The sequence below is a fragment of the Pygocentrus nattereri genome, chromosome 1, assembly GCF_015220715.1.
Source record: "Pygocentrus nattereri isolate fPygNat1 chromosome 1, fPygNat1.pri, whole genome shotgun sequence".
NCBI classification, from domain to species: Eukaryota; Metazoa; Chordata; class Actinopteri; order Characiformes; family Serrasalmidae; genus Pygocentrus; species Pygocentrus nattereri.
This window is the reverse complement of record NC_051211.1, coordinates 2,772,572-2,843,723: the sequence shown is the minus strand read 5'-3', so window position 1 is coordinate 2,843,723 and position 71,152 is coordinate 2,772,572. Positions and strand designations below refer to the sequence as shown.

Below are 71,152 nucleotides of genomic sequence, written 5' to 3'. Positions count from 1 at the left end.
TGATCTTTACGGTGGTGAAAATCCTGCAGTGTAAATCTGAACAGACTTGTGGCGAGGAGTTGTCCTCACGCACACCACATAAACATGTTGAGAGAAAGCTCGATCTTTCATCTCTCACCTCACACGAGTCGAGCCGGCTGGTGGATATAAGGCGCTTCCTCTGAGGCAGGATGTGGTGAAATGTACCGGCGTTCAGCAGTTACTGACGCTTCTCCTTCTCCTTGTTGGCCTCTGCTGTTGTTTTGGTTCTGATTGGCAGGCGAGTCCTGACTGAGCCCTGATTGGCACCAGTGGGCCCGTGAACACTTTGTTGGATAGGACGGACGTTTGGAGGCCTGAAAGACGTTCATATTGAATTCTGAATTTAAGTGAGTGCAGTTTTCAAACCGCAAGGGCGGCAGTTTTTTTTACGATCATATCCTACATCATCAGCCACGTCTTAAGTGGGGAATTTTAACCTAATATCACACAGCTTGTGAACTGCCTGTAGGTGAGGTAGACCAATCAGAGAACTGAATCTCCGTGTGTTGTGACTTCACAACCACAACCTACCGGCAATCTGGTGCAGTACATTAATGGTTTAAGCCTCAAGCCAGAAAAGTGGATTTTCTGCTCTTCTTTGCCAAAAAAAAAACCTCAATTTATAGAAAATAATCGCAATTTGAAATGCATTGGCTGTGTTAGTCAGAAAATCACAGTTAGATATTTTCCCCAAATCATTCAGCCCTAGACCTTTTAGCTATGGATTATGTCTCGGGGCCTGGCTGGCTGTCGGCAGGGGCCTGGCTGGCTGTCGGCAGGGGCCTGGCTGTCCGATGTCTGGTACATCAGGAGGAGAACATTTCATGCTGAAATGTTGTTTTGAGGACACATCATCACTAAAGGGCTTTCACACCTTGAGGTTTGAACCAAGGCTCATGTTTTTGTTACGTTGTAAATGCGATCCGCCTAGTTTTGGTTTCACATTGCAGTTTAGCGAGCTTTCCATGACACTCCTGTGTCCTGTCGTCATCACCTGTGTGGCCTGTGTCTCCCTGTACTGAACACTGACTGGGTTGTAGAGGTGCATCTGACGTCTGTGCGCGTGTGTGGTCAGCTCAGTGGGCGGCCCGCCTCAACTCCAAAAGTCCAAACCACCCAAAAATGTGTTTCCTCACTGAAAACGAGCCAAGCCACGCTTTGCTTTGATCCAGACGGAGACCATATGTTTTGGTCGGACCAGATTTTGATCCTTTGGTCTGGACTGTGGTCCAAGGCACCTTTTTAGACCTGCTGTTTTGGTTCAGACCAAACTGAAAAGTCCGAAGGTGCTAGACCAGGTAGTTTTAGTTTTGAGAGGAGCCAATTGAGGTGGTCCGGGCATCTTATCAGGATGCCCCCTGGAAGCCTCCCGGTGGGGGTTTACCAGGCCCAGCCTACTGGGACAAGACCCAGAGGTCGTCCTATGATCCGCTGGAAGGATTATATCTCCAGGTTGGCCTAGGAGCGGCTCTGGGTCACCTGGAACGACCCGCAGGAATTTGCGCCAGACAGGATCGGCTGGGATTCTCTGTTACTGCGACTCTAATTGGGCTAAGCGGTTAAAGATGAATGCATGCATGTTCGTATACACGCATGTATGTTTGGAGAGGTAGGTGAACACACTATGAGCTTGTGAGGGGGTCAGTGTTGTCAGGAGATCAATGCATTGTTTGTGCCTGTTAGCGTGAGTGGGGTTGGTTGTCTCATGATCGAGGCGGCCACATGTGCACTGGCCTTTGTTTGACAGATGTGTTTAATTGGACTCAAATAAATCAAGTTAAACGATGCATCGTATCAGTTTCTAATCATAAGATGCTTTTGATAATTGGTGAGAAATAAACTTTGTTCTAGTCTCACGTCAGAGGTTCATAAGATACAATGGTATACATGGCCTAATATCTCATGGTACTAATAAAATAACTGCATTATGTCCCCCTCGCTTTGTGCAGAACACCCTGGGCTCCCGTTACATCCAGGTTTGGCTTCTGTGAGATAAGCGAGCCGGAGCTGAGTGTGACAGCCTGCCCCGTAGGTTGAGCACATCGTGCCATGTTTCTAGTCATGCTATGGGAAGGTACTGTATTTTGTTGGCAGGGTGTTGCTTGGTGGCCTTTCTTACTGTACTCTGTGTGGGATGAGAGGGGCTGAGAGGCTGCTGGTGGCTGATTATAGTCTCTCAGTGAGCTTTTGTCTGACAGCTCGTTAAGCTGCACTATTTGGCTTCTCTCCCAGAACCCCTAGCTGTCTCTCCCCCTCTCTCTTTCTCTCTGGCTGCCCACAGACAACAAGCGCTGATGAGCCAGAATCGGATGCACAGTTTGCATAATGACTCTGTTGAACGGATTGTTAACCGTGCTGCGCTGAATATTTCGCAAATCCAGTTACACACGAGCTGCTTCTTAAAGGAACACGCCGCCGTTTCTCAACATAATCACTGCAGCGCGGTCTCCTGCGACATTTCCCTGAGCTTGGAAAAGAGCAGGAAACCTAATCAGTCCAGGCACCGATAGAATAGATGAGCCAGTGATTTTTCTGTTTAATTGTTATAAAATACGTCACATCGTTCTGCACCATCCTCCTTCATTTGAATACATATTTAGTAAAAAAAATACTTAAAAAAGGGCATTTATGCCTCCCATAGGTTCAAATTTAGCTCCAAACATGTGCAGGTTAAATGACTTGGTATGATTTTTAATTAAATGTTTAAAATCATAACATGTTGACGAAGGCAGCTTCAGGCGTTTTACAAGGAGTTGAACACTTTTAGTCATAAGTCTGACTGCCTCAAATGTCATGCGGCACAACCACCAACAAAAGACTTTTATTCTGACAAGCTTTTAAGAAAGAGTGGACAGGGCATTGCGTCATAAAGAAGACCCCAAGTGACCTTCATGGTGCAATGCCAAGCTCAGTAGCTCCGTCACAGATATTGAGAATAAATCATAGCTAAGCTGGTACAGGTTGCCAAGGTGGACTGACTCCAGGAAACCCACGAAAAGGAGCTTTTAGGGCTGAAAAGGTGGTCGCTTTTATTTTGTAACTGCTGTATTTAAGTTGCAGGAGCTGCAGTTTTAAGTAGACCCAGCCTGCGTTACCATCAGTGCTCACTCAACACTGAGAACCGCCTTCAAACAAACACCCACGTGGTGCAAACGTGACCGCAAAACCGCGGTCATTCTGGCGTAGTAGTCAGCGTTCGAGCCTCAAGCCAGGAAAAGTGGATGTTCTGGTCCTCACAGGCAAAAAAAACAGGCCTGGATTTTGAATCTATAGAAAATAAACATGTTGCAACTGTCATTTAAATTATTGGACAGAAAAACCACATTATGTATTTTCCTCGGATCATTCAGCCTTAGTGATTTATTATTATTATTATTATTATTATTATTATTTTTACTTCTCTCCTGGGTCGTCTTCTACTGTTTAATGGGTGGGGATAGCCTGCCTCAGCTTCCTGTGATTGGTCTAAACCATCCACGAAAGTGTTTTCTCACCGCGAACGATGGCTTGGTTTGATCCGCCTCTTTTGGTCGGACTGAATTTTGGGCCTTTGGGCCAAAGGAGGGAGGTGTAAAAGCAGCCCAAGCCAAATTTTAGTGTGAACTGTTTTCAACCAAACACCCGTGTGATGCAACATGACAACAAAAGCTTCCATTCTGGCGTATTAGTCAGTGCTCGGGCCTCAAGCCAGAAAAAGTGGAGGCCCTCGCAGGCAAATAAAAACAGGCCTGGATCTTTAATGTGTAGAAAATAGCTAGAATTTAAACCGCAGTTGCCGTATTGGATGGAAAAGTCACACGTTTTCCTCAAATCGTTCAGCCTTTGTTATTATTTAAGTATTTATTTATTTAAAAGATTATTACATTGAAATTTTAAGGTCAGAAGTTTTTGCAAGGGTCCAAGTACAAAGACTAGGTTCTGCACATTTTGAGAAGTGGTTAATAGTTTTTATTGTGATTGCCCCGCCTGACACTTTCTGGGTTGGTCCCGTCTTAAAAATGAATTTATACCATTATAAAAGCTGTAAAATAAATATCAGTACATTGAATAGATTGTTGCACATACACATTTTATTATTTATTTTTTTGTAGGGACTCATCAGGTAGACCTACTGTTCCCTCCCAGTCTCATACAGTCTAAAGGTGGAAACTACAGCGCCGGGTTGATTCCACCGTTTCTGCGAAGTCACGAAAACCAACGTATTTACACACATACACCTATAGAGGCTACAGCGGTTTAGCCCCGCCCTCTCATAATGACTGGGCTGCTTCAGTAGAGCTCAGTTACAGATGTCAGTCTTAAAGGCACGGTAACAAAAACAGCCTAGTTTAATTCTACACTCTTAAAAATCTGGTTCTTCAGGGTTCTTTAGTAAAGAAAATGGTTCTACATGGAACCACAAGCACTCAAAGAACCCTTTCTGTGATTAAAGTTCTTTGCATGGTGAAATGGTTCTCCTCAAATGTGCTGTAGGTGGTTCTTTTGTAGAACCTTTTTGAAATAGGTTTTATATGGCACCAAAAGGGTTCTTCTAATGTTACAGGCTTGACATTGTAACAATAGCAGAACCCTCTTTAGTGCCATGCACTGTTATTAATGAAGGTTCTGTTCAGGTACATTTTTCATTCACCGAGGTACAAACAGTGTAAATGTTCCCTCAGAGGTTCTACAGTGGTTCTAAGGTCTGATTGTGGAGCTTAAATCAGTTCCTCCAGGTGAAAAGTTGGTATTTGTTCCTTTTCATAACCGAATGTTTTAAAACAGAGCAGTAGAGTAAAAGCCTGGAGGCGAGGCGGGGCGGGTGGAGTCAGTCCAGCTTAGAACAGATCATCTCAGTGGATTATGGTTCTGTCATGTTCCCTGACTAAAGGCGCTGAGATGGAGCCTTGAGGGTTCCACCCCAGAGACCAGAGGGGGAACTGACCCAGTGACAGTTTAGCACCGTTTGAGAGTGTAAAGAACCCAAAAGAACCATCAGCCGCACCTTCTCCATCAATCTAAAGAACACCTTTCTCCATGCAAAGAACACTTTATTTATGCAAAGGGTTCTTTGAGTGTTCATGGTTCCTTACTAACGAACCTTTGAAGAACCCTCCTTTTTAGGAATGTGTTGAGAGTCTTTAACAGACGAATAAAACATGAACGAGAGTCTTTGGTCATTAGAGTGTAAGGGATGAACAGAGGCTGAAAAACGGTGAATTGACTCAAGATTTATTTATACAGCGCCTTTTATAACCGGCGCTGTCACAAAGCAGCTTTACAGAAAAATCCGGGTCTGAGCCCCCATGAGCGTTGCCAATGGCAACAGAGGCAGGGAAAACTCCCTAAGAGCAAGAGGAGAAACCTTAAGAGGAACCAAGACTCAAAAAAGGAACAGAGAATTTTAACATTAGTATAAAATATTAAAACGCCTTAAAGAGGAAAAGCAGGTGAAGTAAAGGCTCGGATTAAACCGTTTGGGTCTCTGCAGCAGCAGCATCATCAGGAGGGTCAGGTCATGCAGGTGGTCTCCAGCTTCCATGGTGGTCAAACAGGTCCAGGAGATGGCCAAGCAGTGGGCAGCTGGTCAGTTTAGCTAAGAAACACACGGGCAGTTCTGGTAATACAGGCTGATTACAGGATACAGTGTAGCATGCACATGTGTAAGTTGGGCTGGGCGATTAATCGAAACGGACATTCAGAACCCCTGACCGACGTAATCTTGCCCATCTTCTCGATTTTAATCATGATTTTAATCCTTTCCCGACTCTGTGTGTTCATGCACTGTCCCCTTAAAGCTTAGTACCGCGCATGCGGTCATGTCACTCCGCCACGTCCAGTCTGTGACATGGAAGCTAAGGCTTCGTTCACTAAGCAGGTAAAAGTGGTCCAAATCTGATTTCCGCACCAAATCTGTTCAGATTATCTTTTAAATGTGATCTGTAACCGACAGCCTGAACAGGTCAGCTCCTAAACTGACCCACGTGCCCAAAAGAACAGAGCGTCACGGCTCATCCAGAGGTAAACAATCACACCTGCCAACGAACGCCAGTCGCTCCCGGAGGATCAGCTTCATCTTCACCAGCATGACAGCTGGGCTCATCACCCAGAATGTGTTGGAGCTCACCATAAAACGGGCTCGCTCACTTCTTCGGTTCTCGGCCTCGGATTCTTTAAACTTTGCTTTCAGACTTTTATCTGTTCTTTGACGCTGCGGCCTCGTTCTCCTGCGGCCTCGTTCTCCTGCGGCCTCGTTCTCCTGCGGCCGCGTTCGGACAGCTCTTTAGAAATCTCTTCAAACACAGAGGATTTTGGACGAGTCTCGAATAAAAACAGAATAATCGTTCATTAATCGTAATCGAGGTAAAACGTTCTTAAAACGGCCACATCGCCCAGCGCTCTGTATGAGTGGACCCTGGAGAGAAGAGGAACGTATGATTGGCTCTTTTTAATAAGAACTTTTTCAGTAATCATCTTGAAAGGCGCATCATTGAAGCCAGTGGGCAGGTGATTTCAGAGAAGCTGTTGGCTTTTGTTATAAGTGTGTTCGGAGTTTCCTTTTGATAAGTAATGCAGGGAAATGTGTCACAGTTGTCGTGCGTGGTAATTGACTGTAGAGCTCTAGATGCAGCAGATAGAGGTTGAACATGTTGACGTATGTTCTTGGCCTTGATTCAAACCAGATCTAAAAAACAAATCGTGATCCACACATCCTGTTCTATCACTTTCTGTCTGAAACGCTGCCTACGTGGCGTTTAGAAACATTATTGCATGCAGGGCGTAGCTGAATATCAGGTGTTGGGTCACGCCCTGCAGCGGCGTTTCTCGTGTTGACAGCAGGAATCCTAATTCAGACGTTACCAGCAGCTGCTGTCAGAGCGCTGTTTATCTGCTGCGCTCGTGTCCGTCAAAGGCACTGATGTAGCGAGGCTTTAAAACATGCACTTATCTGTTCAGCGGATGGAAGGAGAGAGCCGGAGAGATGAAACGATGACTGTTCCTGCAGTCGGATGCTTTTCAGACGAGAGGCTTCGTGTTGCGCTTTGATTAGCAGGCAGGCAGCGAGCCAGGCTCACACAATAAGACTCACCGTGCAGGAATGTCAAACGGCTGGATTTCGAGCCGTCAGCTCTGTCCTGTCCGCAGCTGTTTGTTTAGAATGTCTTTTGAGTAATTAGTTTTAGGGCTGTCACGATTTCTTGATTTAAAAAAATATATGGTAATTGAGTAAAATGTACCTTTTTATTTTGGTGATTTAATAATCTCAGAATAAATAAGTCCGTCTCTGTGGAGACACGAACTCTCAAAGAAGCCTTAACACGATGAAACGTGCTCACAATGTGCACGAGCTGCTTTGACCTTGTACCACTCGAACCTCCAGCAAGCAGAAGTCGCCCGCTCTGAAAATAAAACCCGTTCCACTAAAATAAAAACACCTTAATAAGACGGCGTCCTCTTCATTCTCATTCATAAACGCCGCTGCTGTAATGTTTTCTCTGCTATGACGACTTCGACTGCGTCGAATGCAAAAGTGTGAACAGGCCGAGATGAGCGGGAGCTTCAGACCCACGTCGGCTCACCTGAGTGCCCTGAAGGCAGTCGCTGTGTCCTTAAAATTCATTTTCTGTTTTTTTAAGCAGTCGTGCTGTTTGCCTCCAGTGTGTGGAGGGTGAGGCGGCAGAGCGGCTTCAGAAAGAGTGACACACGGCAAACGCAGTGATGCAATTTTCTACAACCGCCGTGCAATCGTTTCCCGTTCATAGTAAGACCTGTTGAAGAAAAGTGTGTTTAATATCAGAATCAGAAACAAGATTCACTGGCCAGGTTTTCTCAAACACACACTCAGTTGCAGAAGCTCACAGAGCACAGAATCAGACGGGCGTTTACATGTAGTGAATAAAAAAGAAGAAGTTTAAAATAATATTTAAAAATATTATGAATAAGACATTATTTTATCCATTTAAAACAAATAAATAAAAAATAAAATTGTTTTATTTTATAAGATAAAATTCATCTCGTCATTTTTGCTCATTTGAAGGGCCAAATCATTAAACATGCAATTCCTTCCATTTTTAAAGGAACTAATAGGAATTAATATGAGAACGTTGTTTCAGGCCATAAAGTCGGAAGAACCATTTCACCGTACAAAGAACCTTTTATGCACCAAAAAAGGTTCTGCTGTTGATGCAGTCTTTTGCTGCTGTATAGAACCACATACAACCCACCCTCCAGCATTCTTCTACACTGTAGACTGGGGTTCAATCCCCACCAGGGCCTTGGGCAAGACTCCTAACACCGCCTTGGCCTCCCTGTGTAAAATGATCAAATTGTAAGTCGCTCTGGATAAGAGCGTCAGCCAAATGCCATGAATGTAAATGTCCTGTAATTCCTACACGGATTCACTTAAAGGCGCAAGCACAGAAACAGGATGAACGCCTCCTGGTTTGAAAAGCTTCCAGAAGCTACGTTCACGTTGCAGCCCTCCCGGTCTCTCTGGCTCGATGGTTCACACTGGTTTAGGTCAGTGACTCTAATCTGTCATTAATGTGATGAACCGGCTCCTGAACTGACCCTCATGAGCTCCTCCTACTCAGTGACGTCACGTGACAATCACTGCATCATCAGAACAAACTAACGAGCAGAACGAGCTTCTCTGAGAAGATCATTAACTCTGATCAGCTCTCAGCTTCGTTATTAGAGCCAGACGGAGGAGAAAAAGATGAGATGAGCTGCTTTTCCACCGTTTACGGGCTTTAACGTCTGGTCGGCGCTGTTGCCATGGTAACGCTGAACGATGGTCACGTGCGGTAGAAAAAAAACGCATGAATTCCGATCTGAGCGTCACGTTAAGGTCACACGGCCACGAATCGGATACGTATCCGATCTAGAACCACATATGAAAGCGGCTCATGTCGGATTTGAAAAGATCAGATTTGTGTTCACACAGCCCTGAAAACACCAGATCTGATTCACATCAGGGCAGAAAATCTGATTTGTGCCACTTCAGCCTGGAAACGTGAACAAGAGGACCAGATAGCTGAAGATGATCGCAGCAGCAAGGGATCCACCATCCCAGCGTATACCTTGTGTACAGGGGGTCATCACGGCGGCCCTCTGTGGCAGCAGGTTGGTTGATGCTTTAGCCAGGTAGTCTGGCATTTCAGACATAGCCGAGCTGAAAGTTCAGCCTCTCATGGTCAAGAAGAGGAGACACTCATCCAGGACGTGACCGCGTGCTGGAATTCAACCCTTGATGTGATAAAGCGTCACACCAAACGCACTAAAGGCAACGCTGGAACAGCAGATCGCGATTAATCACAACTTATTAGTGTGATTTAATTACTTTTTTTAATCGATTGACACCACAAACTTGTATGTATTGAGGTTAGAAAGCTCGTTGCAGTAAACGTAGAACTGTGTTGAATGAATCGTGTTTTCCGCCAGTTTACTAGACGTTTATAACAGCTGCTATAACACCCCCGTCTGCAGTTACATTTACAGGAGGGAAGTTGGAACAAGTGCAGTCGCTCTGCTTTCAGCTGAACTCATCACAAACCGTAGGTGCTCAAAACGAGGCTACACGTTTTCATTGGTAGCACAGATTTGTAGCTTGTGTCATAAGAATATTAATCGTGTGCAACTGATTTTAATCGTTTTTAAAATGATATAAGATCAAATGTTCCCCTATTAGGAGCGCTGGGCAGTATGACAGTAATTCTGTATGTTAATTTTGAATTTGATAATTCAATATTATGTCACAGAGCTTTTCTGGGCAAATCATGGATGTCGTCAGTACAAAAAGACTAAATATATGTTTCATTACAAAGTGAGCATAATTAGGCTTGTTGAACTGGAATTAGTGCAGTGCAGCTTGTAAACCATTAAATAAAACCAGTAATTTACATTTACATCACCTTAATTTACAGGATGATGATGATTATTAAATTTAAATATTAAAATTATTTTAAAATTATTATTATTATTATTATTATAACCCCAATTCCAGTGAAGTTGGGATGCTGTGTAAAACATAAATAAAAACAGAATACGATGAGTGAATATTTGCAAAAAACTAATTTTATCCGTTTGAACATTAAATATCTCGTCTTTGTAGTGTATTCAGTTGAATATCGGTTGAAAAGGATTTAAAAATCATCGTATTCTGTTTTTATTTATGTTTTACACAACGTCCCAACTTCACTGGAATTGGGGTTGTATTATTATTATTATTATTATTATTGTTGTTGTTGTTGTTGTTATTAAAAACTTAACACTACAATATTTTTAATATTTATTATTTAAAAAAAAACGTATTATTTAAAAAACAAGTATTGCATAGCTACTGCGCGCTGTGAAAATGCCTTGAAGTATCCTGGTATATTTGTCATATAATATTTGTTTTATATATATATATATATATATATATATATATATATATATATATATATATATATATATAATTGCCACCCCTACCTATTGGTACATTATAAGCATCAATACTTACTGACACTAACACTTGATGTTCTTTGCCCCCTCAGCTGGTGGAGACCTCCCTAAAGGGCGAGATTGCATTCGACCCTCGCTGCGCCTACTACCTGTGGTTCGTCATGGACTTCTGTGACGGAGGAGACATGAACGCCTACCTGCTGTCGCGCAAGCCCAGCCGCAAGACCAACACCAGCTTCATGCTGCAGCTGGGCAGCGCGCTGGCCTTCCTGCACCGCAACCAGATCATCCACAGAGACCTCAAACCCGACAACATCCTCATCTCCCAGTGCCGCACGCCGGCCGGCCTGTCCGAGCCCACGCTGAAGGTGGCCGACTTCGGCCTGAGCAAGGTCTGCTCCGCCTCCGGCCTCAACCCCGAGGAGCCGGCCAGCGTCAACAAGTGTTTCCTGTCCATGGCGTGCGGCACAGACTTTTACATGGCCCCCGAGGTGTGGGAGGGCCACTACACCGCCAAAGCGGACATCTTCGCTCTGGGCGTCATCATCTGGGCCATGGTGGAGAGGATCACCTTCGTGGACGTGGAGACGCAGAAGGAGCTGCTGGGGAGCTACGTGCAGCACGGCGAGGAGATCGTTCCGCTGGGCGAGGCCTTGCTGGAGAACCCCAAGATGGAGCTGCTCATTCCGGCGCGGAAGAAAAGCATGAACGCGGGAATGAAGCAGCTGATCAGGGAGATGCTGTCGGCTAATCCGCAGGAACGGCCGGACGCCTTTGAGCTGGAACTCAGACTGGTGCGCATCGCCTGCAGGGAACTGGACTGGGACACGTGAGGAGACCACTGCCAAGCTGTGGATGGACAATTTCTTCCTTTTTGTTTTGTCCTTTTTTTTGTGTGTGTGTTTTTTTTTTTGTTTTTGTTTTTCTTTATTTTTACACCACCGAGCAAAACAAACGCAGTTGGGTAACGTCATAAGATGCTCTGTTTCAAGTCATTTCTGTATATGGTTGTCGTAACGCGTACAAGGTGAGTCAAAAGTCAGGAGTCACGAAATATCTGAGAGATGCTTAAAGGTTCACCCCTTACTCCACAGGAGGATTTGATTGGCCAGGACATGTTCGGTGTCTGAAGCTCGCTTGGAGCTACAAGGCTGGTGTAACAGAAGGCTGTTCACAGTCACACCAAAAAAGAGCAGAAAGCGTCTGGGAACATTTCGTTTATCCATTAATTCAGTCTCCCTGCCCGTCTGCCTAGCTCTGTTAAAGGCTGCGTGTTCTAGATAACTGTGAAAAAAGAAAGTTCCCCGGCTCTTATGGAATAAAGGTGCTTGAAATAGTACGTAAACATTTGTTAAAGTTTCAAAACGTACCGTTTATTCTGTGGAAAAGGAGTTTTTTTTAAGTGTGGAAGCCCTCAAAGCAGCAATTATAGAGAATAATATAAGAGAATAAACAATCATTTATTCCCCGTTTATACAGTCCGTATATGGAAACTTCAGAAACAGCCTGGTTTGAATTAATTGTGTCCATAATGTAACAAAAACCAAATGTACATATATCCGCCTATTCAGCAGTTTAGCCCCATCCGTTCATCCTGAGGTACTAGTGTTTTCAGCTCTTTCTGAATGAGACACAGCCAATCATCAATCAACAGAGCTCATTCATCTCATATCAGTATTAAAGGCGCAGTAACAAAAACAGCCTTGCTCAGTTCTAAGGATAAAGAGAGAGTTTGGACAATGGTGATGTAAAAATGAGTTATGGCTGTTTTCGGTACATAAAACCACACAAATGTTACGAATGAACCTCAGAGGAAACTATAAGATACAAGACGGGCCCTTTATGTGGACGCAGCCTCGGTATCTTGGGAATTAATGGCTGTAAACTTCTTTCCTGTCGTTTTTGCACGTTCTGATGTTCCGAGTGGTTCACCTGAGGTAGGAACGATGCACGTCAGCTTGATTTGTATTGAAAGAATACAAGCAATCGCTGCTTTGAGAGCCTCCACGCTTAATATGATGGAATATTTACCGACATGTCAATTCACGCAGGATTAGAGTTCATTTAACCTGGACTTATTTCTGAGGTTTGGTTTCATAGCAGGTAAAAGACGCTGAAATCTTAAGTGCACAGTAAACATGAATGACGAGGCAGGGCTAGAGTCACTGACCCCACCTCCTCGTGTAAAACGAAACCTATCCACAAAGTACACTGGCCTCACAGCTCCAGTCCAAATCTAAAGGCACCAGATGGCTTGGCTGATAAGCTGCGTTTGGTGGGGAGAACATTGTGTAAGTGATGTATTAGACTAATAGGTAACCCACAGTCTGGACACACCTGTTGATCTAATCAGACCTTGTAGCTGTTTGAGTGGTTCCTGACTCTTGACTCCCCCGTGTGTCTCTAATGGTTGTCCACAAGCACATAACAACCGAGTGGCATGTAGGTCGTTACACAGAGGCTCGTTTACACCACCCTGTGTGCATACGGACTAAAGCTACGTGCACATCCATGGATTTCTTTTGTCTGTGGACTAAGCCTCCACGCAGACCTGACCCCCCAGGGGTTGAGCAGATCTCGCCGACGTCCTGGCGGTCGAGAAGGTGCAGAGCACGGCGATTTTAATTGGGCACATCAAACGCCGCTTGGCAAAACAAACTCGTGACAGGTTTTCCCCTGATACTTCCAGCTTTTCTCTCTCGGGAACACCAATTTTGTCCTCTTTGACAGCCTGAGGTAGCTCGTCAGTGTCTGCCTGCCTCACTCTCGGTGCTAATTTACCTTCTGATGCAATGCAAACCCAAAACCCGCACACAGGGAAAAGCATCCCGCTAGGATGCAGCTCATCCGTATGTCTCTTGCTCTGGCACGGCCGCGGTGACGTTCAAACAGTTGTCTACTGAAGAATCGATATCTCTTACCTTCTGCACTACTTTCAACAAAACCTCAGGCTGGTATATTTGTACATCCAGATTTTACAGTATCTTAATGTTTCGCTTTTTCTACCAAATGCCTCCCATACACAGCAGAGAAAAGAATACCGTGGGGGTGGTTTAGGAAGCGTGTTTGTCTGGCATGCTGTTGCAGAGCAGATGATCTCTGATATGAGCTCGTTTCTTTGTCTTTAAACCCAGGACCTGTGCTTCATCAGGAAGGGGGGGTGTGGAAGGACAGTCTAGCAGAGCATCGATACAGATTTGGGGTTGCTGTTGAGGCCTTTTGCCTCTGGACGCTGTTTGGAGAGTTAAAGACGTATGCCAAAGCTGACCACTGGTCAGATGACCTGTTTTGTGGGTTTTTAAATGGGGGAAAAAGCTTTAAATGTGGCATTTGCCTCAATTTCTTTCAGTGCACAGTTTTTATTTTTTGCCATTTTTAGTGCACAGTTTTTATTTATCTGATGCATTTAACAAATTATGAAATAGAAACGACCACAAAATATTAAATCTGCACCTCTGTCATTAAACTGTGCAGAAGTATGTTCTCTGTAGGTCTTTAGAGGTCATCAAAACAGGTCATTTGACCAGAGGTGCGTTTGCATACGACTATATATGCACTTTCATGCACAGACGGGTGTCAAATGGAATGAAAGCCTTACTTAATGAGTTAATGAGTGGAGAAACATGACAGGATGCTTCCAGACAGGTGTATGCAGGATCTAATTAAGCAGTTAACATCAGACAGCACTCTGGTAGGTATGAAAAGGCTGAGCTGGATCCGTTGACCTCAGTTCTGGAGCAAGAGGAGTGTGCCTAGTGTGATGTACGTCAGTAAACAGGGTCGGTTGTGGTTAAAAGTGCACAGTGAGCGTGTTGCTCGTGCATTAGTGCGATATACAAGAGCAGATGTTCCTCAGGGGACTGAGAACGTCAGTGCAGACCGTCAGCAATAACAACTACGCAGAGAGGGATGTTATAGCAGAGCTGTAGTGCATAAACCCCTCATTACAAAGACCAGTGACCATCTGAGATGTCAGGGGGGGGGGGGACCTAGTCAAAAGAGTCACCATATTCTCCACAAGTGGGAGAGTGCATGTGCAGCGCACACCTAGGCCCAGTCCCGTTTCACCTCCCGCCCCTACCACTGAGCCCTACCCCTCTGTTTTGTGTGGTGTCAGCTAGGGGGGAGGATGTCCTGATCCTTGTTGAGATGGGGGGCGAAGTGTTGGGGCTACATGACCCTCCAAACTGAGGTTTTTCAGAGACTCCAAACAGAGAGATATGAGAAAAACAGAAAAACCGGCGAGACGGAGAACAAGAGACCAAAGGAACCCACAAACGTGGGAATTTTCACTGTTGAAAATTTACCGTCGTATTGTCTTAGCTTTATGTTGTTTCAGTGTACCTTGGTCCGTTTCTCCATATCAAGCGTAAAAAATCGTTAGTAGTAGCTGATGTCTCGGTAGCTAGCTAGCTAAATCTCCTGTTCCACCTTAAATGGTGCAGCATTTACGTCCTGGCGCCTCTGGCGTCTGTACTGCCTCACCATTTAAGGTGGAACGGGAAAATTCGAACAACAATCTGGAGAATATCCGACTTCAGCTTCATATCACTGAAGAATTAGGGGGGGTGATAATAAATAACTGCCCCCCTCTTTGAAGGCGTATGATCCCTAAATGTAACTAAAGCCCAGCAGTGAGGAGCTGAACTTTCCCCTCCTCTGCTGTCCCTGCAGACGGGCAGGGTCGCCTACAGAGCGGCGCTGGTAGCTGTTAATGAAGTGATGCTCTTTCATTTGAGGGTCCCATTTCATCAGTTCTAAGGGGCAAGACGACACTCAAACAAGAGGTAGGGGTAAGAATAAATGGGATTGGGTACAGGCCTGAATGCTTGACCCCTACAGTCTGTTGTGAGGAGCATTTTGGCACAGATTGGGTCCACTTGTCCCCTTAGATGCAGGGGTCACTGCAAACCAATGCAAATGTACTCTGATCAGCCTTGATGTGATGAAATATTTCTGTCCTCTTCCAGGATGACAGTGGCCCCGTTCACAGGGCACAAGGGGTCACCGAATGCTTTGATGAGTGTGAAAATGATGTAAATCATACACAGTGGCCTTCAGTCAGATCTCAGTCCAGTTGAACACGTGTGGAAGATCTTGGACCATGTTCTCCACCACCACCACCGTTGGGAACACCAGTTGAGGGAATTAAAATGCTGTAATTTGCCACCCGTCTGTAGTTCATGTTAGAGCAGCAGGTGTGCTTCTCTCCTCAGCTCTCCGTGGCTCTGATCCAGCAGCTCTGAAGCCTATCTGTGATTTATTGACTGAGAAATAACCCAAACGTGGAGATCCGACTGCGGCCCTCAAAGGAAAGAATTAGCCGAATTAGATTTACTCTCTTCTCTCCGGAATGTGTGCAGGACCTCTTGAGAGGGAACGAGGTAACAAGCTGCTGATTGAGGTTCGTTCTTGCCTAAAACAGTCTGTGCTGCTTTGTTGAATGTTGAATTTGTGACTTGAATTTGCAAACCTGGAAGGTCTGAATTACCTCAACCCAGCTGGCTTTCGAGTTGACGGCAGTAGGGGTGGGCGATACGATGGTCATCACGATACTTGTTTCGGCAGTTCCATCACCAGTGTTGTAAACAATACCGACCAACTACGTGTTCTCTTGGAGAGATTTAAAGGACAATCAGAATTTCTCCATAATCCCATCAAGATGTAAACCGAGTCGTTCAGAGCGGTTTGGTGAGAACCGTTCACAGTGGTGGTGATAGGAACCAGACGTCCACCTCTAAACGCTCCCCTCGCAGGAAGTTCCTACGTGAGATGGTTCTGAATTCACTGCCTGCTGTTTTATGGTAGTTTTGAGTTGAGGTTTAATGCTGAACTGTGATGATTCCAGTTCATTAGTGGTGGGAGGACACGTTCAGGGCGTTGACGGGTAAACTAGTCCCCAAAGAAAACGTATTTTTTCAGATTTATCACTATTTTACCGTCGCCCCGGTTCCTTTTACCACCATTATAAAGAACTCTGAACTGATACGTTTCTCTGGAACAGAGCATTTCGTATTAAACTCTGAATGACTTTATTTACATCGCAGTTTCGCCGAAATTTTTAAAATATTGGTGGAATTCCCCTTTTAAAATGGGGCATGGAAAGTGGCTTAGCCATCTGTGCTTTAGGTAAGGAAACGGTTTTAAATCCTGATGATGTCAGGAGCGTACCTGGTGGGGCTGGGACCACTTCTCGATTGATTGATAAGTGTATCCTATGGAATTGATCGGTTTTCCTGTCCATTTTGTATGCGTCGTGCGCACTGGTCCATTATTATATATATTATTATTATTATTATAAAATGTCCAGTTCCTGGTTTTGCGTCATTTACACGCATAGCAGTGATCGGCACATTGATTAAGGACAGTTTGTTGTTCAGCCGTCGTCAGGTTTTTTCACACAAGTCACTTCTAACGCATCGAAACCTTCACATCAAGTCCAACATGCTTATTTATTTAACCTCGGAAAATTCAGGAAGAACATCGATTTATCAAGCAGTAACCGGAACAGAGTGATCTGGTTATTTTTCCTTCAGGAAGTTTGACTCCGACTCCGACCCGGACACTAGGCAACAGCCCATTCTGCTAAATTTGATGTATTTATTTATTTATGGGAAACTGAAAAGGGCTTTGTCGCCCCCTCTGGCGCAAAAAGAAACTGTCCTACGTCTACACAACATCGCTGTTGTCGGAAGAAGACCTCGTATCTCCAGCGTGATGAGTTTACAGGAGAGGGAAAAAACCTGCTTCACTTTTAATGTAAGTCAATGGAACCGGACGTCCTTCCAAGTCATTTTATGCCGTTTCTTTTAGTCCATTCATCATCAAATTTACACACAATGTAAAGCTCACAGGTATTTTCAAAACGATGTCAAAAACTGAATAAAGTAAAAAAAAAATGGAGATACGAGGTTTTCTTCCAACAGCGATATGTAACAGTAAAACGCCTGTGGTGTTAAGTTATGAAATAAAATCAGTATTTATTGACAAAAATATTGATTGTTGTCCCAGCCCTAATAGTCGATGCTGTTTAATTGGATAGGGCTGCGTATGGAAGCCTTAAAGGGCCGCAGATTCATGATCTTACCGTCATTTTGTTTTCTCGAGATCTCGTGATAGCGATGCCATTATGACCTCAAACTGGGCATCGCTTTATCGAGACCACATTCGTTGTGTTGAGATCTCGGGAAATCCTTGCAGCCTTTTTTTAAATCGGTGATGCTGCATCGTTGAAATCCCTACAGATATCGTGATATTACTATTGGCCTAAATTGCCCACCCCTCTACTGCAGCCCCCCCCCCCCACCCCCGCTGAGACTGCCTACATTTATTCAGCACGTGTAAACGTTTAAAGTCTAACCTGTCCAGCCTCACTGACGCCTCACATGCTCTGCAACAGTGCTGCCTACAAACTGAGCGATGTGGCGATGCCTTCAGGGAAGATCCGAGCAGCAGAGAGAGAGAGAGCGGTCAACACCAGCAGCCCCGTGCAGATCCGCGCTGCGTGGGATGTTTATTTATTCGTCTCCGAGAGCCTCTGAGAGCCTCCGAGAGCCGGGGGCCTGACGTTTTGACACCTCACAGAGGTGCACTTGATCTCACTGTGTCTGTTTGCCTGGATTTCCTACAAGTGCTGAATCTTAGCAGTAATCCCCCCTCGCCGCCCACCGCCGCCTCGCTCCTGACAGACCAACACTAAGCCTGTTAAGTTGTCGCAGCACTTGGTGAAGAGAGACTGAAAAATGTCATCCAGGTCAGCATTTTGTACCTTTGAGGAAAAACTGAGAGTCTCACAGCAGCAATCCACCCGGTCGCTGCTCCCTTTTCAGCCTGGTCTCGATTAGCTGCGGTCATTCGGTTACCAGCATGGATGCGACTGCCCATTGACTTCTGCTGTAAGTTGTGTTGAACGTGTCGTTTCTGTTAACTGACGCACAGCAGATGGAGATTAGGCTGAAAAACACCGGGCCTCGTTTAACCGAGTGGAGAGCACATACATTATATATACATATATATATATATATATGTCTGTATGTATTTAATGCTGTATGGAGCAGCTGTTCAGGGTTCCTCTACCCTTCCTAGCGGTGTACATATTTGTGGAACCAGCAAACGGAGAACCCGGCTCAATACAGCCCACATAAAGTTTTCTTTTTTTTAATTTTTCCATTTTATTTTTTTCCTTTTGAGGATTTCTCTCATGTGGGATCATCCATTAATCCACATTATCACAAGAACAAATGCTGAGTGGATTATTGCCACAGTGCCGGTGCTGATTCCGGATCACCAGAATATTCTTTAATCTGCCTTTTCTTTGAGATTACCATAATTTAAGCCTTATTTTAAACCCCGCTGCCCTCTTAGCGCTTACTGTGACGGAATGTGCTCTGAAACGATGGCCTAAGGAAAGGAATGATGTTTAAACAGTGCTGAAAGGGAATTTTGCGTTTGCCTGATCCAGCGCTGTAGCAGGTGCGATGCCTTTGTTTGACAGTGTTGTAGTTTATCAGTATTAAAAAGTGCACAAAATATGGAGAATAAACTGACCAGCTCTAAGCATACATGCTTAAAGGGCCCATACCATGAAAAATCTGTTTTTTTTTTTCCCTTTATATAATACAGACGTTATACAGTCCACCATTCGTCCTTTGAGTCCATACAGGCTGTTAATTGAACCTAAGCTGCAAAAACAGGCTGTTTTGAATTCATTGTTTTTGTGATGTCACAAAAACCAACATAATTACATGTGTCTACAGCGGTTTAGTCCTGCCCATTCGTGCTGAAGTTGTGAGCATTTCAACTTGGGCTGCTTTTTTCATGAATAAGGCATGATAGAAGGCAGCCAATCAGAACAAAGGTCATTTACATACTTTTAAGGACATTAAAGGGCCCATATAACTGGCAAAATAATGTTTGTTTTTTGATGTATGTGCAATAAATACTGTAATAAAGTGAAAAAAAAATTAACCCTTCACTGTGCACCTCCATAATGGTCGATAAATGTAAACAGCTGCAAAAAAAAAGCTCATTTTGAATTCACTGTTTTTGTGATGTCACAAACAAGCACATTTACATGTCTACAGCAGTTTAGTCCTGTCTTTTCACGCTGAAGTTATGAACATTTCAACCTGGAATGCTTTTTGCTGAATGAGGCGCAGTAGACAGCAGCCAATCAGAACGGAAGTCGTTTACATACGTTTACATTAAAGGGCCTCTGCACTCTATAATGGTCAATATGTTTTTAAGCAGCTGCAAAAAAAACTGCTTATTTTTAATGCGCTGTTTTTCGTGATGTCACAAAAATGAACACGTTTACATGCCTACAGCAGTTAAGCCTTGCTCATTCACTCTGAAGTGAGGAGAATTTCAGCCTGGGCTGTGTTTTTTGCTGAATGGGGCAAAACAGACAAGAGCCAATGAGGACAGAGGTCATTTACATATATTTACATTAAAGGTCTCACAACACAGAAAAAAAAAATTCTTCGTCTTATTTTTTTATATTGTATTTATTGTATTGAATAAATACTTCAGTAAATGTACTGATAGTTTTTAAAAATAATAAAGGGATAAAAATAAAGGGAACAAAAAACAGCTTCACTGGTTTTGTGACGTCACAAAAATTAACACCTTTACATGTCAGCATACAGCAGTTAAGGCGTACTCATTCACCCTGATTTACAAGTGTGTCAGCCTGGATTGCCTTATGAGTGAGGGTTGGTGCAAAGCAGCCAATCAGGACAGAGCACATTTACATAGGTCTTAAAGGGACGGTAACAAAAACAGCCTGTTTGATTCTAAGGAATCAGCCGTGTGAAAATGAAGCGAGGTTCATTTTGGTACATAAAGCCCACACAAGATACCCAAGATGTGTGGGGCATGGGCCCTTTAATCTCAGACCAAACTTTTAAGCAGGGCACGCTCAGTTCACTGTCAGGCCGTGGACTGGGACGTGAACTATGTCATTTGGAAACCTGCCACAGATGTGCGCTATGACTTGGTCAGTGTTGCCTTTGAGAGCTGTGAGAGTGTTTTACAGAGGCTGAGCTCGGCGCTCTGGTTTACAGACAGCAGCCGTGCTCTGGATGCGTGGTAAACTGCAGTGGGCCTTAAACAGAAGAGATTCGTTTGTTTTTCTGTTGTTTTTTCTTTTTCCCCGCCGTTTCTTTGCACTTGTGTACATAATGTATATGAACACGTGGATGGATCTTGAAGATGTGATGTCTGAGTGGATGTTGAGGATGGTGCTGAGTTTGTATTAAAAAAAATAACAGCTGTTTGGTGAATTTGGGTGCAGCAGCAGCTTCGGATCGTTTTTGGTCGTTGTGGGAATATTTCTGATTACACTTACAGCCTCTGCATATACTTAGACATTTTTACATAACCTGACAGTGTGGTTTATATTATATTACATTATATAAATAAGGTCTCTTTCCTTTTTTATATCAAAGACCAGCTACCTCCACAGCACTTAAAGGGGAACTCCACCTAGTTTTCAGAATTTCTGCAGAAATAAATGGTTAAAATGTGAACAGAGTCATGTGGGCTCTGTTTTAGAGAAACCTTCCAAGCGCACAGTGGTGGTGATAGGAACCAGACGTCCGGCTCCCTGCAGGACGTCCCCTGCAGATGCCCGCAGGTCACTTTTAAGGCAAAATAGTACCTAAAAGGCATATTTTTATTTCAGATTTGATCAGTCACATTACAAATGAGGCCCAAGTGCTTCCCCCCGGTTCCTATCGCCACCCCTGCGAAGAAGTCTGACTCACTTTCTCTACAACGAACCGTTCCACACCAAACCGCTCTGAATGACTTCACGGCTCAACCACTTAATTAGGCATGAATTTTTGAAAAATCAGCGGGATTTCCCCTTTCAAGGCTCTAGTGTCACCTCCCAGGTTAGGCCTAACGCCAGATTAACGGCTATTTAAAGGGAGTAGGTCTGTTACAGCTGCCTTTTCTGACTCGTTCTAGGCTTTAACTGGGTGTCAGACACCGGCCCCCAGCATTACGACTGAAGCACTGTAATATCTGTCAGGAAACGCACCATCAGCGCCGTGTCGGAGGCTGCTGACGCTCTGGCCCACCACACCTCGGTTCATCTCGCAGAAACGAAAGTAAAAGGACCAAGTCGATCCCTGCTCTACCACAGCCGAGTCAGAGGCAGCTCCGAGGTGGGAGCGAGAGCAGAGGAACCGCTGTGGTTTCCAGGTGGAGAACATCTACAAGGTCTTGAGTGGTGACGCTGTATAAAGGCCGAGAGACTTCAAGCTGGTGAAACTTTAATCCCGAGGTAAAGACGGATCAGTGGGCTTGAATGACTGATGTATAGGTGCAGAACTGCTCTCTTCACTGTGCCCTTTTCATAGAATCACCCTCGAGCCACCTCGCCTCATACCGCCTCCACATCCACACGCGTATCCATAAACTGGACTTCTTCGTTTTCCTTTCGTTTTTTGTTTTTTTTTTACTAACTGTTTTCTTTCCTTGTACAGTATTTTGCTGAGATTAACTGAGATTTACAGAGGAGAGAAGCTGTAAATGAATGTGTAATTTATTGTTGGGATTGGCTTTATAAATAAAAATCAGACTCGAGTCACGTTTCTGAGTTGTGGGTGTTTTTTTGATAAGATTTCACATCATTTAGGTCACTTCAAGACCCAGGATGGCGCTTCAGCAGAACAGGGTGTGGGAAGGTTCTCATGCGCATTTGTCTGCCTGATCTTTGTTGGCTTTAAAGGGGAGTTAAAATTTCTAGGCAGAGTCATTCGGTGGTTTGGTGTGAAATGAGTCAGCTGCTCACAGTGGTGGTGATGGGAACCAGACGTCCCCCCTCTAAAAGCTCCTCACAGAAAGTTCCCACATGAGATGGTTCTGAGCTCACTGCCTGATGACCGAGACGCTGTCTTATGAGAGTTCTGGTGACCCCTGGTTCCTATCGCCGCCGCTGTGGTGTTGAATCGTGTGGAAATTTTGAAAAACTGGCGGAACAGCTTTAACAGCTGTTATGGCCGTATACAAGGAGGTGTATCTCAAGATCAACACGAGGACCACCAGATGGTTCTCATGGTTTTTTTTTAACAGTACACTCTCAACTCAAAGGGCAATTCCATCAGTTTTCAAAATTTCTCCAGAATTCAACCAATTCAGTGTAAAACGGTGGAAAATCTGAGACAGCAGGTTTTTTCTTTGGGGACTATTTTGCCTCACAACACCCTGCATGTACCCCTCCACCACGAACGTCATTTTTAAAGACATGTTTTAGTCAAAAACTCTCATAAAACAGCGTCTCAGTCATCAGGCAGGTTCAGAACCATCTCATGTGGGAACTTTCTGTGAGGAGCTTTTAGAGGGGGATGTCTGGTTCCCATCACCACCACTGTGGACGGCTCTGACTCATTTCACACCAAACTGCTCTGAATGACTCTGTTTACGTCTTAACCAGTTAGTTATGCAGAAATAACTGGTGGAGTTCCCCTTTAAGAGTGTCCAGTGATCTTACTGGTTTGGTGCAGGTGTTTTCCACTCTGTTAGTGTGCACCTCTAGTGGCGTGTTTCTGAACTGCGGCCTCACTTTCAGCTGCTTCAGTTCCCCTCTGAGAAAACATGGACTGAATTATCAGTATGTTAGTACGCTGGTCTGAGTGGATCAGACACAGCAGTGTCGCTGCTGGACTGAGAACAGTCCACCAACCAAAATTATCCAGCCAACAGCGTCCTGTGGGCAGCGTCCTGTGGGCGGCGTCCTGTGACCACTGATGAAGGACTAGAGGATGACCAACACAAACTGTGCAGCAGCAGATGAGCTGTCGTCTCTGACTTTACATCTACAAGGTGGACCGACCAGGTAGGAGTGTCTAATAGAGTGGACAGTGAGTGGAAACTCCAGTACTGCTGTGTCTGATCCACTCAGACCAGCGCAACACACACTCACTGCAATGCTGAGAATGACCCACCACCCAAATAGTACCTGCTCTGTGAGGGTCCATGGGGGTCCTGACCACTGAAGAACAGGGTAACAGAGTATCAGAGAAACAGATGGACTACAGTCTGTAACTGTAGAACTACAGAGTGCAGCTATACAGTAAGTGGAGCTGATAAAGTGGACAGTGAGGGTAGAAACGAGGAGGTGGTCATCATGTTAAGCCTGGTCAGTGTGTATTTAAAAGCTGCACTGAGTACCATTCTAAGCCTATGAATTGTCTGAAGTGCGCCCCCTGCCGGCAGACCAGCAGACCAGCCTCAATCTGCAGTAACACAGAACAGCTGAGTGAGGCAGGAGCCTGGGGAGGTGACCAATCAGAGGGTCAGGTGTTCAGGTGCCCTCATTACTTCTCCAGCTCAGCCCTAAACAGCAGCAGAGGCAGAGCAGTTGTCCTCTCTGCTGGTTCACCACTAAAACAGGCGAAGTGAGCTGGACTGAGGTGCTCAGAGCTGCTGATGGGAAGCCACGGTTTGTTCACTTGCATGTTCTTTCTAACAGACGCTGGACGTCATGTTTGGCTTGGTTTTTAGGGCTTTGCTCTACATGAATGTGATGGTCTTCTGTAGAATTTAATAAAGCAGGGTTTTTCTTTTTTTAGATGTTAATTAAAACTCAAATGAATATGCTTAGGGACCAGGCTGTCCAGCAGGGGATGTGGTCAGTGAAAAGTTCTCACTTTGGGTTTCTGCTCCTATTTACACCGATCAGGCGAGATGTCTTGTGTCTTCACTCCTCGTCCATTTAATCAGCTGTAGTTCTACAGTTACAGACTGTAGTCCATCTGTGTCTCTGATACTCTGTTACCCTGTTCTTCAGTGGTCAGGACCCCCATGGACCCTCACAGAGCAGGTGCTATTTGGGTGGTGGGTCGTTCTCAGGACTACAGTCTGTAACTGTAGGACTACAGAGTGCAACTATACAGTAAGTGGAGCTGATAAAGTGGACAATGAGCGTAGAAACGAGGAGGTTTGTGTGCAGCACTGTAAAGAAACGAGTCTCCACAATGAACCTTTTCACACCGGACCGCTCCGCCACGCTCTTCACGCCGAGCTGATTTGAGTACTGGAGGAATTTTGAAATTTGGTGGAACTCCCCTTTAAGTGTAGGATGTACTGGTTGAGAAAGCAACACAAGGGCCATCTGGTCGTCCCAATGGGCTGATTTATTTTAAATCAATCGTTTTGTCCCTTAACCAGTACACATTAAACTCAAAGGGGAGTTCCACCAATTTTCAAAATTCCTCCAGAATTCAATTAGCAAAGTCTAAACAGTCAATCAGGGGGATTTGGTGTGAAATGGTCCAGATGTCTTTACAGTGGTGGTGATAGGAACCAGGGGTCGCTATGACTACGACACACTTTTTATTTAAACAACCACTGAACCTACATGCGTCTTAGTTTTTATGTGGATTGGTGCCTCTCAGTAAACTAGAATATCAGTCAATTTATTTCAGTAATTCAATTCAAAAAGTGAGACTCTCTATAGATTCAGTACATGCAGTGATCCATTTCAAGCGAGAGACGCCAGACCCAACAATGCAGGTGAGCTCAAGGGCTTCCGTGGAGCTTCAACAGCACCGCAGGCTGATCGCCTCCACGTCACGCTCTGTATGCTGTACATGCTTCCCGGTAGGCCTACATTTATACATTATATAACACTGATTTTCTGAGATACTGACTCTTGGGTTTTCATTGGCTGCAGGCCGCAATCAACATTAAAAGAAACGAATGCTTGAAATGGATCGTTGTGTGTAATGAATCTATAAGGAGTCTCACTTTTTGAATTTAATTACTGAAATAAATAAACTTTTCAATGATATTCTAACTTATTGAGCTGCACCTGTAAATTTCTGTGAGGGAGCTTTTAGAGGTGGACGTCTGGTTCCTATCACGATCACTGCGAACAGCTCTGACTCTGTATTGCAGAATTTCACAACAAACCGCTCTGAATGACTTTTGCATCTCGTAGTTAACCCCCCCAAAACCCCCCCACCCCCCAACCCCCCCCACCCCCCCCCCCCCCCCCCCCAAATGGTCGTGGTGGTCATCCAAATGGTGAGTGAACTGCTCAGTTTATTAGTGCGGAGTCCAAGCTGTTCAGCTGCTCTGATCTCCTTCAGGTTACCGGTACAGCCTTTCTCCTGGGGAGTCCTCGCGTCCGCCCAGAGAAGGGAAGTCAAAGGTAAATGGTCTGAACTTGTCTTAGTGGTTTGATGTACGTGTTGGTTGTAAACAGCGACTGTGATGCTCCAAACACTGATTGTTAATCTCTAATGTCTTCAGAGATCACACATACTGTGCGTTCTGCCCTGCACGGTGTCTCAGCTCCGGTCTGCCACCGAGCAGCAGGGCTCCTTCTTTATACAGGGGAAGGAGATCAACCAGGTGAGCTAAAGGAATATTAGTCAGAAGTCTCTGTCTCGCAGTATAAGGACGTGCAGACGTGACGTAATGACCACCTCCTCGTTTCTACGCTCACTGTCCATCTTATCAGCTCCACTTACTGTATAGCTGCTCTCTGTAGTTCTACAGTTACAGACTGTAGTCCATCTGTTTCTCTGATACTCTGTTACCCTGTTCTTCAGTGGTCAGGACCCCCATGGACCCTCACAGAGCAGGTACTATTTGGGTGGTGGGTCATTCTCAGCACTCGGGTCGTCCTCTAGTCCTTTATTGTTGGCTTGGTGGTTGGGGGACTATTCTCAGTCCAGCAGCACTGTGTCTGATCCACTCAGACCAGCACAACACACACCAACATCACGTCAGTGTCAATGCAGTGCCGAGTGATCCACCACCCATGTAGTACCTGCTGTGTGAAGGTCCATGGGGGTCCTGACCACAGAAGAACAGGGTAACAGCGTATCAGAGAAACAGATGGACTACAGTCTGTAGCTGTAGAACTACAGAGTGCAGCTATACAGTAAGTGGAGCTGATAAAGTGGACAGTGAGCGTAGAAACGAGGAGGTGGTCATGATGTCACGCCTGATCAGTGTGTGTGTTGCCATATTAACCAAATATGTTTAAAACTGCATGGGGAAATATTACTCACAGAAATGTGCCATAGAAAAATGTGATCAGCTCCGTCTGAAAAGTGGAGGAACATCTCCAGAATCCTGTCTGATGCTCTTCACTGTCTGATTCCTTCAGAAAGGAGTTTGTGTTCCAGTCTCTCCGTGTTAAATCTGATCTAATGGTCCTTTAACAGGACAGAAGCGATGCTGTAGGTATTGATACTCTGTGAAATGCAGGTCTGATCTGATACCTCGTTTGTGAGAGGCACCGTGTGAGAGTCTGACTGCAGACGTACACGGTTAATGTAAAGCACAGTGCAGATCACAGTCAGTGCTGTTCATTCAGATCACAGATCTTTAGTTACATCGATGGTCCTTTACAGTTAAAACTATAGTTTTAATAAATGCGTTCATTTAAAAAATGTAAATACATTCGGGGGTTTTGAGTTTTGGGCCGATTCTTTTGGTCCGTTAATCATGAAATTTCCACGCCATGTAAAGGACAACGGGTCAAAAACAAACGATGGAAATGGAGATATGAGGTTTTGTTCTGACCGCAGCGATTGTTTCTCTTACTGCTAACTTCTCTAACCAGCCAGATCTGAATCTTCCAGCCAATGACATGCACTGCAGAAGTGGAAGTCCACCAAATTGAGAATTCCTGCATAATTCAGGGGCTGAGATGTGACGTTATCCAGAGTGGTTTGGTGTGAAATGGCTCGTTGAGAAACTCCGATTTCTTTAGTGGTGGGAACAGTTGATGTTTTGTGATGCATTTTATTTACCAAGAAACCTCCTATATGAGGCTTTTAAATGGAATGATAAACTTATATTGAGGGTATTTTGCCTCACCTTGTCCTCCGTGTACTGGAGCATCTACAATGAATGGGTTTTAACCTCAAACCTTTTGTTTCTCAGTCGTAACAGATTAAAAATGCATATGTTTTAGGACAGAGGACAATTTTAGGACTTTCATTCTCAAAACTATCATAAAACCAACAGTGAACAGTTCTGACTCTAGACTGGAGCATTTTACACCAAACCGCTCAATCACTGCCACTTATACTGTGCAGAAATATTTACAAATTGGTAGTTTGTTGTGTGTTTTTTTTTTTTTTTTTTTTTTTTTTTTTCTCCCCTTTTATTGTCTGGTCCATGATACGTCTGTAAAACAGCATTTTGGCACTGCTTGGCAACAGGGATGCTGCTGCTGGTATAGATCCCAGTCCTGGTCCTGGAGATCTACCACCCTGAAGAGTTCAGCTCCAACATGCCCATCCTGATTAGATGCTCATGAAGACCTGGATCAGGTGCATTAGACTAGGGTTGGAGCTGAACTCTACAGGGTGATGGATCTCCAGGATCAGTATTGGGCACCTGTGGTGTAACTCGGCTGTCTGAAGAGAAATTTTTTGTTTGACGTCCTTTTGATAACCTATTTTTTTTCATTGTGTGTAAATCTCCTGAAGAATGGACAAAAAAGAAACGACCCAGAATGACTTGGAAAATGTCTGGTTCCACTGACTTGCATTAAAAACGAGCCGTTTTTTCCTTCTCCTGCAAAGTGACCATTTTGGAGATGAGGTTCTGCTCTGAAAACTGTGATGAGCAAACTAGAAGTTGCATAAATGTTTCCACACAGGTGGGGGTGGTGGGCATCGTCAGGAGAACCAAGCCGGCGGTGGCGTACGTTGTGTACTCGCTGGATGACATGACTGGACCTTCTCTAGACGTTAAACAGTGGATGGATCTCGAGGTGCGAATGAAAAATAGTATTTACTTCAGTGGAATTGATCTGATTAACAGCTGCCTTTTTGTTTGTCCTAGGCTGCCAATATGAACGACCGTGTGATTCCTCCTGGCACATACATCAAAGTGGTGGGCAGCCTGCGCTCCTTTGAGGTGTCTGTCTGATGCTCTTTGTGTTTTGATTATGTTCAGTGAGCAGATCGCTGAAGACATAGCGTTATAGTCAGAGTTAGGGGTGTAAATCCTTAACCAACAGCTTGACTGGACTTGGGTTCTTCTTTAGCTATACATTAAGGTGGGTGGCACCAATAAGGATTAATCTAAATCTTGGATTAAATCAGGGTTTATCTGGAAATTGTGTTCCACAAAACTTTACACCTAGTTTAAAAATCAGGTTTTTGTTTAAACCATCATTTTTAATCCTTAATTACAGTAAATCCAGATTTAAGTGTTCCTGTTGCATTTACTTTAATACCCAAATGAATCTTGGAGTTTAAACTTTTGAATCCAATTTCAGTGGTTTGAGTTTACAGAAGGTGTTTAAAATTCCTATCTGAGTAAAATCACTTTCAAAAAGCATGGTAAAAGGGTTCTTTGCATCGTGAAAGGGTTCTTCAGATATGAAAAATGTGTATCTACAGACATTAGTGAAAGAATGGGTCGCTCTCAGGAGCTCAGTGAATTCCAGCGTGGTACCGTGATCGGACGCCACCTGTGCAGCAAGTCCAGTCGTGAAATTTCCTCACTACTAAATATTCCACAGTCCACTGTCAGTGGGATTATAACAAAGTGGAAGTGATTGGGAACGACAGCAACTCAGCCACGAAGTGGTCGGCCACGTAAAATGACAGAGCGGTCAGCGGATGCTGAGGGGCATAGTGCGCAGAGGTCACCGACTTTCTGCAGAGTCCATCACTACAGACCTCCAAACTTCATGTGGCCTTCAGATCAGCTCAAGAACAGCGTAGAGAGCTTCATGGAACGGGTTTCCATGGCCGAGCAGCTGCATCCAAGCCTTACATCACCAAGCGCAATGCAAAGCGTGGAATGCAGTGGAGTAAAGCGCCGCCACTGGACTCTAGAGCAGTGGAGACGAGTTCTCTGGAGTGACCAATCACGCTTCTCCATCTGGGAATCTGAAGGACGAGTCTGGGTTTGGCGGTTGCCAGGAGACGGTACTTGTCTGACTGCATTGTGCAGAGTGTAAAGTTTGGTGGAGGGGGGATCATGGTGTGGGGTTGTTTTTCAGGAGTTGGGCTCGGCCCCTTAGTTCCAGTGAAAGGAAATCTTAAAGCTTCAGCACCAAGAGATTTTGGACAATTTCATGCTCCCAACTTTGTGGGAACAGTTTGGGGACGGCTCCTTCCTGCTCCAACATGACTGCATACCAGTGCACAAAGCAGGTCCATAAAGATGTAGATGAGCCAGTTTGGTGTGGAAGAACTTGACTGGCCTGCACAGAGTCCTGACCTCAACCCCATAGAACACCTTTGGGATGCATTAGAGTGGAAACTGTGAGCCAGGCCTTCTCATCCAACATCAGTGTCTGAGAACGGTCAGAAATTCCCATAAACACTCCTAACCCTTGTGGAAAGCCTTCCCAGAAGAGCTGAAGCTGTTATAGCTGCAAAGGGTGAGCCGACATCATATTAAACCCTGTGGATTAAGAATGGGATGTCACTCAGCTTCATATGCGTGTGAAGACAGATGTCTAAACTTTTTTTTTTTTTTTTTTTTTTTTTTTTTTTTTTTTTTTTTTTTTTTTGGTGTGTAACGGTTCTGCACAACCATCTACAGCACGTTTTCAAGCAATTCAAAGAACCTGGCTTCCACCACAGAAAAGCGCTAATGAATGCATTAGTTAAAGTAAACAAGCTTTTATTTGGTTTTATATACTACATTTCTAAATGCACTCTCCTCACAGCTTCAGCACAGTCTTATAGTTTCTATTGTGTATTAGAACCACAGGTCCATGGTGGCTGTCAGCGTCCGGCGTGTGGAGGACTATAACGAGATCACCTCGCACATGATGGAGGTAGTTCAGGCTAACCTGCTGAACGATGGCAGCTCATGCAGTGTGGTGAGTGTGACCTCTGGTGTTGAATGCTGGCCGTTCGCTTCTAAAGCCAAGTCACTTGCGTCTAACGTTACGACTGTTAGTCTAACTGATGGTGTTTCTACTTCTAGACGAAGAACAAGACCGTTACCACAATAATGAGCCTGTCCAGTTCAAACAAATCAACTTCCTATGGCTTTACTGCCAATCAGAGCCAGGTGGGTCAAAATCCTCAGAGCCCCCAACATGAGCAGTGATCGTTTGGGCATTACTGTCCACGGAGAAGGCCATACAGGAAAAATGGGCATGCGTTTTTATATAGCAGAGTATTTGAAATGTATTTCAATGCATATTGGACTAAAACACAAAAGTCAAAGGTTTCTTGGTTTTACTAAATCGTAAGTCTTTTAAAACCACAATGTTTCAGAACCCTAACGGTCATTGGTGTGAGTGCAGTGTATTTATTGAGAAGTATAACCAGTGTTGGCTAGTAAATACGGTGCTGTGAAAAAGTATTTGCCCCCTTTGCGTAAGTCATTCATATTTCAGGTCGAACTGCTTTTAATGTTGGATGAAGATACCCAAGAAGGAAAAATGCTGTTCAGCCCTAGCTGGCCTCTTTGTGACAAAGTAACCCCCCCCCCCTTCCAAGTTAACCAAATTAAATGGACTTGGGTTCAGTTTCACAAGCAACACCCAGACATAATGGCTGTTGGACCTGTTCAATCTAATCACTTAAATAGACCTTCTAGCTGCTCAGAGCAGCACGTTACCACGTTCTGAAGGCCTTCAAATACAGATATGAAGCAGTCACTGAGATCTACCGTCTGGAAAGGATTGCAAAGCCATTGCTGAGGCTCTGGGCCTCCAGCGAACCACAGTGAGGGCTATAATCCACAAATGGGGGAATCTTGGAACAGTGATGAACTTTCCCAGGATTTGCTGAAATACCAAAAAATTCACCAAGAGCACAAACAATTCATCCAGGAGGCCACCAAAGAATCCAGAGGAACATCTAAAGAACTGCGGGTCTCGGTTGCCTCAGTTAAGGTCAGTGTGCATGATTCCACAGAAAAAAAACACTGGACACAAATGGCACAAGTCATCGGGAGCAAAGCACTGCTGACCAGGTGGGGCACAAAGGCTTGACTCGTGTTGAATATTCTATGGACTGAAGAGTCAAAGGTGGAACATTTTGGAACGCATGTGTCTGGAGTAAAGCCAACACTGTATTCCACCATAAGAACATCATACCAACAGTGAAACGTGGTGGTGGTAGTGTGGTGGTCTGGGGCTGCTTTGCTTCTGCAGGACCTGGACAACTTGCCGTAACCGATGAAACCATGGATTCTTCTCTTACTACTTCATCGTTGAAGATAAAGATTTAAGTGCTGCTTTCTTTTTTTGTTTGCAATTAAATGTGAAAAATTAGCAAAAATAGAAGAAATCAGGTGAGGAACAAATACTTTTCCACAGCGCTGAAAGCTGGTCAGCCAGTTTGGCCACTTTAGATCTGTATTTTAATACATTGTGAGCAAGAAAATAATGTTTTTTGCAATTTGACATTACATGCAGCAAAATTTATATATAATTATTCTCGGCACACGCCTCGCATTTACATGCTTGAAGTTTGTGTGGGTCTTTTCAGGGATACTAACTTGATGCAGTCAGGGGACTAACGATAGGCTCACTAGCCCCCTACTTGGAGCTCCACCTCCACAGTGTGTTGGACTGACTTTAGAAATTCCCACTGTTTGTTGCCACCATAATACGTCTGTTCCCCCGCATTTAGCCCATTGTCGTCCCACGATTCTCCACGATGGTGAGACCAGAGCAGTGCTTATAATTTGGCAAGTCATGAACTCTATAAATCTGCACAGGTCTTAAGTAACCCCTTACCGGGCCCTCCAAAAGAAACTTTGCTCTTCAGACACTCTCAGAACATCTTATTTATTTTCCCTCCCTCTGGGGAAATGACTGCTTCACTGCTCTCTTCCAGTAGTGGCCCTGCCCTTATGTACAGCTTTAATACTTGGCTGCAAACTCGGCCAAAGGAAAACAAATGGCTTCTCTGTCAGCAGTGAAGAAAGCAATTTTGAAATGTCAAGCAGAACCGAGTAGCAGTTAGTGTCTAGGTTCTGGTTCTGGAGCGGCCACTGCCAGACTGAATTGAGTACAGGCTGATGCTGTGGTGGTTTAGTCTGGGGTAATTGACTCAAAGTTTGGGGCCTTGTTGACCTTGGGTTGGGATGGTGTAGTGGGTAACACTGCTGCCTTCTACGCTCTAGTCTGGAGTTCAATCCCTGCCTGGGTAAGATGGACTATACTTCCTTGGGCAAGACTCCTAACGCTGCCTTCGCCTACTTGTGTTGCTCTGGATGAGAGCGTCTGCCAAAGTTGTTGAAATGTTTATGTACTGAACAGGTTTATCAAATATCTTCACAAAAAAAATTTCATAATTCTCAAAGAATTAATAAAATAATTCGGCAAGTCGATTGTTGATTTGATCGTAATCCCTGTCTGAGAAACTGACAAAGGCTGTTCATGGACTTTCTTTCAGTGGGAAATCTTTCAAAATGCTGCCTAGTGCAGGTCTAGGCTTAATCCCTGCCTCAGAAAACCGACCCTTGGTGTTCCATACATTTGTGTGTGTGTGTGTGTGTGTGTGTGTGTGTGTGTGTGTGTGTGTGTGTGTGTGTGTGTGTGTGTGTGTGTGTGTGTGTGTGTGTGTGTGTGTGTGTGTGTGTGTGTGTGTGTGTGTGTGCGTGCTGTAGGTTTTCAACCTGATTAAAAGCTGTCCTCTGGCCGAGGGCATCGCTATGCAGAGCCTGATGACCTCGCTGAAATATCTGACCACCTATGACATCAGGTAGAGCTTCCCATTTTATTAATAAACCTCATTAAAGCCTTGGAGCACTTCAGGTTTACCATTTATATTAATGAGACGTCTCGCTGAAGTGATTCATTGTGGCTGATTAGAGCCGCTGTCTCTTCACCTCGAGTTGTGTGAAGATCTTGGTGGAACGTCTCGGATCTTTTATCATTAGATTATTGTTTGAAGTGATCGATCTTTCCTCTGGACCTCCGTCCGTGTTGTAGAGGATTAATTGATCTTGCAGGTTCAGGAGTAATAATGGGATACAGGAAGCGAAGCCGCATCGCTGTGCAGAGTTTTCGTTTGGTTTGTGTGAGTTTCTTCGTTTCTTTCTGTTCCAGGACCTGCTTGAAGTTCCTTATAAACGAAGGCCACATTTTCTCGACGGTTGACGACGACCACTTCAAGTCTACTTACATGTAAACGACGGATGTGAGCAGCATCGGTTTCAGACCGGTGGGTTTGGGAGTAAGAGAGAAAGTATTGAACTGTTAAATCATTTGAAATTGTGATGTAATGCAATTTGAGTTTTCTGATCTGTTGTTCCTGCAGATGTTTCTGAGATCTTGTTTTGAACACAGCATTGTGGAAGGAAAAAAAAAAAAGCAGCGTCTGGTTTTTATTCTCCATCTTCATTGGGGGCAGTTATGGGTCTGCTACTCCCGCCTTTAGTTTTCAGGTAGTCCACATGGCCCTGAGTGTGGAAGACTAACCTGCGTTCTTAAAGATGGTTCTTCAGGGGTTCTTTACTGGTGGTGGACAGTAACTGAGTAAATGTAATTAGTTTCTGTACTTTAGTATTTTTGGTGTATCTGTACTGAAGTTTCTCCGTTCTGGGCGACTTTCTCCTTTCACTCCACTACATTTCAGAGTCTAATATCCGACTTTTCCCTCCTACATTTTGAGAAATCTGTCGTTCCTTTTGGTTTCTGTGTGTATAAAAACGTAACATGTCAAAACGAAAGAAGCGCAAAGCCAGAGCACCAATCAGGGCCCAGCGGTCACTTTGTTTAGAGCTGGTTTTGACCTGTTGGTCATACCGACCCAGTGCAGCACGCGGTTCAACGTCAGCGCAGCAGCGTAAAACTTTGGGAGAGTCTGTTCAACATAAATGATGAACTAACCTAACTTTGTGTAAATAGAGCTCAATATAGAAATATGTCCACATATGCAGTCGAGACTGACGCGGCTTTTTTCTGAATTTCTACAAACACCAGTTCATTTTATAGTAAATGAGTTTGGGCTGGTTTATGTTTATGAACAGACGCCTACAGATCAACATAGTAAAGGAGCTCATCTGTGATCCTGAGTTTAAAGCCAGTTTTTATTCAACTTAAACTTGGAACTAAGTTGTAAATAAATCTGAAACTGAAACTTTGCTTGTGTGTAAAAAGTGATTTCAGAGCCACTCGGTTCTCCCTGATGGAAACTGTTTACCTTCAGTGTTTTGTGCTTCTGATCATTTTAATAGACGTCAGCGTCACTAATTAATGACCTTCTATTAAAAGACTGGTTTACCAAGAGAGACGCTGGAGGACTTTCACCTGAAATGAGTTCATGAAGCCAGTCTGGTTATAAAAATGATAACAGGACATCAGAGCCAGAATTCCTCTTTTAGTACTTTTACTTTATACTTAAGTACATTTGAAGGGAAATACTTTAGTACTTTTACTCAAGTACTTTTACTGGAGTGATATTTGTGTGGTTCCTGGATGAATGTACCTTCACTGTGTACTTGTATAGGGATGGAATGACAGAAGCCTCCTCGCTTGACCTTACTTGACTCAAACTCAGCTGAACTACAAAGAATGCTCTAGAAACTACACTTCCCAGAAAGCCAGCGGGTGGCCCCGCCCATTCGCGCCGCTCATGAGCCCAAGCCAGCCAAGATGGCGGCGAATCCAAGCAAAATCACCTCCCAGTTCGACTGCCCGTCATGGTAAGCCTGGACATTAGGACAGTGTGTCCGTTATAAGCAGCGAAGACGTCGTGTTGGGGCTCTGTATGAATATATGTAGTTATAACTGCAGTTGCGGTTCGCACTGGGAGTGTTATAAGCCCCTACAGTGGTGCATTAATCCGCATCGTAGCTGTTTAGCTGCTTGGCTCGTCAGCTGGCTGCTTCTGCAGCGCCTGTGCTTCATTCATGCTGTCATATGAATAAATAAAGCGACCAGGCTGAACTTGGCTTTTTATTCACCAGCTTATTTTTTTAACTTTCCGTTCCACCTTAAATGGTGCGGCAGTCGCGCTCTGGCGCCTGTGACTCACCTGCGCTAGAGTGGAACAGCTGCACCATTTAAGGTGGAACGGAAAATTCGAATGAGCAGCTTCTACAAAGCTGGTTTGCATATAAACAAACGTGGAAGTTTGTTTCTAGCCAACGTACAGGTTGGTGAAGAGCTCCCTAAATGGGTGCCTAAAGGGGAAAATCCACCAAATCTTCAAAATTTCTCAATAACTCTGTCCTTGACATGTAAACCCAGTCAGAGTGGTTTGCTGTGAAATGGTTTTTATTGATGGATGCTCAGATTTCTTTACTGTCCAGAACCAGCAGTGAACCTACATGTCCTCAGAGTTTATTAATGCAATGATGATGATGATAATGGGGGGGGGGGGGGGGGGGGGGTTAAGGGTACTATTTTACCTCTTAATGCCCTGCATGTATCCCTTCGCCATGAAAAGCATGTTTTAAGGCGAAATCTTTCAAAATGATCACAAAACAACATCTTTGACATCAGGCGGTGTATTCATAACCATTTCATGTGATAACTTTCTGTTGGACGTCTGGTTCCCATCACCACCACTGTGAACAGTAGATTTAGAGTCTAGTCATTTAATTCTATAGAATTTTTGAGAAATGAGTGGAGTTTCGCCTCTATGGACAACAAAACTATTTTTTTCTGATGCTTATTTGTTTTAACTTCTTTTCTGTTTGGCTTCAGGGCAGGAAAACCACCCGCCGGGCTACATTTGGACGTGGTTAAAGGAGACAAGCTGATAGAGGTAAAGATCCATAAAATGAGTCGGTCACGTTCTACAGAGTGGCACTGACCTGGTTACGTGCCCTCTGAGCCGGCAGGCGGTGAGATCGGAAAAGGCCGGTCGTCCGTCTTGCAGTACATGCCCAAGACATCCACAGTGATTAGTGAATTCAGCTGCTTTATTAAAGGGGCAGTCTGGCCAAAATGAAAAGTTTAGCCGTTCAGTACATCAGTGCCTTAGGGGTCTCTAGAGCCCATGCGTCAGACGTGAGGCCTGCAGGCCAACACACTCACCCGTCCGTGCAGTGAAACACCCACATGCATGCACACAAGTGAACACACACACACTAGGGGACAGTGAGCACACTTGCCCGGGACGGTGGGCAGCCCTATCCACGGCGCCCGGGGAGCAGTTGGGGGTTAGGTGTCTTGCTCAAGGACACCTCAGTCATGGACTGTCAGCCAAGGGGATCGAATGGGCGACCTTCCGGTCACAGGGCCAGTCCCCTAACCTCCAGCCCACGACTGCCCCCCGAGCTGTCCTACAAGTACCTGTACTTTATGAATAGTGGTCAGTTTGGTTTGTAGCCAAATGTTAATTAAAAAGAAAATAAGCCAGATGTTCTCTGGCCCAGGGGTTTTTAATATGGCCCTTTTAGTGGTTGACGCTCCTGCGCCAGAGTGAGAGAGCCTGGCTTAAAGACTGGACGCTCCTTTCTGTTGACTAGCTGACTAATTCAGGAGGAGGCCAGGCACGGTTAGTATTTCACATCTGTACATATTAGTAATGACGCTACGCTTGATGGCAGGAAAGCACCTCCGTTTACTTTAAAGCACTGTATCAGTGCTGGGTTCACATTCCAAAAACACACCTGACCGATGACGACCGAAGCTTTGTTTGGTAAAAAAACCACGTGACCTGCTTTGGGAACTGATTCAACAGAAATGGGCTGGTGCCGGTTTTCATCTTTTCATGGTTTCATGGCGAAATCCAGCACTTACATCTTACTTTAGCTTTCACTTATCCTCTTCAACTCCTTGAGACCACCGGTGGTCCCAAACCGCACTTGGTCCTGTTCTCCATAACGTTCATACTCCATAAGCTCCATTCAGAAGCTGGGCGTCGTGTGAGGCTGTAGCTCTTCTCTCCAGTCTAATAGACGGTGATGTCATTTTAAACCCTTATAATAAAAGAAGCTGAACTCAGTTTGTTTTTCTACTGAAAGTCGAGCCGTTTTTCCCCAAATCTGGGCTCTAAACTATAAACAGACGGCGTCTCTTCAGTGATCTGCTCTGGAAACATCACTTTTAGAGAACAACACAAAGAGCGGCCGAGATTTTTGGCTTTCAGCAGTAAATTTTGAGCGTGTAGTGATATGTGGAGATCATAAAACACATGTTCTGTTCATTTGAGGGGCTTTTGCAATAAATAATTAAATAAAATAAAAAATTAAATTATTTCATGCAGTTACTGAATAATTAGCCTTACGCTCTGATCATGTAAATTCAGACGGACAAACCAAAACATCCCCTGGTGGATAAGAAGCTATGAAGCCCTCACCTTCACTGTGAAGGGCTATGTAGGGCAGAGTTATATGGGAAGAGGTTTAGCAGATTAATAGCCGCTGTTATTGTTTTTAACCACCAGGTGTCAGTAAAGTGCACTGGTTTTCAAAGCTTCGAGTCCTTTTCGATGTAGTCTATGCGAAAGCGTCGCTACTTCAGAGCCAGTTCTACGTATAATCTGATCTCAGATCTGCAGTAAAACACAGAAAACGTGGAGAGGCTCTTTCAGTTCTTCGGCTTCTAAGCTGCGGAGCTCAGTTCAGCTTTTATTGGACAGTCGAGCTCAATTTTAATAAACACCTGAAAACGCAGCTCTTTAACTCGGCGTTATTTAGGCTGAATTGTCCCTTTAAGGTCACCCGTTGCTGACCCAGCTTGTACAATTGGCAAATAAACACACTGATCACCAGAATGAGACACTCCAGAGCCGCATATGGTCCCCTACGGTGGGCTAGAGGGCTATAAAGCCCCCCACCATTAGGCCATCCAGCATCAGTACCTGACCTCAATAATGCCCAATCAAATCCTCACAGGTATGGCATTTATTTATTTATTTAATTGGAGGCGAGGTATGGCATTTATTTATTTATTTATTTAATTGGAGGCGAGGTATGGCATTTATTTATTTATTTAATTGGAGGTGAGGTATGGCATTTATTTATTTATTTAATTGGAGGTGAGGTATGGCATTTATTTATTTATTTAATTGGAGGCGAGGTATGGCGTTTATTTATTTATTTATTTAATTGGAGGCGAGGTATGGCGTTTATTTATTTATTTATTTAATTGGAGGCGAGGTATGGCGTTTATTTTTTAATTTAATTGGAGGCGAGGTATGGCGTTTATTTATTTATTTATTTATTTATTTAATTGGAGGCGAGGTATGGCATTTATTTATTTATTTATTTAATTGGAGGCGAGGTATGGCATTTATTTATTTAATTGGAGGCGAGGTATGGCGTTTATTTATTTATTTATTTAATTGGAGGCGAGGTATGGCATTTATTTTTTAATTTAATTGGAGGCGAGGTATGGCATTTATTTATTTATTTATTTATTTAATTGGAGGCGAGGTATGGCATTTATTTATTTAATTGGAGGCGAGGTATGGCGTTTATTTATTTATTTATTTAATTGGAGGCGAGGTATGGCATTTATTTATTTATTTATTTAATTGGAGGCGAGGTATGGCATTTATTTATTTATTTATTTAATTGGAGGCGAGGTATGGCATTTATTTATTTATTTAATTGGAGGCGAGGTATGGCATTTATTTATTTATGTATTTATTTAATTGGAGGCGAGGTATGGCATTTATTTATTTATTTATTTATTTAATTGGAGGCCAGGTATGGCATTTATTTATTTATTTAATTGGAGGCGAGGTATGGCATTTATTTATTTATTTAATTGGAGGCGAGGTATGGCGTTTATTTATTTATTTATTTATTTATTTATTTAATTGGAGGCGAGGTATGGCATTTATTTATTTATGTATTTATTTAATTGGAGGCGAGGTATGGCGTTTCTTTATTTAATTGGAGGCGAGGTATGGCGTTTATTTATTTATTTGGAGGCGAGGTATGGCGTTTATTTATTTATTTAATTGGAGGCGAGGCATGGCGTTTATTTATTTATTTATTTATTTAATTGGAGGCGAGGTATGGCATTTATTTTTTAATTTAATTGGAGGCGAGGTATGGCATTTATTTATTTATTTATTTATTTAATTGGAGGCGAGGTATGGCATTTATTTATTTAATTGGAGGCGAGGTATGGCGTTTATTTATTTATTTATTTAATTGGAGGCGAGGTATGGCATTTATTTATTTATTTATTTAATTGGAGGCGAGGTATGGCATTTATTTATTTATTTATTTAATTGGAGGCGAGGTATGGCATTTATTTATTTATTTAATTGGAGGCGAGGTATGGCATTTATTTATTTATGTATTTATTTAATTGGAGGCGAGGTATGGCATTTATTTATTTATTTATTTAATTGGAGGCCAGGTATGGCATTTATTTATTTATTTAATTGGAGGCGAGGTATGGCATTTATTTATTTATTTAATTGGAGGCGAGGTATGGCGTTTATTTATTTATTTATTTATTTATTTATTTAATTGGAGGCGAGGTATGGCATTTATTTATTTATGTATTTATTTAATTGGAGGCGAGGTATGGCGTTTCTTTATTTAATTGGAGGCGAGGTATGGCGTTTATTTATTTATTTGGAGGCGAGGTATGGCGTTTATTTATTTATTTAATTGGAGGCGAGGTATGGCGTTTATTTATTTATTTATTTAATTGGAGGCGAGGTATGGCATTTATTTTTTAATTTAATTGGAGGCGAGGTATGGCATTTATTTATTTATTTATTTAATTGGAGGCGAGGTATGGCATTTATTTATTTAATTGGAGGCGAGGTATGGCGTTTATTTATTTATTTATTTAATTGGAGGCGAGGTATGGCATTTATTTATTTATTTATTTAATTGGAGGCGAGGTATGGCATTTATTTATTTATTTATTTAATTGGAGGCGAGGTATGGCATTTATTTATTTATTTATTTAATTGGAGGCGAGGTATGGCATTTATTTATTTATTTAATTGGAGGCGAGGTATGGCGTTTATTTATTTATTTATTTAATTGGAGGCGAGGTATGGCATTTATTTATTTATTTAATTGGAGGCGAGGTATGGCATTTATTTATTTATTTAATTGGAGGCGAGGTATGGCGTTTATTTATTTATTTAATTGGAGGCGAGGTATGGCGTTTATTTATTTATTTATTTATTTAATTGGAGGCGAGGTATGGCGTTTATTTATTTATTTATTTATTTAATTGGAGGCGAGGTATGGCATTTATTTATTTATGTATTTATTTAATTGGAGGCGAGGTATGGCGTTTATTTATTTATTTAATTGGAGGCGAGGTATGGCGTTTATTTATTTATTTATTTATTTAATTGGAGGCGAGGTATGGCGTTTATTTATTTATTTAATTGGAGGCGAGGTATGGCATTTATTTATTTATTTATTTAATTGGAGGCGAGGTATGGCATTTATTTATTTATTTATTTAATTGGAGGCGAGGTATGGCGTTTATTTTATTTATTTAATTGGAGGCGAGGTATGGCGTTTATTTATTTATTTATTTAATTGGAGGCGAGGTATGGCATTTATTTATTTATTTAATTGGAGGCGAGGTATGGCGTTTATTTATTTATTTATTTAATTGGAGGCGAGGTATGGCATTTATTTATTTATTTATTTAATTGGAGGCGAGGTATGGCATTTATTTATTTATTTATTTAATTGGAGGCGAGGTATGGCATTTATTTATTTATTTAATTGGAGGCGAGGTATGGCGTTTATTTATTTATTTATTTAATTGGAGGCGAGGTATGGCATTTATTTATTTATTTAATTGGAGGCGAGGTATGGCATTTATTTATTTATTTAATTGGAGGCGAGGTATGGCGTTTATTTATTTATTTAATTGGAGGCGAGGTATGGCGTTTATTTATTTATTTATTTATTTAATTGGAGGCGAGGTATGGCGTTTATTTATTTATTTATTTGTTTATTTAATTGGAGGCGAGGTATGGCATTTATTTATTTATGTATTTATTTAATTGGAGGCGAGGTATGGCGTTTATTTATTTATTTGGAGGCGAGGTATGGCGTTTATTTATTTATTTAATTGGAGGCGAGGTATGGCGTTTATTTATTTATTTAATTGGAGGCGAGGTATGGCGTTTTTTAATGTATTTATTTATTTATTTAATTGGAGGCGAGGTATGGCGTTTATTTATTTATTTATTTATTTAATTGGAGGCGAGGTATGGCGTTTATTTTATTTATTTAATTGGAGGCAAGGTACTCTGTTGCCTGCAGGCCTGAATTATTTCGTCAGCTTGATTTAAAAGTTCCTCATTCACTCCTGATTACAAACAAAGGAGAAAGTAGTTTTTTAAGCAAAGTCACTGTTTGTTTGTGCCTGTAGTGATATTTCTCCATACTCCATATTTCTACATCCGACTCGTAAAGCTCTTTTAGCTTTTATTTAAAAATAACGAGCACGTTATTTGTTTATTTAAAAAAGAGGTCGTGGATTATGTTGGTAATAAATGCAACAGCGTCCATTAAACTGAATAAATCAAGTTAAATTTGTTTCACGGTGAAAAAGAGAAAATCTTCACCTTTCGTTTCGTTTGAGGTCAGAGAGGCAAACAAAACCATCCTGCTGTCCTGCAGAGCGTCCAGGAGCTGCTTTGTCTTCAGCTGAAGCCAGGCTGGCAGAAGTGATCATCTCTGTGTCATCAAGGCTTCATGGAACTGATACAAGCTTAAAATAGCAAAGTACTTAACCGAGGTCCACGTATCCGCTGAAATACGTCAGCGGTCCCACTAACTCAGAAGCTCTGTTCTGGAGGGGCTGATCTCACTGAGGACGAGTGGCTGAAGCTCAGAAGGTTTTGTTGTGGTCTGTAAGTCGTCGTCATGCGTCTCATGTCGTCTGATATCCCACCTGAATCAGAGCATTCAATCTTCTCCATTTACAGAAACTCATCATTGACGAGAAGAAGTTCTACCTGTTTGGGAGGAACCCGGACCACTGTGACTTCACGATAGACCACCAGTCGTGCTCGCGTGTGCACGCGGCGCTCGTCTACCACCGGCACCTCAAGAGGGTCTTTCTCATCGACCTCAACAGCAGTGAGTGTCTCCGCCGAGGAGGACGTTTAGAAACAGAAACCCTGTCTAGAGAATCCACTGACTGATCGCTTCTCCTGCTCTGCTCCTGAGGGCCCATCAGCTTCACCTTCAGTCGTTTGCAGTTGGTCACAAACTCTGGAAAGATGTGATGTTTGAGTGTCTAGAAAGGCTCTTATGTTTACTTTGGAGGAGCGGTTCAGCAAAAAAATCTCATTTTCACAATTTTACCCCCCTTGGCCCAAATGTAGCCCATCAACTGAGACATGTTTGATGTCTGAAGTTTGCTTCTTTTAATGTTTGTTTATTTATTTATTTGAAGAGAGTTTGGCATCTAATTATTTATTTGTTCATTTTTGTTTTTTGCTAGTGAGATATGGCATTTATTTGTTTATTTATTTGGAAGCGAGGTATGGCATTAATTAATTAATTAATGTATTTATTTATTTATTTATTTGGAAATGAGGTATGGTATTTATTAATTTATTTATTTATTTATTTGGGAGTGAGGTATGGCATTAATTAATGTATTTATTTATTTATTTATTTGGAAGTGAGGTATGGCATTTATTTGTTTATTTTGAGGTAAAATGTTTGTGTTTTATGTATCTGGGGGTGAGTCGTAGCATTTATGTATTTAATTTTATTTATTTCTTTAATTTAACTTTTAATTTAACAGGACCAGTCAGTAAAGGGAAATTCCACCTATCTTTCAAAATATGCGCATATTTAAATAGCCGATGGTCACAAATTGGATAGCAGAATGATGGAGTTTGTTTTGTTCTTGAGCTATTAAGCTCAGGTTTGTGGTGTCTTCCATCAGCCTTGTAGCTTCAGGGCTTCAGACACCAAACATGCTTTGACTCATCCACTATATTTACGGCAGGGGGAAATGTACTTGTGTACGTTTGATTTGTTTGTATTACACGTCAGTGGTGGCTGCATTTCTCCTCCTTCCAGCTCATGGCACCTTTTTGGGCAGAATCCGTCTGGAGCCCCATAAACCTCAGCAGGTGCCCATCGACTCCACCATGTCGTTCGGGGCGTCCACGCGGGTGTACACGCTGAGGGAGAAGCCCCAGACGCAGCCCAGTGCTGCCACAGGAGACGGCGGGGTGGAGGATGAAGAGCTGAAAGGGCTGCTGGGGCTCCCTGAAGAGGAGACTGAACTCGATGTAAGGTTGATTCTGTGTGTGGTGGGTGATCTGAGAGATTATCATGATGTATTACAGTGTAATAAATAAAGTTTGAGTGTAACGTGGCTGTCGTCTGCAGGTGCACAGTGACGTAATCAAAATCAGAAGATATTTAGAGGCAAAAGGGTGATTCAAAGAGACTCATCTGATTTCAAAACGATTGATTTCTCTTGTAAATCTTCACAGATCAGTGCAGGGAGCTGTAAACGGTTTAAATGAGCATGAAGTTTATTATGTAACTGTACAAGGTCTCAGTCTGAACCTCCTCCAGCTGTACGGACGACATCAACACCACAGTCAAACTCATCCCAGACTGGACTGAGCGTGTCGGGCGTCGCTGCTCTCACGGCTCTTTCAGTGGGATTTCGGAGATCATCCAGTCCCATTTCTTATTTTTACCACTACCCCTGTGTTTCCCCTTGTTCCTGAGCTACAGGGCAGTGGTTGAGATCTTCTCCTCTGAAATGAGATCCTCTAATAAAAGAGCATCACTTCATTAACAGCTACCAGCGCCGCTCTGTAGGCGACCCTGCCCGTCTGCAGGGACAGCAGAGGAGGGGAAAGTTCAGCTCCTCACTGCTGGGCTTTAGTTACATTTAGGGATCATACGCCTTCAAAGAGGGGGGGCAATTATTTATTTTCACCCCCCCATTCTTCAGTGATGTGAAGCTGAAGTCAGATATTCACCAGCTTCTCGTTTGAATTTTCCTGTTCCACCTTAAATGGAGCAGCATTTCTGACGTCTGAGGTGCCAGAAAGTAACTGCTGCACCACAGGAGACAGGAGATTTAGCCAGCTATGTACAAAAACATACTGCTAATGATTTTTATGCTTATTATAAAGAGAAGGGAGGCCGGGTGACCGGGGTCCTCTCTGTGTGGAGTCTGCATGTTCTCCCCGTGTCTGCGTGGGTTTCCTCCGGGTTCTCCGGTTTCCTCCCACAGTCCAAAGACATGCAGTCAGGCCAATTGGACATGCTAAATTGCCCCTAGGTGTGAGTGACTGTCTGTGTCTGTCTGTCTGTCCTGCGATGGACTGGCGGCCTGTCCAGCGTGTATCCTGCCTTCCACCCGATGACTGCTGGGATAGGCTCCAGCACCCCCCGTGACCCTGAGGAAGAGCTTAGAAAAAGGATGGATGGATGGATGGATGGATAAAGAGAAGGCCCATAATACACTGAAACGACATTAAGATAATTGAATGATTATTTGTGGGTTTCTTTGGTCTCTTGTGCTCCATCCTTCCTTTCCTCATATCTCTCTGTTTGGAGTTTCTGAAAAACCTCAGTTCGGAGGGTTTAGTAGGCCAAACACTTCACCCTCTCTCAACAGGAATCTGGACACCCTACACCCAGACGTGAACACGCCAAGGGCTAAGTGTTGGGGGTGAGGGCTGAAGTGGGACTGGGCCTAAGAGAGCGAGTTTGGGTGGATGTGTTTGTTGATGTGTCGTGGGAGTCCTGTCCAGTTTTGGTGGTTTGTCAGTTCTGTTAACTCTCCGGTCCAGAACCTGACGGAGTTCAACACGGCCCACAACAAGCGTATCTCCACCCTCGCCATTGAGGAGGGCAACCTGGACATCCAGAGACCCAAGAGGAAAAGGAGAAACTCTCGAGTGTCCTTCAGCGAAAAGGAGGAGATCATTAACCCAGGTGTGTGTATACATACATTCTTGGACATTCACTTGTTGGCCATTTTATCAGAATCACCTACCACACAGGTGCACAGCGCAGGTGTAGTTACATCTACATGATCTATCAGATGTCCATCAGTGGACAGGGACCACCGTAAGACCATATAAGGTACCAACTGTGTACGCTTACTGGTGACATTAGAAGTCCCTTCCTCACTCAGGCCTTGTAGGTGTGCAGCTGGAGATTATAGCATTTACAGTGCTGTGAAAAAGTATTTGCCCCATTTGATTTTTTTCTATTTTTGCTAATTTGTCACATTTAATTGTTTCAGATCATCCAATTTTAATGGAAAGACAACAGAAAATGCAGCTTTTAAGGGATCGTTCCATTTATTGAAGATAAAGCTTTATTCAGAACCTACACTATATTACCAAAAGTATTTGGTCGTCTGGCTTCACTCGCATATGAACTTGAGTGACGTCCCGTTCTTAATCCATAGGGTTTAATGTGATGTCGGCCCACCCTTTGCAGCTATAACAGCTTCAACTCTTCTGGGAAGGCTTTCCACAAGGGTTAGGAGTGTTTATGGGAATTTCTGACCGTTCTTCCAGAAGCACATTTGTGAAGTCAGACACTGATGTTGGACGAGAAGGCCTGGCTCACAGTCTCCACTCTATTTCATCCCAAAGGTGTTCTATCAGGTTGAGGTCAGGACTCTGTGCAGGCCGGTCAAGTTCTTCTACACCAAACTGGCTCATCCACGTCTTTATGGACCTGCTTTGTGCACTGGTGCTCAGTCATGTTGGAGCAGGAAGGGGCCGTCCCCAAACTGTTCCCACAAAGTTGGGAACATGAAATTGTCCAAAATCTCTTGGTGCTAAAGCTTTAAGAGTTCCTTTCACGGAACTAAGGGGCCGAGCCCAACTCCTGAAAAACAGCCCCACACCATGATCCCCCCTCCACCAAACTTTACACTCAGCACAATGCAGTCAGACAAGTACCGTCTCCTGGCAACCGCCAAACCCAGACTCGTCCATCAGATTTCCAGACGGAGAAGCGTGATTGGTCACTCCAGAGAACACGTCTTCACTACTCTAGAGTCCAGTGGCGGCGCTTTACACCACTGCATTCCACGCTTTGCATTGCGCTTGGTGATGTTAGGCTTGGATGCAGCTGCTCGGCCATGGAAACCCGTTCCATGAAGCTCTCTACACTGTTCTTGAGCTGATCTGAAGGCCACATGAAGTTTGGAGGTCTGTAGTGATTGACTCTGCAGGAAGTCGGTGACCTCTGCGCACTATGCCCCTCAGCATCCGCTGACCGCTCTGTCATTTTACGTGGCCGACCACTTCGTGGCTGAGTTGCTGTCGTTCCCAATCGCTTCCACTTTGTTATAATCCCACTGACAGTTGACTGTGGAATATTTACTAGTGAGGAAATTTCACGACTGGACTTGTTGCACAGGTGGTGTCCGATCACAGGTGGCCATGGAAGTGATTGGAACACCTGAATTTGATGATTTGGATGGATGAGTGAATATCACTCATGTGAAAGAGTAATTGCCCCACCAAATCTGATAACTGGTGGTGCCACCCTCGGCAGTAACAACTGCAATCAAACATTTGCAATGACTTGTGGTCTTTTACATCACTGTGAAGGAATTTTGGCAGCACTGGAGGGTTTTTGTACATATAATGTCTTACGAGAGCATGTCAGTGGGATTCAGGTCAGGACTTTCACTCTGCAGCTTTTTTTTTTCGTTTAAGCCATTCAGAGGTGCACTTGTGTGCTGCAGATTGATGCACATGACGCAACTGCGCTTGAGTCTTGGGTCACAAACTGACGGGCAGACATTCTCCTTAAGGTTTTCTTAAAGATAGCAGAATTCTTGGTTCAATCAGTTACAATGAGTCGTCCAAGTCCTGTAGAAACAAAGCATCCTCAGACCATCACACTACCACCACCATGTCTCACTGTTCTTATCATCTTCTTATGGTGGAATCTGGGGTTAGCTTTACGCCAGATGTTATGGGAACTACTTCTTCCAGAAAGTTCCACCTTTGACTGATCAGTCCACAGAATATTATCCCGAAAGTCTTGGGGGGGTCGTCTAGATGTTTTTGGGCAAATGCGAGACAAGCTTTTTTGTTCTTTTTGGTCAGCAGTGGTTTGCGAGTTACAGCTCTCGCATGGATGCCATTGTTGCCCCGTGTCTTTCTTGTTGTGGAATTGTCTACATTGACCTTGAACTGAGTCAAGTGAGGCCTGCAGTTCTTGAGATGTTCGTCTGGGTTCTTTTGTGACCTCCTGAATGAATCGTTGATGCACTCTTGGTGAAATGTTGGTAGGTCGTCCACTCCTGAGAAGGTTCACCGCTGTTCTGAGATTTCTCTGTTTGTGGATAATGGCTCACACTGCTGTTCTCTGGAGTCCCAGAGCCTCAGCAATGGCTTTGTAACCCTTTCCAGACCAGACAAGGTAGATTTTTACTGACTTTGTTCCACATCAGTATTTTAAATGCAGTTTGATGACCTGAAACATTTCTGCAATACGCAAAAAACAGAAGAATTTGAGAAGGGGACGAAAACTTTTTCACAGTGCTGTATACTGGAGGTGTGTGCTAGGTGTTTCTGATAAAGTGAGGTGGACCTAATAAACTACTAAATTTATTTAGCACAGGCTAAATGAATGGTGGAATATTAATTCAGCAGTATTTTAATCACTATTAAAGAATTGCCTAATTTCATAGATTATCAAAAAATGCATTTATTTCATTTATTGCAGTCAGTTTAGTTCCCACCCCTGAGACTCTAGTTGTGTCCCAGTATGGGGCAAGGACTTTTTATCTTCACAGTTTGTCCACAAGATTAAAGGCTACACACAATTGAACACACACTGTTACATTCTTAATTATTATTTTTCTGGCTGCTGCTGTGATGTGATGTGATCTTCAGATGTGCCTGATCTTCCTAATTCCATCCTGTTCGTGTTCTGGCTTGTTGCTGATCGAGATCACTTCCTTTTATGCTCTGTGTGTTCTCAGAGGATGTGGACCCGTCTGTAGGACGCTTCAGAAACATGGTGCAAACCGCAGTCGTTCCTCTTAAGGTAAAACTTAAATAAATAAAAGAACGGCCTAATTATCAAAAATCCTGTGGGGCCAGAAATAACCGTTCTGTGGTCAAATTTAGGCCCAATCCCGTTTCTTATTTTTACCACTACCCTTTGTTTTGGAGTGTTGCCCCTTGGAGCTGAGAGACATGAAGTAGTGGTTGAGATCTTCCCTCTGAAATGAGACCCTCTAATAAAAGAGCATCACTTCATTAACAGCTACTAGCGCCGCTCTGTAGGCGACCCTGCCCGTCTGCAGGGACAGCAGAGGAGGGGAAAGTTCAGCTCCTCACTGCTGGGCTTTAGTTACATTTAGGCATCATACGCCTTCAAAGAGGGGGGCAGTTATTTATTATCACCCACCCCCTAATTCTTCAGTGATATGAAGCTGAAGTCAGAGATTCTCCAGATTCTTGTTCGAATTTTCACCTTCCACCTCTGTTTGTAGTCTCTGAAAATCCTCCGTTTGGAGGCCCAACGCTTCGCCCTACCTCCTCAATCTCAACAAGAATCGGAGACATGAACAGACAAAACGGAGGGGTGGAGCTCAGAGGTAGAGGCGAGAGGTGAAATGGGGTTTGGACTTTGGCTCAGAGTCGAGACAGATCAGCTTCAGACTGCTAGAGGTGGAGCAGTGGGTGTTACCCTGCCCTGACCAGTTGTCATTCAGGGTCACTACAACTGCAAGAGTGGATGATAATAAACCCAATGATATTTAAAGTAAATTTCAAGGTACATAATATGCGTCACAAGATTGAATTTTTAAATGAAAGATAACTGTATGCACACAGTTACATCTGAAAAATGCAGAAATAATCAAATCAATTATAAAAATGATAAATAAATTAAGTCACTTAAATCAGCTGTTCGGTGTTCGAAAACAGTGTTGCTATGTAATTAATCACAGTAGCGATATCGGCACACCCATTATGGTATTATTAAACGGGAATTCTGCAGATTTTCCAAATTTCTGCATAATTCAGTGGTTTAGATGTAAACAGTGATTCAGAGCGGTTTGGTGTGAAGTGGTTCAGGTGTCTTTACAGTGGTGGTGATAGGAACCAGGGATCGCCATGACTACAACACAGATGTAGACATTTACTATCCAAAACCACCAGTGAAGCTACATCACATCTTATCTCAGTCTTCAGGCAGTGAATTCATAACCATTTTACAGCTTCTAGAGGTGGACGTCCGGTTCCTGTCACCACCACTGTGTGAACAGTCCTGGCACGCTCTGCGCAAACCGCTCTGAATGACCTTATTTACATCTTAACTATTTAATTATGTTGAAATTTTGAAAATCAGCGGACGTCCCCTTCACTACAGCTGCGTTCAACCCTGCACTTTGGTCACCCTCTGTTTTCATCTGTTCTACCGCAGAAGAAGAAGCTGGAGAGCCATAGCACCCTCAGCTTGGAGGACAGTGTGGTGCGGCGGATGCAGAACTTCCCCCTCAGCGCAGGGCTTTACGGCGACCTGCCCCCCACCAGCCACGAGGCAGGAAACCAGGGGGCCGGATCCCAAGGCTCTGCCATGCTGGGTGGGCTACCGCTTCCCTTCCCCAACCCGGCCCCAGAGGTGGACCTCTCCCCGACTACGGTGCAGCCCCCCGCCATCCTGAACCCCACCCCTGCCCCGGGACCCTACACGGCCGAACCGCTCAACGAGCCTCGCAAGAAAAAATACGCCAAAGAGGCGTGGCCTGGCAAGAAGCCCACTCCCTCTTTGCTCATCTAGTTTGTGCCATTGGACGCCATGGCAACAGACCTTCCCAGGACATGTATATGACACGTATGATTTCAGTGTCCATAGTGTTCATATGTATAGAGCTTTTCAGCTGCTTGGTTTTAAAAACGTATTGAGAAGAGACGGTGGTGTCTCCAGAGGGACCGTGGAGGCCAGAAGGGGAGGGTCTTTGCAATTGCAGGATTACCGAGACGGTGTTAAACATGTAAACCTACGTTTACACAGCTGCCACGCTAACCTGGCAAGGCGGTCCTAGCAGGACTCACTGTGAGGTCGAGTTAACTTTATTTATTCACACATCTGTTAATGGATGGAGTTCCTCTTGTTGGTGATTTGAAAGGGGAATTCTTCAAATTTTTTCAGAATTTCTGCAGTTTAGTCATTGAGATGTTAAAGCTGTTGCAGGTGGTTTCATGTGAAATGGTTGATTGTAGAGATTCTTCACAGTGGTGTTGATGGGAACCAGGGGCTGGATTCACGAGTGTTTTGAGAACGTGATTCTTCGTAAATGATGCTTTCTTTTCATGCCTAAGAAAAAAATGACAAGAAATTGTTCTTTGGGCGGCACGGTGGTGCAGTGGGTAGCAAAAAGGGCCTGGGTTCGATTCCCCGGCCGGGTGTCCTCTCCAGCGTCCTCACTGTGTGGAGTTTGCATGTTCTCCCCATGTCCGTGTGGGTTTCCTCCGGGTTCTCCGGTTTCCTCCTACAGTTCGAAGACATGCAGTCAGGCCAGCTGGACACAACTGTGTGTGAATGTATATGTCTGTCTGTCTGTCTGCCTTGTGATGGACTGGCGGCCTGTCCAGGGTGTTTCCTGCCTTCCGTTTATTGACTGGGAAAGGCTCCAACTCCCCCTGCGACCCAGAAGGATAAGCAGCTTAGAAAGTGTGTGGGTGGGTGTGTGTGTGTGTGTGTGTTATTCCTCAAAGAATTCTTAAGAATTATCTTTTCTTAACTATTTTCTTAAGAATAATTTTGTTACAGTTTACTGTAGGGTAGGATTCACAAGGCTGCACGACACCTGCATAAGCTTGTCATTACAACTGACATAGACCTACATCAATGTTAATAATTGCTTATTCAGGCAGGCATCGTTTGCTATAAAGGTTACATTTGCCAGTTTTGATCACAGTTAGCTGAAGGAGATTTTATGACCGCTGACGCCTGTTGGGATGAGCATTCATAAACATTTATGTAGGTCTGTGTCAGTTGTAATGACAAGCTTATGTAGGTGTCGTGCCGGCGTCGTTTGGGCTTATGAGCTGTACCCTGCGGTAAAGTGTTACCCGTAATTCTTAGAACAGGTGTTACTCTTTAAAAATACTATGTTCTGAAATGTTTTCTTATCTTTACGACTCGCACTCGTCTCCGGCTGTAAGAGTTGACAGGGTCAGCACCTAAATTAATCTCGGACGCTGCCTCTGCTGCTCCTCATCCTCGTCCGTCACCCCACAGTTATCAAATATTTTCAGATGAAGATTTTTTCCCTGTTGGCTGTTTTTTTCCACCATCACCTCTAGTTCTCGTTTGATAAAATGTTTTAAGAGCTTGGTTTGATGTTTTCCTTCCACTTTGCTCTGTTATTTCGTTATTTACTTTAATCCACTCCGTTAAAACAAGTTTACGGTAGGGGGTAAAATGCAGCGTAGCCCACATAAGAAAACAATGAATATTTCCGAACTTAAGCTCTTTTTTCGAGAATTGCATTTCAGGGCACTGGGCCTCGTCCACCAAACAGTCTTCAGAATAATTTTCTTCTTAAAACCCGTTTTCACGCAGATTCTGACTCTCCATGGTTCTCATATCTGGGGTGTGTTCTTAGGTGAGAACAGTCTCCTCACACTCAGGAGCACAAAGGTCTGGACGGTTCTGCGCTTTAAGAACACGTCGTGAACCTGACGTAGACTCTTTCTTAGGACCTTTCAAAGAACACACTTAAGATCAAACTTGGGGAGATACTGGAGAACGAGGCCCAATCTTATGAACTCATCAGCGTTTGTCTTAAGAACCTTCGCAGACCTTTTCTCGCCAAAGCTTTCGTGAATCCGGCCGCAGGGGTTGCAGGGTCAACAGCACAAATGTAAAGATCTGATTTATCTGGAGTGGCCAGTGAACCTGAGTTTTATATGGAATATTGATCGTGTAAATCTGTAAAAGGAAGTTTTATTTGGGACCATTTTGCCTCACAGCACCTTGCGTGTACCTCTCACCATTAACAGATGAGAAATACGTGTATTTTACGACAAATTCGTTCTCAACTCTCGTAAAACAGCATCTCGGTGAATTCAGAACCATTTCATGTGAGGAGCTTTTAAGTTTGTGACCCTTATTAGTTCCACAAACGGGGAAATTTCACCTCCGCATTTAACCCATCAGTGAAGTGGAACACCACATACACACTAGTGAGCACGCACACACACACTAGGGGGCAGTGAGCACACTTGCCCGGAGTGGTGGGCAGCCCTATCCACAGCACCCGGGGAGCAGTTGGGGGTTAGGTGTGTTTCTCAAGGACACCTCAGTCATGGACTGTCGGCGCTGGGGATCGAACCGGCGACCTTCCGGTCACAGGGCCGGTTCCCTAACCTCCAGCCCGTGACTGAGAGGTGGACGTCTGGTTCCTATCACCACCACTGTGAACAGTTCTGACTTATTTCACTCCAAACCGCTGTGAATGACAGTCTTTACATCTTAACCATTTATTCATGCAAAAAATGGGAAAAATCGGTGGAGTTCCCCTTCAGATCTCCGAGGGAAGGTCATTATAGGTTCAGTTCTAATATCGGATCACTAAGTTTGCTAGACTACTTACATGAATTGTAGTTTTCTGGAATATCTCCAGCACTGTAACTACCCTAGAGGTTAAGGAAACACTGTAATGATGCAGGAACAGGAGAAGCTGCTCTCTCTCCGTTTGAGGCTACGGGATGGGAGCGACGTGTGTTACGGGGACGCGACGAGACGTAAAACTGTAGTGCAAGGTTTATTTGTGTGTTTTATATTTTTATATCTGGAATGGTGTTTCCTGCCTGACGTGTGTGAAAAGGACTGAGGAAAATGACCAGAGGAGTTCCTCTGCGTTTGTTTGATATTTATTTAATAAACTGGGTTCCTTACTTTAAGCTGTGATGTCCTTGCAGAAGCGATGGTGCTTATTCCCTTGTGGCACCTCACGTTTCTGATGCGTCTCTTCTGAGGCATCTTTGGGAGATTTATCTTTTATATATAACTTTGTATATTGGCAGACAAAAATATCCATCCAGCAGCGTCCTGTGGGCAGCGTCCTGTGGGCAGCGTCCTGCGGGCAGCGTCCTGTGACCACTGATGAAGGACTAGAGGACGACCAACACAAACTGTGCAGCAGCAGATGAGCTGTCGCCTCTGACTTTACATCTACAAGGTGGACCGACAAGGCAGGAGTGTCTAACAGAGTGGACAGTGAGTGGACGCAGTGTTTAAAAACTCCAGCAGCGCTGCTGTGTCTGATCCACTCGCACCAGCGCAACACACACTAACACACCACCACCACGTCAATGTTCCTGCAGAGCTGAGGATGACCCACCACCCAAATAGTACCTGCTCTGTGAGGGTCCATGGGGGTCCTGACCACTGAAGAACAGGGTAACAGAGTATCAGAGAAACAGATGGACTACAGTCTGTAACTGTAGAACTACAGAGAGCAGCTATACAGTAAGTGGAGCTGATGAAGTGGACAGTGAACATAGAAACAAGGAGGTGGTCAGGATGTTACTCCTGATTGATGTGTAGTGGTAGACAGACTATACGTTGTGTCAGGGGCGCTCGTACCAGAGGTACACACAATACTATGTCAGTGTCAACTGTGCTTATAATGACCCACCTACTGGTCAGTGGTGGTCCTATGGTGGTCCTTTTCCACTGATGGATAGAGTGGAGGGTGCTGGTAAACCGTTCAGCAACAGATGGGCTACAGCCAGACGCACGCTCATGTCAGATTGAGGTTTCCGATAAAGTGGCCAGTGGAGTTTGTGTGGTTTTGTGTTGACATCATGATATTTTTTCAGGAATAGACAGACACTCCGGCTATGTGGCGCTATATGTAATGGAAAACTAAGCATGCAAGCATATTTGAAAAATGCACCCGTTACCAAAAGCAGGAGGGGAAATCAATTTGGGAAAATAATAGTAATTCAATAAGATCATAAACAGGGTTCCTCACCATAAGCTGTGATGTCCTTGCAGTACTGGTGGTGCTTATTCCCTTGTGGCACTTCGCGTTCCTGATGTTTCTCCCTCTTTCTGCCAGTTTTGACGTGCATTAGTTGTAATTTATCCTGAGATAACGAGGCGAATGAAAGCTTACTGGGCTTTAGGAATTCCGTGTGGACTCCGTAGTGTTGCTTAGGGGGATTTCTGGCTTTTTGATTTGTTGTGTTTTGAGATACTTGAGGCTGCTCAAGAGATATTACTCTTGAAATAATACATCACTTGAAACTGCACTGCTGCAAAGGGTTTCTCTTCCACTAGAGGGCGCTTCGTGTCTTATTGAATGCAGTTTAAAGCACTCATAATCCTGTGTTGCTGAATTAGGACTGTTGATATCCAGGACCACAGAAGTGGTCGGTGTCAATGTTTTCATTGCTTTTGCTTCTTTAGTTAAATTCCCGTCACAATAGCCGTTAAGTACAAACTGATTTTCAAGGGGAAAAAATTTGTATATTTAAAAGCGAATTACTCAAAGTTTTAAAATAAATATCACATTTTTCAGTGTTTGGTTTGTTACTCTTTAACTTTCAGGAGCTTCACTTTCAGCTCCTCAGAGAACCTGCAGACTCGCCTCCAAAGCTCAGTCTGAGAAGCTGGTTGGTTTTCTGAACTAATCAAACCCATTCAGTGGTGCTGAGGTCTGGACTCTGGGGTGGTCAGTCCATCACTCAGCTTCTTTGTTTGATGTGTCCGTCTCCTTTTCTCAGTGAGGTTCTTCTTGATCAGCTACACGTCCTTTCAGACCCACAGCGCTGAGTGGTCTTCTCACAGTGGAAGGATGGATGGACAGAAACCCCTGTGGATGTTTTCAGATCTGAAGCAGCTTGATCTTCTCCTCTCTCTCAGAGATCAAAGCTTTAAGCGCTGTTTATCTGACTGCGGCAGGTTTGGTGGTCTATCAGGGGCCGGATTTCACGAAAGCTTTCTTAAGGAAAAACCTGCAAAGGTTCTTAAGACTGAAAAAGTTCTTGCAAAAAGTTTATGTCCCCAATTATTTTCTTACGATGATCTTAATGATTAAATCTTCAATGATTTCTTAATGTGGGCTTCGTTGCATTTTACCATGTTTTGTATGAAGTTATTCTATTATTTAATTCTATTATATTAATTTAATAATATTATTTAAAAAATGGAGGGAGAACATCAAACCAAGCATTTAGAAAATTTTGCAAACAAGATCCAAAGCCGACGGAGGAAGAACCAGGCTACTTGGAAAACATGCTAACTGTGGTGTGACGGACGATGATGGGCAGGAGCAGCGGCGACAGCGTCCGTGATGCATTTAGCTGATCACCTTGTCAGCTCTTACAGCCTTAGACAAGTACGAGGATCTAGCAAGGGTAAGAACACATTTAAGAACATAATGTTCTCAAGAAAAGCACTTGTTCTTAGAACTCGCTGCTGTCAGAACAAACCCTGGTATCTCCAAAACCGTAATTTTACAGGAGAAGGGAAATTGTTCTCAACTTTTCATGGAAGTAAATGGAGAAATATTTTTTCCAGTTAACTTTGGACTCTTTCTGTTGGTCCGTTCATCATGAAATTTTAACACAACATAAAGGACAACTGGTCACTTCAAATTGGGTCCAAAAGTGAAGATATAAGGGTTTGTCCTGATGGCAGCAAATCACTCCTTAGAAAACTGTTAAGACATTCGGAATTCTCACGCAGTTATTTGAAGAATAAAAATTTCTCGTAACTTTTTCTTAAAGAATAAAGTTAAGAAAAAACACATTTAAGAATTATTTCTTAATAATAAGGGGGCAGTCGTGGGCTGGAGGTCAGGGAACTGGCCCTGTGATCGGAAGGTTGCCGGTTTGATCCCCAGAGCCGACAGTCCATGACTGAGGTGTTCTTGAGCAAGACACCTAACCCCCAACTGCTCCCCGGGCGCCGTGGATAGGGCTGCCCACCGCTCCGGGCAAGTGTGCTCACTGCCTAATGTGTGTGTCTAGTCACTAGTGTGTATGTGGTGGGTTAAATGCGGAGGTGGAATTTCCCCGTTTGTGTGATTAATAAAGTATCACGTAACTTAAGACTCGTGAATCTGGTCCCAGGCCTTCCAGTTTCTCTGCACTCTTTGCTCTGAATTGGGGAAAATTTTGCTCCAGGTTCTGTTTTTTCACTCCAACGTTCTCCCTTCTTATGCACTTGGGTTACTTTATGTCTGATCTCCTCATAAATGTGTCCTAAAAGAAGAATATCCTGCGCTAAATGGCTGTTTGGACAGGAAACGAAATGCATGGAGGTCTCCGGCTTTAGCACAGTGCTGTGCCTCTGTACAACACTCTCCTCAATCCGGACGTCCAGATGGACTTTGTTACTCTGTTTGCCCTCAGTGATGTCCACTGAGCCTTTTCATCACACTGTTGTTAGCAGGGATGCGTGCAGTGCCTAATGCGGCCACTGGGGGTCTCCCACGTACCTCGGTGGCTGTGCCGGCCCGCTGGCTTGGATAAATGGCACCTCATTAATCAAATCTGCATGAGTGCGCTCAGGTTGCCATGGCAATAATTATCAGAGCTGCCTAATTAACTTTCTCAATTGCTTAATGATATACGACCCTATGAACTCCCTCATTTCTTCTCTCCCTCTAATTCAAGTTGGGCTTTTTTTCCCCCTCCTTTCTTTTTCACTCTCTGTGTTAACCCATGACCGCCGCTTTATTAGACGCAAAATAAGAACAGATTGCCAGTTGCAGGGATGTTTAACTGATTTCGCGTCTCAGCTCTTGGCTGTAACCTTCGCTGCTCTTTACCGGCCTTTAAAGGTGGAGAGAAAAGGGCGGCTTCACCTGCTTTTTAGAGTTCCATCAGCACATGTTCCTATTCATATGGGGAATTACATATTTGATGGATTTATATATCGGTAGACAGGCCAAACGTTGTGTCAGGGACGCTTGTACCAGAGCCACACACAACACCACGTGTGTGCTGTGCATAAAGTGACCCACCGCCTGGTCAGCGGTGGTCCTGTGGTGGTCCGTTTTCCACTGATGGATAGAATGGAGGGGGATGACCAACTGTTCAGCAACAGATGGGCTTGAGTCAGGTGCCCGCTTATATAAGAGAGGTGTTTCTGATAAAGTGGCCAGTGGTGCTTCTATTTATGCTGTGATTTGAATTTAGTATTTTTCTGTAGCGCTATATTTAATGGAAGGCTATGCGTTCAGTGGTTTTTGAAAAATGCACCCATTACCAAAAGCAGGGGGAAAATCAATTTGGGAAAAGAATGTTAATATAATAAGACGGCGGCGTAATGAGAAGACACTTAATTACTAGAGATGCAATAATGCGATGTATCATATCTAATTATATCACAGTACATCATATTGCAGTATTGCTTTATGGCTAGTACGTTATCTTGTGGCTGTAGCATTCATTCAGGACACTTGTTTTGCCAAAAAATATCTTTGGGAAATTTTCAACGCAGTTATGTTTGGGTGCTGAACCCCTTAATACATAGTGCAAATCGGTGAACGTAAAATATGAACAGATTAAGCTAACGATCGAGATCGAGCTGAATGGTGGCAGATGGAGTGGAAGTCGGGTGGAGTGTGTTTAGTTTCCAGAGGCAAGGACCAAAAAAAAAACCAGACAAAGCTCCTTTGATGAGCTGCTATTACCAATTAACATTTAATTTCTTCTTAAATTTAAAAACTTAAAATTGAACGTGGTTTTGACGAAGATTCAGTGTTTTCTTATTTGGGATTTGTTCTTAGGAAAGAACAGAAGGTAACTCGTTTAGGGTTCTGTTCATAGGGCTACATGTAACCTGCATAAGCTTGTCATGTCAGCTGATATAACCCTGCATACATGTTAATAAATGCTCAATCCAGTAGTCGTCATTTGCTATACAGGTTACATCTGCCAATTTTTATCGAAGTTAAGTAACCGAAGCTAAAGTAGCCTTTATGACAGATGGCTCCTATCGGAATAAGCATTTATAAACATTTACGTAGGGTTATGTCAGTTTCCATGACACACTTGTGTCGGCCTTATGAACTGCGCCCTACAGTAAAGTGACACCGAACAGAATCTATACACACTCGAGCGCAAAGGTGAGAACAGTTCTGCGCTTTAAGAAGACGTCATGAATCTGATTTAGACTTTTTCTTAGGATCTTTCGTAAGATGGAGACGAAGGAGACGAAGTTCATGCTCTGATCTTTAAAAGACGGCGGTGTGACGGACGTCCAGCTTATGTGTCTCAGAGCGCGACGTCTTCCTCTCGGCCTTCTTTAATAAGGACATGTGAAGGACGTTTTCCTGAGTCTGACGTCATTTTAAAGCAGTTAAAAACACAATCACTGCTCACTGCTGCTCATCTCACTCTGACTGGACCTCACGGGATGCTGGCTGTCATGGTAACGTCTACACCAAGTGGTTCTCTACGCATGCACGTAATTCTGGATACGATTGCTTGTAGTGAGCATGTAAACGGAGATTGTCCATCAGACTGTCGAGTGGAGTGAGAATAAACACCTCAATCTTCATCTATAATCAGAATGTGTTCAATCAGATCTCTGCATGTAAACTCAGCCAGTGAACACCATTAGTGACTTGGATGCTACCAGGAAACAACAGAAACTTTTAATGGTTTCTGTGTTTAATTTTCAGAGAAATTCACCAAATAAACAGTGGTTGTTCATTAAATGTGTTCTTTGTAGAGGAAGTGTTAACTTATTTTCACTTAGGAAATCAACCCAACATGGAATTTGATACGAACTAAATAAACGTCTGAGAACTTTGCAGCTTTGTTAAACCACATCCTTTTCAAAAGAAACTCACTGAGAAGTCATGTGGTTGGGGGAGAAGAGCAGATTAAACAGCAGAAACACACTTTTTTGGGTTGGCCTTTAGGTGTTAAGTAGAAATATAGATCGAATATTTGCTTGAGTAATACAGCGTGATTCAAAAAGATTCATCTGATTTCAAAGCGCCATATTTTTACAACCATGATGAACCAATCAAAATCCAATTGTAAGAGGGGGTCTTAAAGTTTCTGACTGTCAGTGGAAGATGGCTCCTTCAGTCTGAGAGGAGCTGAGACCCCTGAGCAGAGCGTTCTGCGTTCTCCACGTCAATAAGAGTGAATCCGTCAGAACTGTGCAGCGGGAATTTCCTGGGCAGCGAAGCTCCAGCAGCTCAGAGCGTTCGGCGCTGGTTCCACAGCACTGGATGATCCCCGGAATCCCACTGAAAGAGCCGTGAGAGCAGCGACGCCCGACACGCTCAGTCCAGTCTGGGATGAGTCTGACTGTGGTGTTGATGTCGTCCGTACAGCTGGAGGAGGTTCATTAAGATTAAGTGACCCTTATTAGTCCCACAACGGGGAAATTTCATCTCCGCATTTGACCCATCCATGAAGTTAAACACCACATACACACTAGTGAGCACACACACACACACACACTAGGGGGCAGTGAGAACACTTGCACGGAGCTATCCACATTCTCCAGGGAGCAGTTGGGGGTTTGGTGTCTTACTCAAGGACACCTCAGTCATGGACTGTCGGCTCTAGGGATCGAACCGGCGACCTTCCGGTCACAGGGCCGGTTCCCTGTGCAATTCCCCGGCAAAATTATATTATATAATAAACTTTATGCTCATTTAAACCCTTTACAGTTCACTGGATTGATCTGTAATGATTTACAGGTGAAGTAAATGATTTTGAATTCGGATGAATCTTTAGGAATCTCGCCGCATTACTAAGAGTTTCTCTAGTGTTGTGCTTTGTTCACTCCGCTGATTACAGTGCGCTGCCGAGTGTTTGCGTCTCCAGCGTTCTGCGATCTGTGAGCGAACGGCTGTGAAAACGTCTGCTGTATGTTTTGTATGTATAGTGAGTGCTGATATTGGGGAAGAAGACAGTTGAGCGCGTGTGTAGTGATGGAGGGTGGCCGGGGGGGCTGCAGGTGACCCCGTTTGACAGGCTGAGTGAAGGGGCCCGGTGAGGCCCTGTCATCGCCTGCTAGCTCACGGAGTGTCTTGAGCCAGCCAGGCGGAACTTACCGGAACACCTGCTGACACTCGGCGTGCCCCGTTCTCCTGCAGATCACCCGCGGTACAGTGGCTCACGTCACTGAACAATCACACGCGCACAGATTACTAGCTCACTAGCACTGTGCTAACCCGCGACAGCCGCACACACACCTCACTGCACACACTCGCGTTCACACGCAATTATCAGGACTCCAACGTTGATTAGTTGTTTCTTCAGCTGATGGCTTTTTTCCGCTCGCTGTGACTTGTTGGGCCACGTTGTCACGCAAAGTGCAGTGACGGTCCCGTTTAGTCGTGCAGCTCCACAGGTCTGATGCCTGTTGTTGAGATGTTTCCACACTGAACGTGGAAAATTCACCACCCAGCTTTCAAACACTTTCCTTTCAATGGGGGGCGAAGCGGTCAGTTGGAGAGCAGGAGGCATGTCTGGTAGTTCCTGTGGCTACACAATAGATTAGTGTTATCAGACGGCGCCGCCCACTTTTGCACCCATCTGGGAAGTGTTGCACATACGGAGTTCAGTGGGAAAGCAGCTTTAGTCTACAATACTAAATATCATACTGGCTTATGAACATCTTCAGTTCTAATAACGCTGGAATACACTCTGCACACGCTGACTCCAGTCTTAATGACCTCCTTGTTTCTACGCTCGCGTGTGTTGTGCTGGTGCGAGTGGATCAGACACAGCAGTGCTGCTGGAGTTTGTAAACACTGTGTCCACTCACTGTCCACTCTATTAGACACTCCTACCTCGTCGGTCCACCTTGATGTAGATGTAAAGTTAGAGACGACAGCTCATCTGCTGCTGCACAGTTTGTGTTGGTTGTCCTCGAGTCCTTCATCAGTGGTCGCAGGACGCTGCCCACAGGACGCTGTCGGCTGGATATTTTTGGTTGGTGGACTATTCTCAGTCCAGCAGCGACACTGAGGTGTTTAAACCACCTCAGTGTCACTGCAGTGCTGAGAATGATCCACCACCCAAATAGTACCTGCTCTGTGAGGGTCCATGGGGGTCCTGACCACTGAAGAACAGGGTAACAGAGTATCAGAGAAACAGATGGACTACAGTCTGTAACTGTAGAACTACAGAGACCAGCTATACAGTAAGTGGAGCTGATAAAGTGGACAGTGAGCGTAGAAACGAGGAGGTGGTCAGAATGTTCTGCGTGAGCGATGTATGTTTTTCTCAGTGGGGGAAAAAAAAAATAAATGAATTTTTTTTTAAATCAACCTAATCGAGCTCTTGGAAAACAAAAACCTTCCCAGCCCGATCCAGTTGTACATAAAGTTTGGGTTCCCCTTGTCAAAGAACATTTTTGATCTAAGTGAAAAAGTTCACACATTCTCTTAGTAAACAAATGAAGCAGCACCGTGTCAGATTCGGGGTTTTGGAGACCCCTCTGGTGGAAACGTGTAATTTCATCAAAACTTTGTAACATTGTAATGGTGAAATGGTTCTTCAGGCTGATGGAGAATGTGTTGTATCTGGTTCTATATAGAACCTTTTAGTAAATGGTTCTGCTTAGCACTGAAAAGAGTTCTTTTATTGCAAGCTTGACACTAACAAGACAAGAACCATTTTTGGTGCTGTATACAACATTCTCCATCACTTCACCACTGAGTGCTGATTGGTCAGTGTTACTGCTACTGAGAGCTGATTGGTTAGTGTTACTGCTACTGAGAGCTGATTGGTTAGTGTTACTGCTACTGAGAGCTGATTGGTCAGTGTTACTGCTACTGAGAGCTGATTGGTTAGTGTTACTGCTACTGAGAGCTGATTGGTCAGTGTTACTGCTACTGAGAGCTGATTGGTTAGTGTTACTGCTACTGAGAGCTGATTGGTTAGTGTTACTGCTACTGAGAGCTGATTGGTCAGTGTTACTGCTACTGAGAGCTGATTGGTTAGTGTTACTGCTACTGAGAGCTGATTGGTCAGTGTTACTGCTACTGAGAGCTGATTGGTTAGTGTTACTGCTACTGAGAGCTGATTGGTTAGTGTTACTGCTACTGAGAGCTGATTGGTTAGTGTTACTGCTACTGAGAGCTGATTGGTTAGTGTTACTGCTACTGAGAGCTGATTGGTCAGTGTTACTGCTACTGAGAGCTGATTGGTTAGTGTTACTGCTACTGAGAGCTGATTGGTTAGTGTTACTGCTACTGAGAGCTGATTGGTTAGTGTTACTGCTACTGAGAGCTGATTGGTTAGCGTTACTGCTACTGAGAGCTGATTGGTTAGCGTTATTGCTACTGAGAGCTGATTGGTTAGTGTTACTGTTGATTGAACTCAAACGCTCTATATTAACCAATTAATTTTGGACTTGCTTGGGAACGCCCTCTAGTGTTTGACAAACCTGGAAGACATTACGGACTGGAACATCCTCTCTCAAGTTCTCTGGTATAATCTGTGCTTTTTTGTCTTATCACTGTAGTCTGCAGACTCTCAGAAATGAGCTAAATTGTGTTTAGGAAGGTACGATCTCTGTTGTTTGGCGTTACGGGTGGCTCTGGTTAAAATGTGGTGTTGAGACGAGAGACGGAGTCGTGCATCACTACCTTCGAGCTCTCTGTCAATAATAGAGTCAAAGTGATCCCGTCTGAAGTCCTGGTGTAGTTTGGGTGCTGGCTGAGGAGGTTTAGGCCTGTTTGAGTTCCACAGGCAGAAGATTCTTCATGAACTGTATTGTCTGGCACTCGAAGTGTCTCATTCTAGCTACGGGGCTTTTGTGAAGCCACAGAGAAGGAGAAGATTATCATCATCGTGACAACACGGGGCCTGAGAGGACGGAGACGTGCACCTGCATTCTGTTCTCACCATTCAAGCTGCTGCCTCGAATTGAGGGGGAGATTTCGAGCGGGATTAGCCGCAGGTGTCAACGGCGTGCCAGCTAGAGCTGCTACTCAAGCAGAGATTCCTTAAGAGCCCCAGCTTCACTGTTATACTCTTTTATTCTCACTTACTTTACAAAAAACGAAGGAGGCATAAAGCTTATTACATCATACATAACACTGCATCGCAACCATGCATTTAAAAAGGATTCATATAGTTCAGTGAGTGAGGTGTAAACAGAGAGATCCTGAGGGGTTTGGTGTGAAACGGTTCAGACGTCTTTACAGTGGTGGTGATAGGAACCAGACGTCCAGAACCACCAGAGAACCTACACGAGTCTTCTGAGCTTACATGGAATGTTGTTGATGGGAAAATCTGGGAAAAAAAACTCTCTCACTCTCTCTCTTTATCCTCTCTCTCTGTGTCTCTCTCTCCCCATTTTGCACTGGAACGGCCAGCTTTCTCTCTCTCTCTCTCTCTCTCTCTCTGTCTCTGTCTCTCTCTCTCTCTCTCTCTCTCTGTCTCTCTCTCTCTCTCACTGTCTCTCACTCTCTCTCTCTCTCTCCCTCTCTCTCTCTCTCTCTCTCCTCAATTAGCCTCTTTGCTTAAAAAGCTACTCAGAAAAATATAATGCCAGAAATAGAGAGAGAGAGAGGGAGAGGGAGAGACAGAGAGAGAGAGAGAGAGAGAGAGAGAGAACGGGAAAGCTAGGACACATCATAGAGATATTATATCGGGAAAGTAGAGGATGGGGGCAGGGGGGGTGGTCAGACTCAGAGGAATGAACCACAGATCGAAATAGGAGAAGAAAGAGACGAGACAAACAATAGAAGCAAACAGAAAAGAGGCAACGAGCTAATTAAGCAGATAGAGGGAGGAAAAATAATCTAGATGAAAGTCTCGTCTTGTCTGAGAGAGAGAGAGAGAGCGAGAGAGAGAGAGAGCGAGCGAGAGAGAGAGAGAGAGAGAGAGAGAGCGAGAGAGAGAGAGAGAGAGAGAGAGAGCGAGCGAGTGAGCAGCTGAGAGAATGAAGAATAATGTGCCCAAAAGCATCCAGACAGCATCAGGCTGTGGAGCGGTCGAACTGTGTTCTCTGGAGTGATGGAGGTCCATCCAATGTCTTTGGGATGAGCTTGAGTGAGCCAGAACTGACCATCCAACACCAGTACCTGACCTCAGTAATGCTCAATCAAATCCATACAGCAATGTTCAACATCTAGAAGCTTTCGCAGACGAGTAGAGGCTGTTACTGCAGAGGAATTCCACTGATGTGTCAAGTTGTTAATGCATAATTAAATCATTAAGATGTAAATAAAGTCATCTGAAGGGGGTTGTTATGAAATTTGTAGCTGAATCTATTTTCTGTTGGTATCTGAGACTAGAGGACGCCCATTTTCCAAAGCCAAATATACAATGTCATTCTGAATTAAAGAAAAAAGTTGTGTCATCCTTGTTGGAAGTGATCTGCAAACTGTTATCCGAGGTATGATATTGTAATGTGTACCCTGTCTACCCTGGTGTAGAAATGCAAGGTAAGAAGGAATTTGTTTGATTTGTTTAATAAAAGAGCATTTCCTTGCATTGCAATTTCCTAGGTCTTCTTCTACACCACACTGGTGTCCGAAGTGGGATAGCACTGCTCAGCAGCCTAGAGGTGAATGGAATTACCACAAACTCAAAGACGAACAGTGGAGTAAACCAAAACCTGTTGAGGACTGTATATAAAGGACCAGCACGGCAAAGCTTGGCAGCAAAATCTGTCTGGAGGACAGTGAAAGAGGTGACTGCAAGGACGTCTTGATGATGGCCATATGGTTATGGGTGATTTGAAGTATATTATATATGTTATACATGTTATGTATGTTATGGATGATGTGGGTTATGGTTTACTATGAGAAATGGTATAACAGATCAACCAAAAAATTTCCTTCTGTCTACCTTGGTGTGGACATATGTGGTTAGAAGAGACCTGCCTGCTATCTCCGCTGGCACAGCAGTTCTCTCCTGCTGTTGTGTTCCCGCGAAGTGCAATGTTTCCTGTGCTGTCTTCTACAACAATGCCACACTGGTGTCAGAATTGGGATAGCACTGCCCCGCGACCTGGAGAAGAACGGACGTATCACAAACTCAAAGACGAGCGGTGGAGTAAACTGAGCCGCAAGACTGTCGAGGAAGAAGCAGCGCAGCAAGGACAGATGGCAAAGACAATGGAAGAAGCAGCGTTGTGAAGCTCGGCAGCGAAATTTGACTTGAGGACAGTGGAAGAGGCGACAGCAACGGTGTCTGGACAGATGGTTATGAGTCATGTGAGCTGTGTTTTATATGTTATAGATGTATATACATTATGTATGTTATGGATGATATAGGTACTGTGGGTAAATGGTTCATCAGATGAACCTAAAAAATAATTAATGTGGTAACAAGTTAATTAACTAGATTTATTCAACCTTAATAAATACTGTGAACGATTCTTTCAATCAGTGTGAATTTTGAGTTGAATAAAACTAGTTTAGTTGCTCATTTCTACATTAAGTCATTTTTTAGGTTGAGCTGATGAGCCGTTTTTGACAGCGTAGACTATCCGGGTAATAAGTGATTTAAAACAGCCCTGAGGGTGAGTAGTGAGGCGGAAGAGGCATCACAACTGTCTCACAAACACCACAGTAACACCACAGACTGATAGAAGCAGGTACGACAGGTCCTGCCCCACCTTCAGCAAGTGTGTGTAAGGGTGTGGATCAGTTCTGTTGGCTTGCAGGCGACTACGTTTGTAGAGCAAACTCATACAGTAACTCGCAATGACTAAGTTAAATGCGCTCTGTCAGTTGAATATCTGCCTCCGCTTGCATTGCTGTAACAGTGCTCGATATAAAAATAGAGCATTATCAAATATACACTGCAAAAACCAACATCTCAGCAAGTGAAAACAACTTAAATCCTGTCTACATATCTGATACTTCTCATGTTGAGATGGTTCTATGAGTGTTGTAAATAAATCCGGCTTATTTCAAGATGTTTTTTACTTGTTTAAAATAATTTTACTGTGTAAAATGCAGCATCTCATTATATTGGCAGATACTTTTGCTTGTTTCAGGCATATTTTGTAAAAGAAGCAAAATTATCTGCCAATATTTACATTAATTACAACGCCATTTTCCAAAAAGGTTGGGACACTGTGAAGAAGGTAAATAGAACTGGAATGGAATGATATGCAAATCATGTAAACCATATTTTTAAAAGAAACTACTACGAAAACATCAAATGTTGAAACTGAGAAATTGTATTATTTTTGAAAAATATTTGCCCCCACATTCCAAAATCGTTGCGACGGGGGTTTGTTTACCTCTGTGTTTCATCATCTCTTCTTTTACAACACACTGTAACGTTTGGGAAATGAGGAGACGCTGCTGTAGTTTAGAAAATGTAATGTTTTTTCTGTTCTTGTTTGATACAGGATTTTAGCTGCTCATCAGTTTTGTCATATTTTTCATTTTATGCTCCAAATGTTCTCAGTGGTGACCGGTCTGGACTGCAGGCAGGTCAGTTTAGCACCTGGACTCTTTTAATATGGAGCAGTGCTGCTGTAATACATGCAGAATATGGTTTTACATTGTCTTGCTGAAATAATCAAGACCCTCCCTGAAAAAGACGTCGTCTGGAAGGCAGCAGATGTTGTTAAAACATGTTTATATCATTCAGCTTTAATGGCGCCTTCACAGATGAGCACGTCACCCAGGCCATGAGCACTAATGCCCCCTAAACCATCATGAATACTGGCTTTAGAACTGGGCACTGATAACCAGCTGAGTGGTCTTCAGCCCGAAGGATACAGTGTCCATGATTTCCAAAAAGCATTTCAAATGTTGATCCGTCGGACCGCCAGACACTTTTCCACTTCCCCTCAGTCCATTTTAAATGAGCTCAGGCCCAGAGAAGGTGGCAGCGTTTCTGGATCCTGTTTATATTTGGGTTCTTCTTTGTGTTTTAGAGTTTAACAGCGTTTGTGGATGCAGTGATGAACTGTGTTCACAGACAGTGGTTTTCAGAAGTGTTTCTGAGCCCATGCAGTGATTTCCACTACAGAATCATGTCTGTTTTTAATGCAGTGCTGCCTGAGGGCCCAAAGATCACGGCCAGCAGATACTGGTGTTCAGCCTCGTCCCTCACAGACAGAGACTTCTCCAGATTCTTTTAATGATATGCTGCACCGTAGACGATGAAAAGCAGAGGTTCTTTGCCATTTTATGTTGATAAACATTCTTCTTGAGTTGTTGCTCTATTTGATGGTGCAGTCTTTTACAGAGTGGTGACCCCTCCTCCTCTTTACTAAGACTCCGCCTCTCTGAGATGCTTTTTTTTATACCCACTGACCTGTTACCAATCAACCACCAGGTGATTTTTCTGTATTACACAACTTTACCAGCCTGTTGAAGCCACCTTCCCAACTTTTTTGGAACATGTTATTGGCATCAAATTCAAATTCAGTATTTTCCAAAAACCAATAAAAATTCTCAGTTTCAACATTTGATATGTTGCCTTTGTACAATTTTCAATTAGATATAGGGTTTAAATGATTTGCACATCATTGCATTTTGTCTTTATTTACATTTTGCACAGCATCCCAACTTTTTAAAAAATTATATATATATAAAAAACGCCAGTTCTGTGAGCAAAAGCAGCTCGGAGAAAAAAATGGTGCTGCAAAAGTTAAATCTCAGTAGGTGAAAACTTCAGTTTAGTCAATGTATACAACTTTTCTCAAACTGAAATTGAAATATATTAATATAAGATCATTTAAGATCCTTTAATTTAATTTCTAGACACAGTTTAAGTCATTTTACCTCCTGAGATTGTTGTATACTATGTGAGGATAATTGCAGTTTCTTGAAAAATCCACATTATGTGTTGGAACAAGAAATTTCTCTGCAGAAAATAAATTTAAACAAGTGAAACATGTCTGGAAATGGTTTGATATTCCTTAATATTCATACACCAAATTCATAATGAGAAACTTGAAGCTCAGGTGCGCTCGACTCCACATTGTGACCACCTCTTACAACAGTGTCCCCTGTAAGCCTCGGGAATGCATTGCTCACTGCACAGCTGGGCCTCTAACACACGAACACCAGCTGCACTCTTAAAGGGCCCGTATCCTGCATTCGTTATGATTTTATTAGTCCATTTATAATATTTGTGTGTCTTTATGTACTAAAAATGGTCATGATTCATTTTACATTTTTTCAACCTCTCTTTAACCTTTAGAATTAAACAGGTTGTTTTTGTTACTGTACCTTTAAGACACATGAGCTCTAAAGAAGCTGTATTCTGATTGGCTGCCTTGTATTTTGACTCATTCAGAAAGCACTGAAAACAGCTGAAACACTCAAACATGCTTCGTCACATTCATCATAACAATCATATTTCATGAGCTCCATTCAGAAGCTGGGCGTCGTGTGAGGCTGTAGCTCTTCTCTCCAGTCTAATAGACGGTGACGTCATTTTAAACCCTTATAATAAAAGAAGCTGAACTCAGTTTGTTTTTCTACTGAAAGTCGAGCCGTTTTTCCCCAAATCTGGGCTCTAAACTATAAACAGACGGCGTCTCTTCAGTGATCTGCTCTGGAAACATCACTTTTAGAGAACAACACAAAGAGCGGCGCAGATTTTTGGCTTTCAGCAGTAAATTGTGAGCGTATAGTGAAATGTGGAGATCATAAAACACACGTTCTGTTAACCAGCCCACGACTGCCTCAGCTTACAGTTTACTTCTAGCAGTCGTGGACAGTAACTGATTATCTGAGTAAATGTAATTAGTTTCTGTACTTTAGTATTTTTGGTGTATCTGTACTGAAGTTTCTCCGTTACTGGGCGACTTTCTCCTTTCACTCCACTACATTTCAGAGTCTAATATCCGACTTTTTCCTCCTACATTTTGAGAAATCTGTCGTTCCTTTTGGTTTCTGTGTGTATAAAAACGTAACATGTCAAAACGAAAGAAGCGCAAAGCCAGAGCACCAATCAGGGCCCAGCGGTCACTTTGTTTAGAGCTGGTTTTGACCTGTTGGTCATACCGACCCAGTGCAGCACGCGGTTCAACGTCAGCTCAGCAGCGTAAAACTTTGGGAGAGTCTGTTCAACATAAATGATGAACTAACCTAACTTTGTGTAAATAGAGCTCAATATAGAAATATGTCCACATATGCAGTCGAGACTGACGCGGCTTTTTTCTGAATTTCTACAAACACCAGTTCATTTTATAGTAAATGAGTTTGGGCTGGTTTATGTTTATGAACAGACGCCTACAGATCAACATAGTAAAGGAGCTCATCTGTGATCCTGAGTTTAAAGCCAGTTTTTATTCAACTTAAACTTGGAACTAAGTTGTAAATAAATCTGAAACTGAAACTTTGCTTGTGTGTAAAAAGTGATTTCAGAGCCACTCGGTTCTCCCTGATGGAAACTGTTTACCTTCAGTGTTTTGTGCTTCTGATCATTTTAATAGACGTCAGCGTCACTAATTAATGACCTTCTATTAAAAGACTGGTTTACCAAGAGAGACGCTGGAGGACTTTCACCTGAAATGAGTTCATGAAGCCAGTCTGGTTATAAAAATGATAACAGGACATCAGAGCCAGAATTACTCTTTTAGTACTTTTACTTTATACTTAAGTACATTTGAAGGGAAATACTTTAGTACTTTTACTCCAGTGGAGGTCTAAAGGGAGGAACTTCTACTTTTACTGGAGTAATATTTACCTTGGGGGTCTCAACTTTAACTCAAGTACATGACTTGTGTATTTCGTCCACCTCTCCAGTTCTAGTTCATGTCCCACCTGCTTGAGAGACTGGAACTGTTTAACATAACCATGAGTAATGATTTAATGGTCTATATTAATAGTATAATGGTCTTTTTGGTCAGTTTATGTCCCTCTGAAGCATCTAATGTGGCTAATTTGCTACGTTGCTTGCTTGTTTTTTTTTTATTTCTGGAAAAAATCCAGATGATCTAATAATAAGTGCAGAACTGTCTCAAAATAAGAATTGTTAACTATCTCGACTAGATTTAAGATCATTTCACTTCACAAGATACCGTTTTTCTGCAGTGCACTGCCGTCTCTTAAAGATCAGAGCATGAACTTCGTCTCCTCTGCGGACCAGTTTCTGCTCCGCCAAGCTGAATGTTATGAATTTTCACTGTGACGCGACGCACATGCAGAACGGACTTAAACTTTCTGACAGGGAATGTAATCGGATACAGGCGTTTACATGGATATTATTCTTCTATTTAACTGATCATTTATGGGATCACCCACCTCTTTCAATCGGGTAGGAATTGTATTCTGAATGACCTCAACCAGACTAGACTATTCCGATTGAGGTGTTTACATGGACGTATTCTATTCCGATTGAGCAAGTAGTCGGATTATTAATGGATTATCAAGGCTGCATGTAAATTGTTTAGATTTGTGACTGCTTTATATAGTGTATATATAAATATATAGTGCTTTATATAGTACTTTATATGCTTTATGCTGCTTTATTAGACTTTTCTGAATTTGGGAAAAGTAGGGGTGCCATTTTATTTGGATACATTCTCTCCTATTTTATTGTAGGGAATAAAGGAAATAATTCTCTGTTGGGGCCTGACTCTAGACTGCTGTGTGCAATACACTCCTATAGGAAGTAATGTAGCCTTTCACACCGGTCATGCGTGTCACATGGCACGGCTGCAGTGATGCAAAAATGCCATTAGGAGGGAAAACTGATTAAAGCCAACAACAGCATGGTTTCATTTTCTCTTCATTGATTGTATTTGAATTAGTCGGCTCTCGTGAGATCAGAAACGATTCAAAACTGTTTTCGCAGCATTGTTTCCATAGATTGCATGGACTTGGTAGTGAACCGTACATTTTGACCAGGCCTGGATCCTCCAGTGGGTAAAATGGCCAAGTGACGAGGGGCCCGTGCCACTAGGGGGTCCCTGTGAGCAATTA

At 43.5% G+C, this 71,152-nt stretch overlaps 3 protein-coding genes and 1 long non-coding RNA gene across 6 annotated transcripts in view; all 4 read left to right on the top strand.

The window, feature by feature from the left end:
- pdik1l (PDLIM1 interacting kinase 1 like) overlaps positions 1-11,796 on the top strand; it is a 28,425-nt gene extending 16,629 nt beyond the window's left edge. Inside the window, exon 3 of the mRNA XM_017721422.2 lies at positions 10,539-11,796. Coding sequence (XP_017576911.1) covers positions 10,539-11,279 — 741 coding nt within the window. The 3' untranslated portion in view covers positions 11,280-11,796. The remainder of the gene's footprint in view (positions 1-10,538) is intronic.
- Positions 11,797-15,077: 3,281 nt separating this feature from the next.
- On the top strand, positions 15,078-22,046 carry LOC108441735. The gene is made up of 2 exons (XR_001858966.2): positions 15,078-15,850; positions 17,846-22,046. It is a non-coding gene; the product is annotated as an uncharacterized LOC108441735 (long non-coding RNA).
- A 1,744-nt stretch (positions 22,047-23,790) lies between these two features.
- LOC108441742 (replication protein A 32 kDa subunit-like) lies at positions 23,791-33,724 on the top strand. Of its 2 annotated transcripts, none has more exons than XM_017721428.2 (9): positions 23,791-23,896; positions 25,548-25,609; positions 25,711-25,812; positions 28,082-28,195; positions 28,267-28,317; positions 30,149-30,268; positions 30,376-30,462; positions 33,019-33,113; positions 33,461-33,724. In XM_017721428.2, exons 1-9 carry the CDS (start codon positions 23,884-23,886, stop codon positions 33,540-33,542), a joined length of 726 nt encoding a protein of 241 aa, XP_017576917.2. In that variant the 5' UTR covers positions 23,791-23,883; the 3' UTR covers positions 33,543-33,724. The 2 variants fall into 2 exon arrangements, with proteins under 2 accessions (XP_017576917.2, XP_017576916.2); XM_017721427.2 differs by having other exon boundaries at positions 23,792-23,896; positions 28,267-28,341.
- A 1,228-nt stretch (positions 33,725-34,952) lies between these two features.
- On the top strand, positions 34,953-50,706 carry ppp1r8a (protein phosphatase 1, regulatory subunit 8a). 2 transcript variants are annotated; one of them, XM_017721426.2, is made up of 7 exons: positions 34,953-35,058; positions 36,065-36,125; positions 42,243-42,396; positions 43,354-43,568; positions 45,096-45,240; positions 48,266-48,330; positions 49,717-50,703. In XM_017721426.2, exons 1-7 carry the CDS (start codon positions 35,009-35,011, stop codon positions 50,071-50,073), a joined length of 1,047 nt encoding a protein of 348 aa, XP_017576915.1. In that variant the 5' UTR covers positions 34,953-35,008; the 3' UTR covers positions 50,074-50,703. The 2 variants fall into 2 exon arrangements, with proteins under 2 accessions (XP_017576915.1, XP_037392970.1); XM_037537073.1 differs by lacking the exon at positions 42,243-42,396 and having other exon boundaries at positions 35,009-35,058; positions 49,717-50,706.
- The last annotated feature ends 20,446 nt before the right edge of the window (positions 50,707-71,152 follow it).

What these genes read in the sequence shown, in the direction of transcription:
- ppp1r8a (XM_017721426.2), top strand. Translation starts at nt 35,009, where the DNA reads ATGGCGGCGAATCCAAGCAAAATCACCTCCCAGTTCGACTGCCCGTCA. An exon ending in AAGGAGACAAGCTGATAGAG is followed by an intron (nt 36,126 to 42,242) that starts GTAAAGATCCAT and finishes CTCCATTTACAG; the next exon opens with AAACTCATCATTGACGAGAA. An exon ending in GGAGGAGATCATTAACCCAG is followed by an intron (nt 45,241 to 48,265) that starts GTGTGTGTATAC and finishes GTGTGTTCTCAG; the next exon opens with AGGATGTGGACCCGTCTGTA.
- LOC108441742 (XM_017721427.2), top strand. An exon ending in CCAGAGAAGGGAAGTCAAAG is followed by an intron (nt 25,610 to 25,710) that starts GTAAATGGTCTG and finishes TAATGTCTTCAG; the next exon opens with AGATCACACATACTGTGCGT. An exon ending in GCAGCCTGCGCTCCTTTGAG is followed by an intron (nt 28,342 to 30,148) that starts GTGTCTGTCTGA and finishes ATTGTGTATTAG; the next exon opens with AACCACAGGTCCATGGTGGC.